The following is a 72,089-nucleotide window of genomic DNA, read 5'->3' on the forward strand; positions in this document are numbered from 1 at the left end:
GAATAAACTTTTGATTTTGTTGATTTCTTCCCCTTGTAAATTTTGTTTGTTTCCTTATCTTCTGGTTTTGTCCTTAATAGGTTCTTCCTTGTACTTTTTTTGGTTTTCATTTGTTTGGGATTTTTACCCTACATTCTTTAGGTCAATTCACAGTATTGATTTTCAGCCTTTCTTCTTTTCTAGTGTATCCATTTCAGGTTATCAATTTCCCTCTGATCACAGCCTTCACAAATTTCTAAGTTTTGATGTTATATTTTAATTATAATTCAAACTATTTCCTAATTTCCCTAGTAATTTCTTATTTTTACATAGATGATGTTTTTAATTTATTTATCTGAGAGAGATTGAGAGAAAATGAGCAATCATGGGGGTTGGTCAGAGGAAGAGGGAGAAAGAAAGGTAAACAGAGAGAAAGAAAGGTAAACAGACTCTGCTGAGCTTCGAACCTATGTGGGGCTTGAGCTCAATTTCACAACCCTAAAATCAGGGCCCTGAGATGACTACCAGAGCTGAAATAAAGAGTCAGATGCTTAACTAACTCCACCACCCAGGTACCCCTACATAGATGAGTTTTAAATATGTTTCTGAATCCCCAAAAATTAAATTGTTAAAAATACCACTTTTGTTGATTTCTAGCTTAATTCTGCTCAGGACAGAGAACACACTCTGATAGCAGTCTTCTAAAATTTGCAACTTGCTTGGTGATCCAGGAAATGGTCAACTTTGACAAATATTCCACATGAACCTGAGTATAATATATATTGCTAGATATAAATATTTTATGTTGTCATTGAATTTTGCCTGCTTTATCAATTAATAAGGTGTATTATACTCTCTTACCACAGTTATAGATAGATCCATGCATATTTTTGTTTCTATCAATTTTTGACTTGTGTATTTTGGAATTGTGTTATTAGGAGCTTACAATTATTACATATACTTGGCAATTTGACCTTTTTATCATTTTGAAATGTTGCTGTTTCTCTCTAAAAATACCTCCTTTTTTGATATTATTATAAATAGAGCAGCTTTTTTTTGGTTAGGATTTGCATTATTCTTTTGTCTATCCTTTTCTTTCAAATTGCCTGTGTATTTATATCTAAGATGTGTCTCCTACAACATATAGTTGGCTTTTGTTTTTCACACAATCTGACCACATCTCTCTTTGGGAATTTTGGTCCATTTACATTAAATGTAATTACTGATGTCTATAGCTATAGCTATAATCTTACTATTTGTTTTCTATTTGTTCCTTCTGCTTTATAAGTGATTTTCTCTATTTTTCCTTCTTTTAAATTATTTTTTACCATCCCATTTTCTATTAGTTCATTAGTATTTTATCATTATCTTTAATGATTTCTCTAGAGATTAAAGTATGCATCCTTGTTTTATTACAATCTGTGTTTTACCCTTTCTCAAATAATGCTGATATTACATTTTCACTCCCTTTGTTCTTTCTACCACTTATATATTATTTTCTATGCATTTTAAATCTCCAAATATTTTATACTACATAAGACATTTGGTTATTATTTTTATAGTAAATATAGTAAATATTAATTTTCATTCACCTACACTGGTCAATGATTTCTTACTTTCTTTTCCTTTTTCCTTTTCCTTTTCCTTTCCTTTTTTTTTTTTTTGTTCTGAGACTGTATTAGCAAAGAAACCATTTATAAAACAGATCAGAGTTTTAGCTGAGCAATTCACCACATGTGGGCTGAGGCAAGGTGACCAAGAAGGAGGTCTGAAAAACTGAATTTTATGCTGGGCTTACCCCTGGTTGACTAGGGAATATTTGGACAAGTTTCCCAACTTGTCTACAACCATATTTCCTTATTCTTAAAATAAGGGGTTGGGATTATAGCAAGTTGATTCCAATTTTAGTTTTTTGTGATACTAAGACATTTTTCTTTGCCAGGCCTACATTAATAGACTGTGCTGTTAGATCATAATATCCATTGTTATTTTTAATTATTTATTTTTATTTAATTAAATTATAAATTTTAGTATATTAAATTAAATAATAGCTTTAATTTTATTAAATTATTTTAATGCAATTAGGGCCACAAGTAGAGCTAACAGGAATGTTTTTGTTATTGCTATTCAAATCTAGAAGTTGAACAAACTAAAATATTTCCATTTTTCTCCAAGCTATTGTATGAAAATTATGTCAGTTACAGTTAACATTTTTTAAGTACTATTAAAAATTTTGGTTGCTTTCCTGATTACATATTATTTAACTGATTAGCTGTGAGGCTTCTTTTCAATACTAAACACACATCCACACACACACACACAGATATAAAGGCAAATTTTCTTCTATGGTATGTTATTTTATGTTTCCAATTATCTCAATGGATATAATGAAATTTTTTTAAAATTTATTTTAATTCACTTTAATTTAAAAAATAAACATGCCACATACCATTTTGGGTACTGGATGGAGGAATAAGAGAAAAATAATTAGTATTAGGTTCAGAAAATCCCTAAGAAGTTGGAAATAAAATTTAAAGAGCAAACTAAAGGTCTTGTTTCTTGTTACATAATAGGAATTCAGTAAATATTGAATAAATGAGTGAATGTCAAATGTGAAAACAAGGGAAGTGAATTTTACGGAATCATATGAACAGGAATATAATTGAGAGTGAATGACACTGCACCTTGGAAATATCTGGGAAAATCAAACTTACTTGATTCATAGATTTAAACTAAAAGGAGAATTTAGGAATGTGCCAGCTAAGTTGCCATCACAAGTCAATGGTAGAGTATTAGTACCTGCCAGTATTAGTCCACTGTAGGCATGTAGAAATTAATACTTATCTAGGAAAGTCCAAGGCAAGGAATGTTCACATTGCTTTCAATATTGCCCCTTATTATTTCCTCTTCTCTTAGAAAATTCATACTAAAATCTATTCATAATGTTGGACCTGTTAAAATTAGGCATTATCACTTACAAAGCAAAAAGCAGTCTATAATCTATGCTTATGTCCACAATCCAGAAACTAACTTACCACACAGCAATTAGAAATTATCAGGCAGGAAGAAAAGCTTTTGCTTTCTAACAAGTTCTCCAAATCAACTTGCTTGTATTTTTCCCTTGGAGATATATTCCAAATACCCATTCCTTTTCCAAGTTCTTCTAATGGCCTGCCCTATCAGAAAGTTGTACCTTTCTTACAATTTACCATGGAAGGATGAGGAAAAAGGTGTCATCGATTTCAGCAATTGAGAGTGGACATTAGGAACAGAAGGGACAAGACTTGTCCTCACAGAGAAAGTCCAAGGTCCTTCTGGGTGGATCTTCAGCATCTCCACAGCCTTCTAAACAGGACTTTGTAGGGGTATGTGAGTGGCTCAGTTGGTTAACCATCCGACTCTTGATCTCAGCTCAGGTCTTGATCTTAGGCTCATGAGTTCCATGCTAGGCATGGAGCCAATAAATAAATAAATAAATAAATAAATAAATAAATAAATAAGACTATATTTCCTTTTTACTCACAATATAGAAGCAATACGTGTTCATGGTATAAAATTTGGAAAAATAGATTAGATGAATAAAGAAGAAAAACAAGAAGTATCAGTCATTTCACCACATAGATTAATATCTCTTTTCTCTGTGGTGCATTTTCTTTATCCTAAATCAAGACAGTATTATATGTATGGTTCTATACTCTGGTTTTTTTTCTTGTATTTTATTTTATACATGTGCTAAAATGTATTTATTCATTTCCCTATTGATGAATATTTAGGCCATTTCTACCTTTTAATATTTTAAATAATTTTAGATGTGCATCAGCGTCCACAAATCTTTATGTTCATAGCTAATTATTTTCTTATGATGAATTACTAGCCATGAAATTAGGTGTACCTTTGGCATAACATTTTATAGCTCTAGATAAAGTTTCCAAATTACCAAGAAGGCAATTTTTCTGTACTTCATGCAGTGAAGTATAAGAATAGCCATTTGTCAGCAACCTCAACAAACTGGATATTACAGCTTTCTTTGCTCTTTGCCAATTTTTAGGAGAATAAGTGTATCTGTTAGTTTCAAACGCACTCTTTTCACAACTTTTTTTTCCACAAGTCTAGCTGTATTGCGGATTGAGAAAGGATTGAAGCAGAGACTGAACCCGGTGAAATGCAGGTATTTGCCCCACCCAGGGCACATTCAGTTTCCTCATTTTCTCAACTGAATGGCTGTCTGTATGTGGCTCGCTTGCTTGCCTGTGTGGTAGCATTGCTTATTCTCTGCAGAGTTGGCCCACCAACTCCCTACAGTCTATGGCACCAAGAGGTTCTATTTGTGTAGACAAGATTGAGCTATTGGCTATCTTTGGAACTAAATGTCTATGAACCCTCTCTGAAAGGGAGGGGTTGTGCTGCACTTCCCGTAGGACACCAAGTGTGCTGGAGACTCGGGAACATAGAATCCAAGTTTACTGTGTAGATGTGTATTGTCACACTGTGTGATGAGGATGGACTTGATGCCAAGAGCATCATGATATGTATTCATCAAACGGTATAAACTATTTTCAAAAAGTATCAGCATAAGTCAAGACCCTCTTAGATAATCCACAACCTGAAGGCTTTTTAGAGAACAAATATATTGTGGGCAAGCACTTGACTCTCTTGCAGAGATTAATAATTTAATCATAAACTGATTTTTATGCACCCTGATGATTTTTTTGTTTTGTTTCCTGAGCTAAGTGTTCTTAAGAAATTCTGCAGTGGTAAATGAAATCACATTATAACTGCTGAGAAACTCCTGCTAGCTTATTTAACATTCAAACAATGTTTATTGACCGCAGGCAGGCGGAGTGTATGGTGAGGAATGTAGTCTCTGCAGTCAGACCAGACTGCCCTGGCTCCAATCCACCTTCTCCACTTAATAGCTGTGACCTTGGGCAATTTAGTTCACCTCTCCATGCCTCAGTTTCCTCTGTAAAATGGGGATAATCTGGATCCTGCTTCAGGAGGCGCTACAAGGATTAAATATGATAACATAGGCTTATAACAATGCCTAAAACATAGTAAGTGCTCTATAGATGGTATTGATTAATGTGATGCATCTAGAGACCAAACATTCTGCTCAACATAATAATATGTAAAGATACAAATTAGACACAGTGACTAATCTCAACTAATTTACAACATAGCAGGAAAGATAAAACATGTATGCAAAGCCTCCTCATTTTTCAAGGCTCAGATTAAATGCATCAAAATCTTCATTAATTCTCTCTCGTTCACTGTAATCTTCCCCACTGCAGCTTAAACGGACTTCTCCTTATCACGTTCTACCGAGTTTTGTAATCAATTATGTACATGTCTATTCCTTCTTACCAGATTTTGATCTCCTTGAAGCAGATTTATTTCATCCTACTTCTCCATGCCCGGTCCATTGGCTGACACATAGTAAGTGCTCAATAAATGTTTGATGAATGAATGAGTGACTACCAATACAGGGCCGTATATGGTAATTGCCACCAAAAGGTGCCAGCATCACCATCAAGAGTATAGACATTCACCTTCAACTCTGCTATGAAAGCTGGAGAGGTCCAGCTGCTGACTGGCATTATTAGAACAAGTTTTATGAAAAACATGGCACCAGAGGAGGCTCTTAAGTGACCGAACAGGTCACTCAGTCTCACCGAGCCACAGCTTCTTTAATCAGCCTTTTCCAACCTGTGGCTTAATCAGCCTTTTCCAACCTTCTTTCCTCACGGTGAAATTCAGGAAATACATATTTCTTTACTGAATAAATGCCTTCTCAAATTTACAGGAATAGTCCAAGCACTGATTTGGAAGACATAATTCACCCCAGTGTTCGTGTCCTAGGAAATGGAGAGGTATATGACAGAGATACACATCATGTGTCCAAAGATAACTTCATAATGGTTTCTGGGTTGTTAAAATCGGAGGAAACCATTGCCTTTTAGAGGAAAGTTACAGTAAATGTCACCATATGAATAAACACTGGAGTGACATGCTTAAGCCTGGTTTTACTTGTTATGATTATGTTGCCTGACTCTTACCACCAGAAGTGCTTCCCTCATATTTTCCTTCACATTAACATTTACGATGAAGGGACAGCATCCCCCTTTGCTCCCATTGGCCAAAACGAGCCCCTTTACGCCCGGCAATATTTCAACAGTCACAGACCAGTGAGAGACCAGCATAAACCCAGGTTGCTGTGGCCCTCGGCATGCTTCACCAGCTCTCCCCCAGCCAACACAACTGCCGTTTGAGATCCATCTGTTACAATTCATGGACCTAAATTCTGACCTAGCAGGTAGTTGTTGAGCTCGAAGTGAGCAGAAAGGACCAGAGCTTCTAAAGGGAAACATTCTTCAAGCGCTGCTACGTGTTCCCTAAGACATGAAACACCTAAGACAGCACCACGAGGCATATTTTTCAGTGCAGAAGCAGCAGAAAACAGAACATGACTCCCCACCCCTTCTTTATATTCCAATGAGATTTGCTAGTTTAACCAGGGCTGCAGTACAAAAGCACTTGTGGTTCATGTTATATTAATAGTGTGGCCTGATTATCAAAAACCATTACTCTTGGTTATCTTGCAGCGGCTGTACGGAGCTGCTATAAGTCAGAGTGACTGCCCACACAGCGTTTGCTTCATGCTTATGATAACAGTATTCTTAATGCAAAAGTGCATTTGTAAAATTATTGCCTTTTAAAGATCAGATGTGTTATAAATGAGATGTGATCACGCAATCTCTTCTCCCTGTATAAAAAAATTAAATACATAAATTAAATGTCAGTATCCTCCACTGTCGTGGCTTCACGTGGGTCACTTTACTTGTGGTCAAACTCGAAGGTATGGCTTTCAAAGCAGATGCGGAGTTAGCCGAATCCTGGCCAGGGGCACAGGCTGTTGCTTTTCTTCTCCTTTTCTTTGATGTCATCTTCTGTAGTTCTGATTGCCGCCTGGTGGATCCAACCTTTTTTTTTTTTTTTTTTTTTTTTAAATGCTGGTTGAGGGGTGCTTTGTTTAGGTTAGTTTTATTTTTTAAAAGCAGTAATGATAATGGATCGGAAGCCCTACCATTTCCCTACAGATTGAAATCATTGTTTCGGGTTCTATGCAGAACTCCATGTGGCTGGAGTGGCTGCATTCACAGCTCCTTTATGCTAATGCCACTGTGGTTGACTTTTTAATTTCGCCCTCCCTGACTGTGACACTTTCTCAGGCTTGGGTTTTGTGTGGAAGAGGAGACAAAGCCAGGAAGGAAAGCAACTCTAATAAAGTAAAAGAACTCCGTTTTAATGCTCACTAATCTCCTCCTCTAGGTTAGACGTTTCATTATACGCGTTACACCAACCGGGAGTAAGAGAGATACGGCTGCACTGGGGAAAACGCAAGGGACACTCTGAACCGTGCATCTTCCCAAAGCTCCCCGGTTCCTTGATAAACAAACAGAGAAGGGGTAAATGCACAGGACTCTCTCGCCCCTTGTGCTTTCCCTCTTAGAAGAGCATTCTCGAATCCTTGATTGTTATAGACAGTTAAGCTTTTTCAGCCCTAATTCATTAAAAAAATATATTCATGACAAGTTGTTTGAAATGTGCTCCCTTAAGCTTTTTCTGTCTTTTAGAAACTGTTTCATATCGCTATCTAAGAAGAAAAGCCAGCCAAGATTTACATTTTAATTTAGTTAACCAAATAGTTCAGACTGTGTTCTCCAAAGACAAAGACTGGTCTGTAAGTGGGCCGGATTTTCCTGTATTTTATTGCTGTAATTTGCATGAGAAACACCAGATCCTGTATAATTGTTGCTTTGTTGTTGTGATCCGAGTAGCTGTTTCCAATGTCAATAATTATAACTTGAAATGAAATTTAGTAGCAGTTAGGGGGTGGGGAGTGGAGGCGACTGCCAGCCAGTCAGAATTTCACATCAAACTAACCACAGTCTAGCCTTCTAATGTGATGCGTGCAGCAACCAGGCTTCCAACAAAACTCCATACAAAGTAAACAGAATGAGCAAGTCACTTGAGCCTCGCCACACTATACATCTTGTGATGCCATTTTGTTTGGGATCTAATGAAGAACTAGCATGTTTTATATATGATGGCTGCTAATTGCTTCATTACCCATGCAAATCATAAAGGCAAACTGTGTCTTATCATAAAATCGGTAACTAGGCCATTTAAAAGCGAAGCTCAGGAAAGCATTATTATGTCCATGCTTCTTTTGCTCCTGCGTTCATTCCCTCTCTTCTCTCTCTCTCTCTCTGTCTCTCTCTCTCTCCACCACTCCCCCCCCCTTTTTATGACTTTGTATTAAGTTGGAACATTTTCTCGGTGGTCATTTGTTCCTTTAGATTAGTCTTCAGTTAAGATAAGCATGTAATGGATGAAGCGAGGGGCCGTGCGGAGATTGTTGCTGCTGCTGCTGCTGCTGCTGCTCGGGCTCTGGGCCCCGAGGTGGCCGCGGACCCACCCACCGCTGGGGCTCCCAACTTAGCTGCCAGGAAAGGGGGGCTGCAGCCCCGGGATCGGGGCCTGGCCCTGCAGCCGCAGGCCTGCGTCGGCCTCTGTCAACAGGGGACAGGCCACTGCTGGGCCTCGCCGCTGTTCCCCGGCTTATTAAAGGTAACACGAAACCATTGGAGAGGAAAAAAGAAAATGAAAGGGTAGGCTGCATGGGGGACTGGGCACCTTCTAAGGCCCCCGGCTGAGCGGGGTGTAGTGATCGACAGTCACCTCTTCATTACTCAAATTTGGAACCTCCTGAGCTCCTTATTCCAGATAATTAACACCTTAGCCTTGATCAGGCTACTTCCCACATTTGCTTGATAATCAACCCATGGCTAATAGGCAGCATTTTGTTGTGTCCTTCACGTTGTCTTCCTGATCGGAGGGAAAAGAGAAGTCCTCCACCAAGGGATGCCAAAAAAAAAAAAAGAAAAACAAAACCAACCAAACAAACAAACAAACAAAAACCCAAATAAATAGGTAATAGCATGCAATTTCAGTCTTCCAGTGGGGTTTTCATCAGGGCAACCCAAACTGGAAGATGGCAGGTGCGTGGGCTGTAAGCCGGAGGGGTCGGTTGCCGTAAATATCATTCTAGACTAACTAGCAGAGGTAGTGTCAAGGTAACAAAGAAATTCTGCTCGTGTGCTAATTCCTCACCGCAGCTGTTGGGGTGTTAGATGGGGAGGCTGCACACACCTTTCCCAGGAATATGAAAGCAGACTGTCTCACCGCCTGTGTTTGTCCTCGTAGCCTCATTCTTGCTGCTAGCAGAGCATGTCCCAACTGTTGTCAATTTATCAATGTAACCTGCACTGGTGGGCACAGTGTGAGCAGCCATTAGGACAGGTGCTTCTATCCATCACAGCCAGTCACTTATTCCACCTTGTCAAGGAAACTAAATGGAGCTTTTGGAGAAATGTAAACAACTCTCTAATGGACAATCAAAGCGCCACTTTCTGAAGCAAACAAGAGGAAGAAATCTGACAAGACATTTTTAGGGACGGGATCATATTTAAGTGGTTTTGTTGCTTTTTTTTTTTTTTAAGAAAAAAAAAAGAACTTTTTAATGGCTGTGGTTTGAAAGCACTGGGGTGGCGTGGGCGCAGAGGAAGTAAACTGGAGAAGTAAAACGACCAAAGCGAAGTCCTTCTTGTGGCCAAAGATTGAGAAATTAGGCTTATGAAGTGGGGACGCACTGAGTGAAGGAACCATTGACTGTTCTGGGAGAAGAGTCACAAAGTTGATGAGAAACATCAGCTTAAAAAAAAAAAAAAGAAATTTAAAAAAAGAAGAAGAAGAAGAAGAAGAAATTAAAGGCTTCCAAGTAAAAACTGAAGGCTTGTAGTTGATCACTTGTTTTTATTCGTGTGTTTTTAAGGTTCTAAATGTATATGAGAAGAGTAGAAAAACAGTCCTAAGTATCGATTCCCCAAGACCACCCTTTGTGGCAAAGCCCTAACTAAACAGATGGCTTTTCTACCGTGTCCCTGAACACAGAAAAATTGGCTTTGTCAACCAGGAGAGGAAGCAGGTTCCTCCCAAAAGGCTCGGACTCCAACCCCCTGCTCAGGATGACCTTTCTTCGCTGCTCAGCATCCCCCTGCTGTGATGGTGATGAGGGGGGGAGAGGCCACCTCCAACGTAGCCATTCAAACATGGGCAGTCAGGACTGTGCCTTGAGTGTCATCGCAAAGTGACGAGGTAGCCAGGGCAAACTGTGGAGCGCAGGTGTTGCTGGCACGGCATGCCCAGGGCCTTCAGGCAGATGGATAGCACCACACCGAGCCAGCTGAAGCTTCCGGGTGGCCTTCCAGGGATGCTTCGTGGTTATCCATTCCAGAGGCAACAAAGCCTGGAGTAGCTGCCAATAAGTGCATCACGGGAGAGGAGAGGTGGCCAATCTCAGAGCCGTGCAAATGAAGAGAAAAGAGAGATGCTCTGGGAAGAGGTTACCTTCTGGGAAACAGGTAGCAGCTAGGGCCAAGAGGTCACTCCAACCTTGCCAGCTGACATGTCCGGAAATAAAAAGAAGCCTGAGTTGGGAGCATTCAAATTGACCCTGACACTCTCTGACAAGAGAATGCTTCCTGGTGGAAGTCAACTGTTTTGTTCGCATCAGTGTTTCTAATTTATGGTTACCCTGGGGTCTACAGGTCAGTATCCTGTTCACATGAGAAGAGCAGGATTTGGGTCTTATCAGCCATCTAGTGGGACTATGACCCCAATTCTCTAGCTGGGTCTTCCCACTGGTCGGCACCAAATAGGAGGGTGGTGGTTAACCAGTCACCCCACTGGAGAGAATGTGCATCTTTGTTTCTGTCAGGTGAGCCTTCTCCAAACTCATGCCATGCATTAGAATCTTCTGTGAAGCCCAGTATGGTAGCCACTAGCTCCATCTGGCTTTTTTGCACTTGAAATGTGGCTAGTACTATTGAGGAACCTAATATTTAACTTGTATTTCATCTTAATTAATTCAAATTTAAATTTAAATAGCCCCATGTGGCTAGTGGCTACCACTGAAAAAGACAACTCCTGACCCATTTCCTGAAAAAGATGGACTGCATGTGAATCTAATAAAGTTCTTCTGGAACTGTGCTGTCCAATACGGCTCTCCACATGAGCCATTTAAATTTAAATTAATTATAATTAGAAATAAGGAAAGATTTAGTCCCATAGTGACAGCAGCCACATTTCTGGTGTTCAATGGCCACACGTGGCCAAGGGCTACTGTATTAGCCAAGCGCAGACCTAGAATCTTTCCATCATCTTGGCAAGTCCTATCAGAGCTGTACTGGGCGTCACTACACTACCAATGTAGACAACAGACCAAAGAGCAACTAAACCACTGAAAACCCAAATCCCTTAACTCAATAAAATGCTTCCTATGTATTTACTTTTTTGCCAAATGTTAGGGCTATGATAGTAAACTGGACATGGATGGCCTGCCCGTATGAAACTTAGAGACCAGTGGAGGTTCAAAAAAGTAAATAATTGTATTGCTATAACAGGATTATGAGAGGGTGACTATTGAGAGCTCTGGTAATATATAAGAAGATCAGCTCACCTGACCTCAGAGTCCAGAAGGAAGCTATGCCAAAGCTGAGACCAGGGATAAGGAGGAATTAACCAGCTCTATTAGAGCCTGTGGCATCTTTCATAAAGGGTGTAATATCTAGAAAGGTAAGCCAAGCCTAGATCACACTGGGCACCTTGGAAGCCCAAAGTGTTGACTTTGATGCAAGAGAACTGGGGATCCATTGAAGGGTTTTTAGCAGGGAAATGAACCAGTCATGTGCCCACTCTTATAAATTCCCTGATGCCGCTTGAGAAAATGATCAGCCACAAGGGGCAAGAGTGAGGACCACTGAGAAGGATGTTATAGTAACTCAGGCAAGACATGATGAGAGCCTAGAGTACATAGTAGAGTGAGAGAAAAGTAGATGAATTTAAGAAATATTTGGAAATTAGCACACTTACTCCTTCATTGGCCCACAAAGTCTGCTCGCCTACCCAGGTTACAATTACTTATTCAGATTTGGCGACCTGAAATGAAAATCACAAAAAGTGGAAGCCTCCATGTTGCTCATTCTCTTAATGTTTTCCCATAGTGTAACATGATATTTATCTGCATCAGTGGTATATACGGGAATTAAAGTCCTCTTAAGGCCAGAGGCCAAGCTTATTTCAGTTTGTTCAACACTCAGTGTAGCATCACCAACAGATTGGTTAGAACTTTCTAGTACCTTGAAAAAGTAGTTCAAATATTCTTAAGATAAATGACTATGGCATTGTCTGTTTCAAGATGTATTTCTTTTTAAAATAGCACTTTAACTTTAATTTTCCAATAGAAGTTGACACTTTGGATCACCCTAGTGGGGATGATTTCTCGATTTCAGAATTTTCAATGGCTTGCCTATTGATTTGGCACATATATTATTAGCAAAATAAATTTTGCTTGTATAGTTTAGACACTAATTGATTATTAATTATTTGATCACTAATTGATTGCTAATTAATTGGTCATTGGCTAATCATTAATTAATTGGTGATTTCCTGGCCACAGCTTTACCACTTTCAACAGGATACTAGTTTACTTCATTTCGATGGAGTGACTTTATTATCCCCAAATGCAAAGTAAGAGAGAGCAGACAGGTAGGTTCCAGGCTCGTCTGGATAGAATCAAGTACAACAGGAAGATACTCCTGAACTACCTCACGGCTTCCTTGGATTTTTGAATTCTGAGTCTAGTCATGGCAGCGGTGAGTTTTGAACCAGGAAACCTGGGTGTTTACTCCCACCTGCAGCCTATCAGCAGATTGGGTTCCCAGAGTAGCCCAGCAGTATCAAATCATTTGAGACCTAGAATACTTAACTGTATTATTATTATTAATTATTATTATTATTATTATTATCTTTATTATTATTGTTGCCATTTGAACCTTAAAATTACATCCTGTATCTTCACATTCATGGCTTAAACATTCAGGATTTTCCTTCTTTGTGAGTGACCCTGAACAAACTTAGTCACAATGACACCCCTTTTGTGTGTGATCTCCTAAACAGAGCAGTTAAGTCACTTGCCCCAGGGTCCTCAGTTAGTAAATTTGCAAACCTAAGCTGCTCTAACTCCAAAGTGAGTATATTTGACAGCATTATCCTGCCTCCCAACAACACAGTGTTTTAAATATTACCGAGGCATGAAATTCGCTGGCCTGGTCTTTGCTGCTGAGGTAGAAACTGAATCATTTAGCTGGTGGAGGCCCCGGCTGACCAGCCAGGGTCTTCTCCTCTGGAGGCTCTATTGCTCCGCACTCCGTGCGATGAACAAATAAACAAAACTGCTTGGTGTGAAGCACTGCAGCAAAGTCAACTAATTGTTTGAGCCTGGGGATAAAACTGGAAAGAAAGTCATGATTTTTAAGCATTTGAGGATTGACAGAGGCCTCAATCAATGATAATCTTATGGTGATCAGGGGCAAGAGGGAGCAGAGAAAAGACAGAGAGCCTGGCCCCGCAGTCTGGGAACAGCTCTAGGATAGACGTTGTCCTGGCAGTTCACAGTCTGGGTAATCGCTGCCGTGTTTGGGTGGAGCGCTGTGATCTGTGTCTCACGTCGTGTGCCGGGATCATATGGGTTCTCCGTCATTTCAGGGATGCTACATGACTACTGCCGAGGATACGTATGTATATTTTCATGTAACAGGTGTCCCTCGGGATGGGAAAACTTCTTGTAAAACTAAATTCCCTAACTCACATATTTCTATATTGCATTACAGTAAAAGGAAGAAGATCAACTCTAGGAGTGGCTCTTCTAGGCGCCGATCATTACAATCCTGATGGGAAAACTACCTGGTAAAGGTGTGGAAGTCAGACTGCACATCAAAAAGCATGCGTCGTTTTTTAGTGAATAAAAGCAGAAAACCACCATAGACATTCTCTTCCTCCTGAGACATTTTCCCAGGTTCTGTTTTAACTACTCAGGTCCCAAATCAGCCTTCACTGTTGAGGACACTGTTGTTCTGTTTAACTAGGAGAGAGAGAGAGAATGTAGAAAGCTACAGTGCTTTAAAGACAATTTCTGAAATGATTTTCCCTCCTCCTGACCCAACTCTCTACTTCCCTTGTTGAAAGAAACTGCACTGGACATGAGATTCTTAGTTTGCCAGCTTATGTGTACTGTTGCTCTGTTTTGTTTTGTTTTGAACTGTGGGCCATAAAATTAGGTAATGGTACATTTGCTTTCCTTGGTCTTCTTTTCCTTGTTTTTTGATTCTAGCAACATCTGCAACAGGGCCCTCCATTTACTCAGAGCCCGTTTATTTTCTCATTGAATAAATAAATCCCAAGCACCTACTGTAAGGCAAGCTTTGCTTTCAATTCAGGGGAGACACATCCAAAAAAGAGAAAATGAAATCCTGCTTTTGTGGAGCTTACACTCTGTATATACCAGTGGTTCTTCACAGGAGCAGGCTTTGCCCTCTCCTTCCACCCCCCACCACTCCCCGGTGACATTGGGCAAAGTCTGAGGACATTTGGGACATCTTTGTTATGATAGAGGGAGAGGTGCTACCAGCACTTGGTGAATAGAAGCCAGGGGTAATGTTGAATATTTTGTGCTGCACAAAGAGTTATTAGGTCCAAAACGTCAATATTGCCAAGGTTGGAAAATCCTAATCTATACGTCTAATGTGCTAGGAATGGGATGTCAGATGGGTGTGTTTACATAACACAGGGATTCCCATAATTAAATATGCAACTGTTCTGGACTTTGGGATGAGAGATGGTAGGGGCTCTGAAGTGGATGATTTAGAACCACAGCCCAAATGTGTCAGTCAGGCTGCTTCAGCGGCAAGCAACAAGACACATTCAACTCAAATTAGCTCCAAAAAAAAAAAAAAAAAATTGTATTTACTTGCAAAGCTGGAAAGATGCTGCATAGCTTCCAGAAGTGAAGGGGGGACCACGTCAGCAAAAGCCACAGTGGCCAAAAACAGGGATTCTCTGCCTACAGGACTCTTCCATGCTCCTTTTGCTTCCCTCTTGTTGCTTCTTCTCTGATTGTTCACTGGTGCCTCTTGTGCTACAGCTATTGCAGAAAGGATTCCTTTAGTGGAGACTAAGATCTGGAAGCCCCGGCCTAGAAACCCTAAATGAAAAAATGACTTTTTAGGCATGGCATCCCAAACAATTTGCTTGGCCTTGTTCTGGTCATGCGCCTATTCCAGGGACCAGTCCCTGTGACTGGAGGATGAGGTGCTCTGATGGGTCATGTCATTCTTTAAGGCTCGGCAGTAGAGAGTTGGGGAGGGAACCTGGAGTATTAGGATCACAATTCATTACACCACAATGAATGAGCACAAGGTAGCTCTGCAAAGGGAAAACTGAGGGTAGAGAAAAAAAAATATGTCTACCTAAGCACACTACAACAGAGGATGTAAAGCTGTAGCCATGCTTTAAGGTAGTAATTTCAAACCATTTCAGCACTGAGAGCCTTTATATTTACTCTCTTCTCTTCCATGACCTTTTGCCATCGAAAGTATTTGAAATGATATCGGTATATTTATTATATTACAATGGAGTCTTTCTTTTAAAGTATATTTTGAACATTACACAGAAACTTTTGAGATAACAAGAGACACCTGGGTTACCAACAGTGAAATCCCCCCACTGATCAACACATATTAATTGGACACCTTCTACGTGGAAAGCTTTGTCCTGGACACAAGAGAGAACACGGCAAAGAAGAAAACACAGCACCTGCCTTGGAGCTTGTATTCCAATCGGGACATAAGGAGATATAAGGCAGAGGCACCTGAGAGTTTTCATAATGATATTAGGTGGCCTGAATCCTAGCATCTTGCCTCAAAAGGCAAGCATCACCTGAGTTTTATTTATTAGGCCAGAGAGAAAGCAGCCCCTGCCTTAGAATCTTCTCCTGGTTTTTACTTGTCTCTGCTTGACTTGATGTGTTTCCTGCCGAGTCTCTCACACCTGCCAGAAACCCTAGGGTCTGGTGGATCTCTCTACTCCGGTCCCTTCTGATGAATAATAACAACCAAGAGCCACGTGTTATTGGGGCGCTGTGAGATATTTGCAACCGCATCACACTAACTCTTTTGAACTATATTGTGAGGTCGGTGTTTATGCCCATTTGGCAGAGTTGGGAGAAGGTGCTCATCTATTCTGGGTTTCTGCCCCCAGGCTCAGGACAATTCCTGGGAAGTGACTTCTATATACCTTGCAGTAGTCAAGGGAGGTGGTGATGCTGTTCACACCATGGTCCCCAATCTTGGCAGTGGAAAGAATTGGAGAAGAGCCTACTTGTGTCAGGTACTGTTCTAGACTCTTCCACACACTCTCATCTAATCCTCCCAAGGCCCCAGGAGGGAATCATCTTATATCTTCCTACTTGGTGTGAAAACTATTATTCAAAATGACTAACTAATGGGAGCTAGGTTACAGTCATCAGTGAAGCCACTGAGATTCGAACACAGATTTACTTCTGTGCTCCCACAGCCTACATTCTTTCAATTTCATCTTGCCCCCATCACCGTCCTCATCCCCATGCATCCCTCAGAAAATGCTGAGCTATTCAAAATAAGACATTATAAAAGAGAGTCTTCTCCACTGGACTGGCCTGTGCTGGCACAATGAATTTCTTCTTCTAAGTAAACAGAGAAAGCTATTTGGGCAACGAAGATTGCATCCATCTTGACAGTGCTAGGACTTCCCACTTTTGTAAACCTAATAATTAACTTATGTCAAGCTTCCTAAAAGTGTTCACAGGGTCCTGACACTCTCCACATGTACAGCAACATTATTACTTTTTAAATACGAGACAGTGGTTTCCTCCAACAGAAAATGCATTTGCCCTCATCGTCTAAGGCATTCAGCCACTAAAATCATCACCAAGGAAAAGTGGAGGATGCAGATGGAAAGGTATGGCTTGCAGATCTCTTATTTTTGAGATAAAGGATGACTTCCAAAAAATGACATGAGTAAAGAGCTTGTATAATCTCCATTCGCAGTGATTTTTCTTTGATTGATGTGCCATTAATACTTTAATTGGCAACAGGTGCAGCTGATTGTTGGTTCCTATGCCGAGAAATCTGAAATTGAACATAAGGTTCTGATAAATTAATAAACTCCTCTGCTCCAAACAGTTGTTGCTGTGAACTAACTTTCCATGGAGCGCTGCTCCATCAAGCACACTGAATTCTTTATGTTAAAAAGCAAAGTGTTACTTAATGATAAATTAAAATTACACAAAGAGCCACAGAAAAAAACACAATAACATCCCCCTCCCAGGGAAAAGGGAAATTGCTGGAAGGAGCAGAAGAATGTGATTTATGAAATAAATTGGTTCCCTTTTGTAGACCAAAGTGTTTTGTCTCTAGATTCCATATCACATTATTAAAATAATTTTGTGTTATTTAATATAAATGGGGGAAGGGAGAATAAGAGATTTTTGCATAAGGTCCTTTTTCTCCCTGAGGTAAACATTAATATTGAGTAGAAACCTAGGGGAAAAAAATCCTGAAGGTTCTATAAAAGATCTTAAAGTTACGTTTTGTTTTATTTATTAACCCTATATGTGTTGAGGGCATTTATAAGCATTTTGCTGCAAAATTTTGTCTCTGATGAAGACAGAGCTGTAGGCCTTAATTTTCTGTCAGTGAGAAACAGACCATCTATTCACAGCCCTGGTCATGATGGGCCATTGTCTCCATTCCCTGAGCTGAACATAGATGACTCAGGATACAGAGGTTGATGGCTATCAGAACTTTAGCCTCCCATTCACCCAAGAATCTCAAAAGAGGTGAGAAATCCTAAGAGAGTATCTAATGTAAGGGCAGGGGAATGGTAGCTTGAACAGGAGAGGGCCATGGATCTCAGAGGATAGACTAGATGGGGGAGAGATTTCTAGTTGTGCCCTTTTTGTTCCCCTAAATGGATCTTTCTTTCTGTGGCTATTATGGGTCAGAAAGCCAGCTCAAGAAATCTACAGCCATCTTGGGGCGCTGGAGCTAAATCAGGTGAGTAATGCCAGGTGAGGGTGGGAAGCCAATATCTTCAAGTACTGGTGAGGTGGCTGGCCCCATAAGCATTTCCATCCCTTCCCTCTTTCCTCCACTATGTAGGGTATGAGATTAAATTTGTGGAAGGAAAAAAACAGGAATGTGTTAAACCCAGAAAAGTCATGTCTAGAGGTTCTTGTGTTCCATCATGCCCATCTCAAAAAAGCAAACAAGGAAAGACACACACAAAACAAAACAAAACAAAAACACTTCCCCAGAAGAGCATAGGCAAGGATCTAGACTTTCGCCCCTCCTCCCATACTGACAAGACTAAGCAAAAGAGAATAAGGGTGAACTCACAGGACAGAAAAATAAGACAACTGAAAAGCGTCAGTAAAATGAACAACAATTAGAATGGCCTACATGAAAGAGACTCAAATAAATGACACAGATGGAATAAGAATTTGAAATAAATATGATAAATATCTACAGAGAGAAAGAGAGAATGGGTGACTAATGCATCATAAAGTGGGAGCAAACATTTTTAAATCAGAATTACTGGATATAAAAAATATGATAGCTGAATCTAAAACCTGATTGGATTGGTTGAAGAGAAGAAAAGATACAGCCTTAATACATGTGGTCTTAGAAAGGATAAAATAAAATAAATCAAAGAAAGGGGCATTGAAGCAAAATTTTCAAAATGTGGACAATAGAAGTCCCAGTAGGAAAAAAAAAAAAAAAAAGAGAGAGAGAAAGAACAAAAATGTAAAGGAGGAAATAAGAAGAAGTAATGACAGAGAATTTCTTAAAATTAAGGAAAGATTTGAAAGTCCAATAAAGTGAGAGTTAAGGGTATCAAAGACCACATCAAAATTCTGAAAGCTTACATAGGGCAAAACCAGGTACAGAGAAGAGGAAGTAAGAGAGTGCTAGAATTCTTGTCATGTCCAGAGGGAAGATATGGCTATTGATAAGCTTTTGATGTAGATGGAAGGAAACTGCAAATAGGGGTATGAATAAGCTAAGGATATTCATTCAGAGAATAAAGATAGAATGTATAATCTTCAGACTAACAAAATAAAATTTAATGTATCTAGTGGAAAATAGGGGGAAAAGACAAAAGGATAAATAATAAACAAAAACATTACATTAAAACTCAGAAATAAATCCTAATATAAAACACACTGAAAGGTTAAGAATAATTTATTGGAATATATTCTAGGCTAACATGAACCCAAAGAAATAAGGCTGACAATTTTAATATGAGACAAGAGAGAATTTAAATCATGAGAGAGAAAAAAAAACAGTATTTGCAAGAAAGAAGTAATATCAAGAAGGTATAATTATTATAAATATATACCCACTTAACAATTTAGCCTGAAAATGTATACGGTATCAGCCACAACAGGGCTACAGAAAATAGGTAGCTAAATCAGCAATAGTACTTGGAGATATTTAACTCATCTCTTTCAAAAAATTGATAGATCAAGGTAGGAAGAAAAAAATTAAGCAGTGATGTGAAAGATGTGAATAATATCCTTAATAAGCTTGATGTATTATCAATATATATGCAAGCAGTTATTCTGAGATATAAACTCAGTGGAGATTAGTGTGAAGTGGTTTTACCATTTCCAAGAACTTCTTTCCACCTAATATTGTCAAATCTTCCTTTAGCATTCTTTAATGACAATTGGGACAAATGCCTAACTCTCTGGTCACTGTTGGTTATTAAAAGTTCAACCTAGTTAAGACTTCAGACTCAATTTCCATATAAATCTCTCTTCCTCTCCTCTTCTAATGCTGACAGAACACAGGGATGTGCAACAGGGAGAGGCCTGGTCTCCTCTGTACTATGTGTTTCTTCGCCCTGGGGAGAAGGGGGAAAAGTCCAGTTTGGTGATGATTCTGCCTTTTCCTTAACTCTTCTGGTATCTGAAATAAGAAATCTTTCCTAACTAGTCAGTTATTGGTGTTTGGGTGGTTCCCTGGTCTCTCTGGTTCAAACTGGTCATGTTGGCTCTTATTGCTTCAAGGAGTCAGGAGTCTACAACCCTGCTCCACCCAGAGAAGAGAGGAAGAGCTTCTCAACAGAAGCAGTGCTTCCTGCAAGACTGAATATCCAGGCACCAAATGAGGATGAAGTAGTAAGGGATTCACCTCAGGCAGAGAACTTAAGGAGGCACCCAAAAACTCAGTAATCAAAGTAAATAGTATTCTAATGTATCATTTTAAAAAATTAAGACACATGAAATCTATGATGAACCAAATCTCAAAATTTTCGACAAAGAGAGAACGAATATTGCTGATTCTTTCTGTTGCCTTTGGTTCAAATATGGCATTGGACACTTGGTTTTGACTGCCCATTTCCCTCCCCTCTCTCCTTTTACATGGCCAGGAAAAACGTTTGAATGGTAGCTGATGATTGCAGTGTCAGGTCTCTTTCCTCAGAGTAAGCCCTGAGGAAGATGTATGGCTTCTTGTAACAATGATGGGTCCTTTTACAAAGTAGGAAACTTACTGCTTCATGGTTAATAGCAGATGGCCCTACCTCTTGACCCATTCAAGGGCATTACCAGAAGCCCAGCAAGAGTTTCAAAGAGAGAGAACTAAAGAGTACCTCCAACTAGTACAGGATACATATTATGGCCTAAGAATACATTATATTTTTTTAAAATTCCATATTCTAGATTCTAAAGCATCAACAAATTGTAATATTGCCAATATTCAGCTGTACCTGACCTACAAAAATGGCAAATTTTTAAAGATTTATTTATTTATTTATTTGAAAGAAAGAGAGGATGGGGAAGGAGCAAAGAGAAAAAGAGAGAGAGAATCCCAAGCAAGACTCCCTGCTGAGCATGGAGCCCTAAGCAGGGCTTGATCTCACAACCTTGAGATCATGACTTGAGCAGAAACCAAGGGTTGGGTGACTGAGCCACCCAAGTGCCCCAAAATGGCAGTTTTATTTGGCCTGAGCTAATATATCTCAAAAACTATCATCTGACCATAACACTATAATTAAATCTCAAAAACAAAAGAACCTGAAAAAATATTTCTGAAATTTTTAATGTAATTACTAAATAGGAAAATTTTTGCCTTCAGCAAGCTTGATTTGGTCTAAACTCTTCTCCATTTAAATCTACTATAAAATCTGTATAAGAAACAATAACAAAAATAATATAAATATTGGAGAACAACCAACACAGGCAAAACTTGAGAGACTCTAAATACCTTGAGGGAAGGGAAGCACTCTGAGATCCACATTACCCAGCTTTTCCTCATGGGCGTTTGCAAATTTTTAACAAGAAGGATTAGGATCCCAGCAGAAAGTGAGAGTTCCAATGGTCTGAGAAGACAGATCTTGGGGTTTAGGAGAGCTGAAGAAACTGGAAGCTGAGGAATAAAATCCTAAAAGAAGAAAATCAGGGGGAATTCATCCTAAAAATCTCTAATAAAACTCCACTTATCATTTGGTCAATTTCTAAGCTGCACACAGGGCATGACTTCAAAAAACTAAAAGGAACAGCAGCTAGAAGGCCAAAGGACTGAGCAGAGATTTTAGAAGCCTAGTTTTCTGGGGAGACAGGAAGGAACTCAAACCTGCCAACATGGAATGGCCCTGGTAGACATTCCAGTCTCTCAGTTGAGACATAGAAAAGTCTGCGTCCTAGGAGTAAAGACAAAATAAAATAGAATAGCCCTAAGATCAATCTTTGATAAAATTAAGGTGATCTACATGTACTCTTTGTTGCTCAAAAAAGATATTAGAAGGAAGATAACACATCTAGATTCTCTATAATATTTATGTAATTAATATACTATGTCCAGAAAACTAGCCAAAAAGTATAAGATATATGAAGAAGAAGAAGAAGAAGAAGAAGAAGAAGAAGAAGAAGAAGAAGGAGGAGGAGGAGGAGGAGGAGGAGGAGGAGGAGGAGGAGGAGGAGGAGGAGGAGGAGGAGAGGAGAAGGAGAAGAGGAGTCAGTTGAGAAAAAGGGAAGCAGAAACAGACCTACAGATGCTCAGATACTAGAATTATTAGACAGGGGTATTAAGGTAACTGTGTTCAAGAAAACAGAGGAAAGTATGGAAGATCTGAACAGAAACATGTAATCTATATGAAAAAGTCAAATGGGTTTATAAAACCAAAAAATACAATATCTGAAACGAAGAATTTAATAGATGTGTTTAATAGCAGATTAGACAGAGTGGAAGACATAGCTTATAAACTAGAATACAAGTAAGTTTAAAGTACCCAAATCAGAGTACAGGAAGAAAAAATATAAAAGTTAGGAAGAAAAGTAAAAGAGAGAGTTGGGACACAGTGAAAATGGCTAACATGTCTAAATGGAGTCCTACAAAGGAAGGAGTTGGAACTTGAAACAGAAACAATGTTTGAAGAAATAATACTTGAGACTTTCCAAAATGGAAAGGCATCAAACCACAGATTTATTAAGCTTTAAAAAGCCCAAGCAGGATAAATATAAAGAAGATTACATAGCAGCAACAACATAGTAAAACATGCTAAAATCAAAGGCAAAGAGAAAATCTTAAAAGTAGGTGGGGGGGCGGGGAGGGGGGCAGGTAAAAAGACACATTGCCAGGGCACCTGTGTGGCTCAGTCAGTTAAGCATCTGACTCTTGATTTTGGCTCAGGTTATGATCTCAGGTTTGTGAGATCAAGCCCCTCATCAGGCTCCGTGCTCAGCAAGGAGTCTGCTTGAGATTCTGTCTCCTTCTCTCACTCTGCCCCTTCCCCCACACCCGTGTTCTCTCTTTATCTCTCTCTAAAATAAATAAAACATAAATAAAATATTTAAAAAGAGAGACATTACCTTTAAAGGAGCAATAATAATTCTTGGACTTGATTTAACAAGAAAAACAATGGTTGTCAGAGAACAATAAAAGACATATTTAAAATAATGAAAGTTACTATAAATCTATAATTTTATAGACAGTCAAAATATTCCTCAAAAATTCAGATGGTGTAATCCTCCCTTATGCTCAAGGACTATGAGGACATATCAAAAGGACACAGAAACCAGCTTGAAGGGGCTCCTACTAGCCAAATCTAGGACAATCGAAACATCAAAATATATGACACTGAGGGATTATACCTCACTGAATAAAGAATTCATGAAAGTATCCTGTTAGTAAATATATTACTGAATTAAAGTAGAATGTCAACTAAAAAATATAAAGGGAATAATGGAGAGAGAAAATCGCCATTTTGTAACCATATAGCAATAATTGATTCAGATAAGAATCATTAATGGATAATAAAACTACCTGGTGAAAATTTGATGAAGAAATAGGATATTTAGATGACCTCAGAATGTCTTCCCACAAATTACTTATTAATTACAAAGAGTCATCATATACCTTCTAATGTGATGCCCTGAGAAAGTAGAGTACATTACTTATGTATAATTTCTGCCAAAAATATACAATCTGACTTGAAACATAAGAAAGCCCAAACTGTGGGGCAGCTGGATGGCTCATGGTTTCAGCTCTGCTCAATACCTCAGGATGGTGGAATTCAGCCTTGCGTTGGGCTCCATGCTGAGCATGGAGTCTGCTTCTCTCCCTCTCCCTCAGTCCTTCCCCCGATCATGCATTCTCTCACTGTCTCTCTCTCTCTCTCTAAAATAAATAAATAATCAAAAGAAGGAAAGAAAGAAAGAAAGAAAGAAAGAAAGAAAGAAAGAAAGAAAGAGGAAGGACGGAATGAAGAGCGAAGAAGGCAGAAGAATGAAATAAAGTCAGAACTAAATAACCCGCCTAACGCCATCCCTCCGCCCTCCCGCCCTCCCCACACAACAACGATGGAGGTGGAGGAAGGAAAGAAATCCAAACTGAGAAACAGCCTGCAAAACATCTGGACCATACGCTTCTAAAATATCACTGTTATGAAGGATTTATGGGGCTATTGCTACAGGTCAAACTAGAGATGATGAAGACATGAAATAAAGCAATTGTAATGGAGATTTTGGGGAGGAATAAAAATTGTGGAATATATACTGCTTAGATGTGGCTGGAAAAGAAGAAGTCTAAGCTTTTCAGTTGGGGTATTTATCAAAAATGAGATTTAGAAGAGCACGTCGTTGCATGACAAGGTGAGGTGTATTCTGTTTTAGAAGTAGACTTGCATTCTGGTGCACATGAACCATGCCAGTAGGGATGTCTGGTCAGTGATTGGGTTGAAGGTGTGATCGGGTCTAGACCCAGTTAGATCGTGAAGACATCTGCTTATAAGGAGAGGTCAAAGACCATATGATCAGGTACGAGCACCCAGGTGAGCATAAAAAATAAGAAAAGAAAAAGATGAACCAAAGGACTAAGCAAAGAAGAAGGATGGATAAAATAAAATAAAATAAATAAAATAGTAAATAAAATAATAAAATAAAATAAAATAGAATAAAATAATAAATAAAATAAAATAAAATAAAATAAAATAAAATAAAATAAAATATCAGAGAGTTTAGAAGAGAACAGGAAGGGTTTGGTGCCCAGGAAACCAAGAAATGTGCATACATCAGCATATAGAGATGTCTAACTCAGAATCCCTGCCTTTGCAAAGTTCAAAGTGTGTCAGAGGGAAAAGTAAAAACAACACAAAACATTTAAAACCTTAAGCATCGATCTACACAGCACTCAATGGAAGAAATTACAGATGCTGTGCAATGGGAGCACAGAGGAAAAGTTTCATCCTAAGGCATTAGAGAACATGTCCCCAGGACCTCATGGAGTGTCTCTGGGTGTCCTAGGATGAGTAGTTAGTGGGCGGAGTGGCCGTTACTAAGCCCAGGACAACGACTGGTGTGCTTGAGTGAACTAAGCGTCCACTCTCATAGAGTCACGAGAACTGATGAACAGGGGTCTGTTTACATCACGCAGCCTATATGCTACCTTTTGCATTCAGTCACTCCTTTTATTAAAAAAACTAAGAGAATCTTTCATTTTCTCAGTCCCTTTTTCATGTTTGGTCTTTTTATTATCACTTTTTTTTAAGATTTTATTTATTTTATTTTATTTTTTTAATAATAAATTTATTTTTTTATTGGTGTTCCATTTGCCAACATACAGAATAACACCCAGTGCTCATCCCGTCAAGTGCCCCCCTCAGTGCCCGTCACCCATTCATCCCCCACCCCCCACCCACCTCCCCTTCCACCACCTCTAGCTCGTTTCCCAGAGTTAGGAATCTTTATGTTCTGTCTCCCTTTCTGTATTATCACATTTTTTGCTTGGAAGCTGTGAAGGAGAAGATATTTCAAGTAGGGGAATTCCGAACCGGGTCACGGAAACTTTGAGAAACTTGGTTGGAAATGCAGAGTTTAGTGGGAGTAGTAGCAAGAGATAAAATTGGAAAGAAAGGCAGGAATCCAATCAGGCATACAATTGGCACTTGGAATGGAATGGTGAAGGAGACAGAAATCAGAGACTAAGTATGCAGATAGTGTTTAATCCCGGCCAAGTACTGCTCTAAATGTTCTACACACATTAACTCATGTATTCTACATATGAGATAGCTTCCATCATTAGCCTCATTTTACAGATGAGGAAACTGAGGCACAGAGAGATTAAGCAACCTGCCCACACACTCAGTACATGCTGAACCCGGGACTTGAACGCAGGCAGGACAGCTCCAGAGTCTATCCACGCCTTTACCACACCCTAGAACAGAAATCAGACTTACACATGACAATAGTGTAAGTGCTGTGAAAGGAGAGGGAGAACCATCTCCTGGATGAGGAAGCCTCAAACAAAATGAGGATAAATCATCTTCCCATGATGATACCTCACCCATAGTTGAGCAGAGTTCTAAATTTGGATCTCCAAACTCCCAGGCCAGTTCTGAACAACTTCCTCTTCCTGACTGTTGCAGCCTTTTCAAGGCATTTCAATCCAAAGTCGAGAAATCATCCAGTAGTGCCTTTACTGTGGGAGAGAGAGCGCTCTGGATGGAAAGGCAAGCACTTCCGGTCTTGCTCTGCTCACTAACAACTGTACGACCCCAGGTGGGTGTTTGGAACACTGTGCCTTGGTCTCCCTCTGTAAAATGAAGAGTGTGGCACTAGATCATTGCTATGGCATTGGCACCTCTCACATTTTGTGACTTTGGTGTCAGAGTAGCCTTTTAGTGGGGCTGTGGATACTTCCCAGTTACCTGGAAACTTCAAGACTTTGCGTAGAAGCCACAAAATTACACTGCCTAAAAGAATAATGTACTCTAAATGTCTGTTATGCTCAAAAAATAGTTACCTTTGAAGAGATAAGGTTATGTATCTGTAAATAGTGAAACCAGCCCTGTTCAAATGAGGATAGCTATAGCAGAACACTTCAAACCATCAAAAATATTTGTTCTGACTGGAGCTAAGTAGAACAAATACCTATCAGTATATGACTATGCCTAGCACCATCCCTGGCCATAGAAGATACTCTAATAATAGTCATTATTTCTCATCTTTGCCATCCATCAGCTTCTAGTCTCCGTACATATCTCCTGGTAGACGGGTTTTAATAAATTTGTTTTCCTATTTATTTATTGTTTATGACTTTGGGTGATTTTATAATTATGAGTTGTTCCCTTTCAAAGTATACTAGGGCCTTGGATTATTTTTTTCATACTTTTATATGCTTCCTCACTTTTGGAAAAAGACATTTTGCCTAATATCAACAGGCATACCCATCTGCAAATGGGCACATTTCTGAGCATTTGTTGGGCAAATTAGCATTGATTTGATTGAAGACACCAGGTTGAAAGACTTTGGCCTTTGGGAAAGTAAAAATGTTTGGGATAAAAATAGAAACAGCTTCACAGGACTGATTGGTATGTCTTTAGACATCTAACACTCTTAGACATCAAATGCATCATCATTGTGACATTGGTGAATATAAATGGGCTGGCAAAATCTTTTAGATGAGGAAAAATTGAGATTTGATTGATCAACTCTCTCTGTAATATAGATGGACTCAAACCTAAATGTAAATTCACACGTCCTGGAAAGGTACAAAGGGATTCTCAGAACATAGTAATATCATCAACTAAACAGCATTTATTAAGCACTAGCTTGATGCCAGTGATAGGCTAAGCATTTTATATGTATACTCTTTAAAGTTAATTCTTACAACAACCCTATGATAATCCTCATTTTACAAACAATGAAACTGAGATTCAGGAGAGTTAGGTAACATCCAAAGAGTCAGTGGGGAAAGACAGACGATCCAAAAAGAGTGACTACCATTTGAAAGACTTGCATGAAGGGTGTCTTAACACCCCTCATTGGGGTGGCTGCTGTAGCAAAATACCACGAGCTCGATGACTTAAAACAGCAGAATCAATTCTCTCACTCTTCTGGAGGCTAGACATCCAACATCAATCTATCTCAATGGGCTGAAAGCAAGGTGTTCATGGTGCTCTGCTGTCTCCGAAGGCTCTGGTGGAGAATTCACTCTTTGCCTCTTGCAGCTTCTGGTGGCCGCTGGCATGCCTGGGTTTGTGGCTGCATAGCTTCAATCTCCAAGGCCAGTATCTTCAAATTCCTCTCTTCTCTGCCTTCACACTGCCATGTTCTCTTTTGTGTGGGTTACATCTCTCTCTGCTTCCATCTTAAAAAGATAACCGTGATTGCATTTAGGAAGCACCGGACAATCCAGGATAACTTCCCTATTTCAAGATCCTGAATTTCATGACATTGTTTACCATATAAGACACTATTCACCGGATCTAGGGGTGAAGACCTGCTATCTTTGGGGGCCATTGTTCAGCCTACTATACAAGGAAATGACAATTTCCTCCATGTGAGACTTCCAGATGTACCTGTCACTCTCTCCTGGCCTTCATAATGTTTAACAACAGTAGTATAGGTTCACAATCCCTTGTCTACAGTTCTGAAATCCTAAAAGCTCCCAAAACTGATATTCTTCTTTCATAAATTGGGTACAATTTCAAGTGGCAGTGAAAGCTGATGCAAATTGTCATGAGACTCTTCATGATCTTTATCTCTATAGCATGCATTCTTGCATCCAAGATGGGAATATTAGTTTCTTGTGTTACTAGGTGTACTACTAGGGATGGTATGTAATTTACATTATCATTAGTCTAAAATCTGAGTAGATCTGAACTCAGAAATACATTTGACCCTAAGAGTTTTAGATAAGGGTTTATTATAAACCCTTATCTAAACTGTAGTAAATTGTAGTAAAATGGGAGCTAGAAATAAAGCCGAAGGATTTAGGAAGTGAAGGAAACTGTAAGACAATTGAGAATTTCTTCAGGACCCTAGAGGACAGCAGGAGCCTTCAGGGAGTTATGGAGTCAACACACTTAGGAATTCCTATGAGGTGGTTAAAAAATGATTTCTAGGCAGATAATAAGAGTTGCAGATAAGTGTAGGACTAATGGGGGTAAAAAAAGACAAGGTATTCAGAGTAACCCTTTCATCTCCTTATCTCCAGGAAGCTCTGTACTCAAATCGTTTGGATTTTTCAGGCTCTCCCGAATACCAGGGTTGGAGCTCCAGTCCTGACTCATAGGCAACATGTCCTGCTGGGACCATGAGAGAGGGTGCCCACAGCAGGGTAGTAGCTGCTTCACCTGGTTTATGCCCTGAAACACCGAAGAGCCACTACTGCAGGCTCTGTACAAAGCCCAACAGGGACAGGTTTCCCCTTGTCTACTTGAAGAGCTTCTTCCAAGCTCATATTCAGATCGTGGGTGTTAGAACCAGGAGAATCTCAGGTTTTAATCACCTTATGTACTTATCTTTTCTCTATTGCCACAACTACCACCACCACCATGATTACCACTTTTCCCTCTCAAATATTATCCACCCTCCTTTACACTTTGCAAAAATAGGCCCCAGTATATCCAGTTCCTTCATTCCTTCCAACACACACACACACACACACACACACACACACACACATTTAGGAAAGGAGATGCCTTCAGCACTTTTGAGAGGATGATCTCTTTATATATGTTTACACAAACACCTTTACTCATCCTTACGTTCTTCGGAAGGATCTAACTACAGACCTTTAATGGCCATTACAGAAATAAAAACCTCACTTTTAATTTCTAGTGAGCATCCTAATATACTCTTCTGAAGTCAGCCATTTTGAATGTGCATAACCTTGGCCAAGGGGAATGTAGATGGCTGGAAAGGGTAAGCCCTTCATGTCATTGAGAAAAGAATTACTCAAAAAATATGAACAACTTTGTAAAGATGTACAATGTCTAGTAGCCTCATTTCCCTTTGGAAAAGATAATATATTGTTGATGGAGATATTCAGAAAAAAAATTATACTCTCTTGGTGATTCACTCAAGTTTGTCATAAACATTTTTCTCCTATTTCTGTTTATCATCAATATAAATGACATCCCTTCATTGTCTGCCATTTTAGGTTGGCCTGGAAATTTTTTATTGGTATTAAAAAGGAATGAGAGATCTTACAAAAACAAAATCTTCAAAGACAAAAGTACACTTTTATAAAGCCAAAATGTGGAAATAAAATTATAATCATTTTAATGGAAGTATTTGTGGTTCATTGCCCTGCTTTCATAAGGAAGGAATAGGTAGTGCTTGACTTCTGGCAATTTGATGTGCAGCAATAATGAATGAAGTGAAACTTGCTCACTACACCCATGTGATCAGCTATTAACAGAGAGAACAGGACAGTAGCAAGCAACTGTCCCCAACTGATTCTGGTAGCAACCTACCAGACTCCACAAGAGTTCCCTGCCCCTTAGCCTTAGTTTGGCTGTCCGCTTCACTTTATGCATGCACAGGTCTCTTCCAAACATCTGCACCAGAAAGCAGCAGAACTAGCCCCACAGAGGAAGATGGTGGAGCTCTAAACAGTAAGACATGGTGGATAATGTTGAGACCAAGTTTTTAGGCATGCGAAAACATATCTAAAAACAAATTTTCTAAAAATATTTTGAGTGATTATACCAATATTCAAATAAATGTGGAGCATCCCAAAGGAATAGGGACTGCTCATTATAAGAAATAGCTCTTCTTTTTTTTTTTTTTAAGATTTTACTTATTAATTCATGAGAGACAGAGAGAGAGGCAGAGATATAGACAGAGAGAGAAGCAGGCTCCTCGCAGGAAGCCTGATGTGGGACTCAATTCCCAGGCCAGGATCACGCCCTGAGCCAAAGGCAGATGCTCAACCACTGAGCCACCCAAGGGTCCCAAGAAATAGCTTCTTGGTAAGAGCACCAGCTTAGGAGTTACAGGGCCTGGGTTCTAGTTCCCCATTCTTTGAGGCTACAATGGGTTAATGGATAGGAAGTGTCTTATAAATTCCAAAAGACAGGGAATGCCTTGGTTCTGGCTCAGGCCCTGATCTCAGGATTCTGAGATCAAGACTTATTCCATGCTAAGCACCAAGTGTGGTTTAGATTCTCTCTTCCTCTCCTTCTCCCTCTGCCTCTCCCACTTGTGCTTTCTCTCTCTCTCTCAAATAAATAAATAAATAAATAAATAAATAAATCTTTAAAAAAATGAAATAAAAAATAAATTCCAAAGGAAAACACCAAATAAATATTTGCTATTATAAGTGAGACATTCTCAATGCTTATCAAAACATTAGATCTCATTTGTTTATAATCCCATAGGACATAACCTCTCTAAAGTTTCAAACTCCTGAAAAGGTCATTGAAAAGGTCAAACCCCTGGCAATTGTTAAGATTCACGGAAATATACCACAGATTTGGATCAAACTTAATTTCAGTGGAGTTTTCTACTATTTAAGGAAAAGCTTTGAGCTTTTTGAGTAGCAAAGTGAGAATCAACATTAAAATGTGGTTTAGGAGCGCCTGGGTGGCTCAGTTGGTTGAGCATCTGACTCCTGAGTTTGGCTCAGGTTGTGATGTCGGGGTTGTTGGACTGTGTGCCACATAGGGGTCTGCACTCAGCATGGGTTCTGCTTGAGATTCTCTTGCTCTCTCCCTATCCTTCTGCCCCTCCCCCTGTTCATTCTCTCTCTCTCTCAAATAAATAAGTAAAAGCTTTATAGATAAATAAATAAATAAATAAATAAATAAATAAATAAATAAATAAATAGTTTATATGTGGTTCAAAGTCCAAAATCTGTGTGAAATCTCAATGCAGGAGCAGAAGGTGATAATCCTGGGAAGATGACAGATTAAGAAAGCAGAAAGACTTCATTCTTGGTGGTAATAGGAGAGGCAATATCTTGGCCTCTAATACTTTCTCCGGAAACCATTACAAGGAAGAGAAGAGAACAGAAACATAGACCATCAACTCTTCATAAAGGCATCGAGCAGCCCCAATAGCCTCCAAGGTCTTCTCAGAAATGTCTGTGAAAACTTTCCAAAAGATTCCCTCTGATTCTGTGATACCAAAATTCCCATCACTTGCCAATGAGAAAGAATGTCAGGAAATAAAATAATAACTTTGTTTAATATTTATGCTATTCCCTCACATTAAATATAATTTATGCAATTGGTTTTTGTATTACCCTGTTTAATTATGTATACTTGAAGAGGCTTTATATTATACATAGTTATCATTTATAATTAATTAATTCAATATGGAGTTTGTGTTCATGCCTATAAAATGTTGGGCACAAGGCCCTGTGTCAAGAGCACATCCTCTTCTCTTTATCATTCCCGCTTCAAGAAAATCAGGCTTAATTTACAACATATTTTCTATAAATAGCTCATCCTAAATGTAAATATACTTTTTTTGTCTTGAACATAATTTTACATTTCTTTGGTGGATTGGAACCATCACTGTTAGAAAAGTGGAGACAAAATGGTGGGCGGGATGTTACCAGCATGGATTTTTGTAAGTCAAATTATCATAGGTCATTTTCTCATCATATTATTCTCCTAAAAGTCACTGGTAAACTTCGAATCACAAAAACCAAGGTTTTTCTTTTTTCTTTTCATTCTACTTCATATTTCTAAAATAATCTCTGTCTTCTTAAAATGTTCCTTCCCTCTTCTTGCTTTTTGTCTTATGGGCGCCCCTCTGCCTGTTCTTCCTCTCTATGCCAAGTTGACTTTTCTTCCATCGCTCTTTCTCTCCTTGTACCATCCTAGGCCTTCCTGGGCCAATTTCTCTTCTTATACTACTTGATCTCTTCGAAAAATCCAACCACTCCCATGGCTTCAACTATTTCGTATAAGATGATAGCACCCAAAACTATATCTCTATCCCTAACTACTTACTGCATAACACGTATTTGGACACCAGTAGAACTTTTCAACCCAAATATTCTATAGGCTTCACAAATTCAGTTTATCCAAAACATAGATAATTAATCTCTCCCCTCCTGTGAACCACAGTGAACAACTTCATTATCCCTTCCCTCCCCAGAGTCATCAACTTTGAAGTCTTCCTCAACCAAATATTTTATTTTTTAAAAAAAATTTTGTTTATTTATGATAGTCACACACACAGAGAGAGAGAGAGAGAGAGAGAGAGAGGCAGAGACATAGGCAGAGGGAGAAGCAGGCTCCATGCACCAGGAGCCCGACGTGGGATTCGATCCCAGGTCTCCAGGATTGCACCCTGGGCCAAAGGCAGGCGCCAAACCACTGCACCACCCAGGGATCCCCCTTCCTCAACCAAATAAATCCTAATCATTCTATGCTTACAATGCCTTCATAGCAACTTCATTCCACAGCCATTTCCTTTGGTCAGGTTCTTATCTACCAACTGAAAGAAGAGAAGGAACTAACATTTCTAAGTCCTCCCTGGTTATTCTATGCACACTCTCCATTCATTTCTTCAAGAACCATAAAACATTGGTATAGTTTCATTACCATTTTTCTGTTGAAAAACCTGAGTCTCAGGAAAATTCTGATATTAAGTTTACAGTGCTAAAATGGAGCCTAAATTTATGTCTACCTGGAAATCTCAATTCCTTCCCAACTCCCATCTTGGCACTTTTCCCTCCTCCCAACTGTTCTCCCTGTCACTGTTCTCTCCTCGCCCCAGACCAGGTTTTCCAAGCTCTGGTCTCAGGCATTTTCGATGGAGTAGCTCAGTGGCCTGTGGGCCAGGTCTTTATGCCTTCACAGTATTTTGGTGTACCTTTTAAAATTTATAACTTCCCACCTCCCAACAAATAAAATACAGTCAATCTTTTCTTTAAAACATCAGACAGTCCTGGAATGCTAGGTCGTTTCTCGCACAACAATAATCAATTGACTCAACTCAAGTGCTGGCTGCTGCCTTTCAACCTGGCTGTCACTCCATATAAGTTAATTGTACTACTTGTGTCACTCCATAGTTGCTTGAGTTTGCCATCCCTAGTCTATAAGGACAGTAGTCAGTTCTAGCTGCCATAACAAAACACTCTATACTGCATGGCTTAAGCAACAGACATTTTTTTTCAAGATTTTATTCATTTATTTGAGAGAGAGAGAACATGAGCAGGGGGTAGAGTCAGAGGGAGAAGGAGAAGAAAGCTCCCTGCTCAGCAGGGAGCCCGACATGGGGCTTGATCCCAGGACCCCGGAATCATGACCTGAGCCAAAGGCAGATACTTAACTGACTGAGCCACCCAGGTGTCCCAAACAACAGAAATGTATTTCTCAAAGTTCTGGAGGCTGGCAGTCTGTAATTAGGATGACAGTATGGTCAGGATCTGGTGAGAGCTCTCTTCCTGACTTACAGATGGCCACCTTCTCTCATTGCACGCACATGCCCTTTCCTCAACACACAGGAACACAGAGAAACCTCTCTCTTTCTCTTCCTGTAAGGCCACAACTCCTATTGAATTAGGATCCCACCCTATGAGCTGACTTAACCTTAATTACCTCCTGAAAGCCCTAGCTCCAATTACAGTCACTTTAGGGGTAAGGGCTTTGACTTATGAATTGGTGGGGAGGAGACGCAATTCTATTCATAGCAGTGAGCTTATAATAATTACTGTTGGGTGCCTACTATGGACCAGACATTCATCTATGTACTTTACATGTATTCTCTAATCTAATCTTGACAAGAATTCTATGGCATGGGACCTTTACATCATTATCTCCATTTTTCACAAGTGGAATCAGAGTGAGGTCGTGCAACTTCCACAAGTTTCACAGCTAGTAGGTGGCAGAGCTAGAATTTGAACCTAGGTGGTCATGTTCTTAACTTCCATTTAATGTTGCTTTTTAAAATCCACCACACTTTAAAAGTCTAGCTTCCCTTCCACCCTCAGTATTAATTGTCTTGCACAGGTAAATAAAGTGTTAGTCACTTTCTGATTGCTCCTTATGGTTGTCATTTCTTCCCTTAGATTTTCTTTTCCTTCTCTGAGGTTTTCCCTCCCTTGTCCTGTGTGGTTGTGCAAATCCTCATTCACTCTCCAGCTCCCTGCTCAACTTTTATCTCCCCCGTGATCTTTCTGTAACTCCTATAACTTTTTTTTATTTTTAAGATTTTATTTATTTGAGAGAGAGAGCAGAGTGAGAGAGAAAGCACCAGGGGTAGGGGGAGGGACAGAAGGAGAGGGGGAGGAAGAAGCAGACATCTGCTGAGCAGAGAGCCCAATGTGGGATTCCATCCCAGAACCCCAAGATCATGACCTGAGCTGAAGGCAGATGCTTAAGCAACTGAGCCACCCAGGTGCCCCAACTCCTAAAACTTCTATTGCCTCTGAGCCTTCATCTCTCAGTGTTCTCCAAAACTGTTATTCTATTTTTGCTATAAATGTCACACAGCCCCATTACATTATAAGGGCTGTGTGTGTGTGTGTCTGTGAAAGTGGCGCCCGTGTCTTTACATCTTTATCTCCCAATGCTGAAATGCACAGTACTTGAAACTTTTTCAATACAGTAAAGCAAATTGAATTATTTTTAAATTTTCCCCCAGTTTTGTTGAAATATAATTTGCATATAATACTGTAGTAGTTTAAGGTGTACCACATAATATATATTGTTATAATACATAATACAATATACATATTGATATAATACTTAGTAATACATTGATCTCTGTATTAAGCAGATGACTCCTGAAATCTCTTGGAATATAAAACCCTATAGTTTTTACATATATGTGTGAGGCATGTATGCCCCTGTTCTGTTGAATTTTTAGAACTCTTTTTATCCAACTCTTTGATTTTTAAGTTTTTCTTTCTCCCCCTTTATAATCAGGGAGATTATTTTTCCATTTGATATGGTTTTAATTTGGGGAAGGGGGTAGCCGGGAGGTAGGCCTAAAAAGAGCTCCCTTTTCTGGGTACTCTAGGATAGCCTAGTTGCTGGAAGCTTCTGGCAGTCTTATTTTTCACTTAGGTGTGATATTACCTGTTCTTAACTTTCTCTCATATCCCTGCGATGTTCTTTTGTTTTTTTGTTTTCTGTTTCTCCTGCACAAAAGAAACAGAAACCAAGAGCTGGCCTGGAGTGGATGCAATCCTTACAGAGCCTGACTTAGACAGCAGTATCATCTTGGCTGAGACAAAGCCTCACACTGAGCAAACTGAGTCTACTTGTTTCAACTGTACTGGCTTATAAATTAGCTTCTAAAGCCCATGAGGATGAGAGGCCTCGTAAATGTAGCACCTTCCTACCCTAGTCACCATTTGACGTGTATTTCTCTCAGTAGGTGGATATGAGCATATAATAAAGGACAGATTTCAGAATTTAGGAAGGATCTAGGACAGCAGGAGAAAGGGAGAAAGAAAAGACTCGTAGAATATTTCAGCCATTTGTTTCAACTTGCAGCTCCTCCAAATGTCTCATCAGATAATAACTGATATTGCATAATGCTGTATTTTCCAGAGCTCAACCACATGCATTATCTCATTTTATCCTCAGTGTAAGTTTATAAAGTATCATTTTATAACATCCTCATTTTACAACTTCTTAGACAGGTTTAAACATATGCCCAAGGTCACAGAGCCAAGATTTGAATCCAGATCCTCCAACCTCAACTCCTAGACTGTTCCCATAAGACTGCAATGTGTCAGATTTAATAAATCAACTGGTTGACATTCCTTTGTCAGTAATTCCCCTTGGCCTCCTTCTGGAAGCAGGCCAACAGGAAGAGCAGCAAAAAATTCAGATCATTCCCAAGCTAAAAACCCCGTGTCAGAGGAATCCAGAGCTAACTGAGTAGCAATTAGGGTACAGTGGTGGTGACAACCAGAGAATTTTCCATTACTGTATTACATGCTAACATACTGATATCTCTGTCCCTTTGAGAAGCCACCAATTGGATAATTCCTTTAATCCCATCCTGGTCACTGCACCTGGTGGTCTTGTAGGAGGATTTACACTGTCCATGACCCACATGTGTTCATAGATATGTGTAAAATCCAGTTGGAGCCTAGTATGTGGAAGATGCAATGTTTGCTTATTGGATCAAATGATATCCTGCAAGAAATGTTAGCCTTTCGCATGAGGCAAATTAGTTTCTCAACACTGTGCCTTTTGGCGTGTGCCTTCATCTCTATCAGCTTTCACTATATTGTGTTAAAACATATATGCTAAGGTCTCTATTCATGTAGTTTTTGGTAATCAGGGACTCTTTTATATTAATTTTTGCTTTGCCACTGTGCAATCTACTGCTTGCTCTTGGGAAAATCCCTCACTTCTCCACACCTCAAATTCCCATGGGGAGAAACACCCAAGAGTTCAGCACTCTGGGCTTCTGTCTGGCTCCTTACTCACTGCTCTTCCTTGTTAATGTCTCCTTGGAAGAAGGGAGGGTAACTCCTCTAACTGGCAAATGTAATGGGTAATTTTATGCATCAAGTTGAATGAGCCATAGGTGCCCAGACATTTGGGCAAATATTATCCTGGGTGTCTGTGAGGGTATTTCTGGATGAGATTACCATTTGAATCTCTAGACTGACTAAATCAGATTGCCCTTCCTAACATGGGTGGGCCTTATCCAGACAATTGAAGAATTGAACAAAATAAAAAGGTTGAGTAAAAGAGAACTACCTGACTATTCCAATTGAAGCATTGGTCCTTTCCAGCCTTTGTGCTCATTCTGAAACATTGGCTGCTTTGGGGTCTCAGGTCTATCAGCTCTCATATTGGAAGTACACATCCACTTTCCTTGGTCTTCTGCTTGCTCAACTTCTCAGCCTCCATAATTGTGTGGGCTGTAATGAAGTTGATATTTGATCTGCATCTTTCTGAGTGTGCCTCTATAAAATGGTTGTAAACATGAGGCACGGAAGGGTGTTATTATTTATGGAGACTAAAACCTCAATGAACATGCTTAAGAAATGTCTGTGGATGGAAGAAATGAATGAGTGTATAACAGAAGGCCTGATCAATACCCTTTGTGATGGTTCTACATCTTCCACAGAGAAGATAGGTTTGCCCAGTGCTCCATGGGTACTAAATCTGATGGTCAAGAATATGCACATTTGAGTCTCACAAATGTATTTGTAGCATGTGACTCTGTTAAAAAACCCTTAGAGGTATGAATAATTAGAGGAGTCTGACCTTTAATGGGTAAGCATTATACAGGCTATTCCATATACTTCCACATCTTTGCATTTCCGTAGGTATCAGCACTTGACTTAGAGCTAATCTTAGTCTATCATTTAATTTTAAAGTTTCCTTTGGAATGGCCATCCATAAAAATTACCCATGCTTTTCCAGGACAGTGCTCTGCTTTCATAAACCTATTTTTCTGTATATGCAATTATGTATGGGAAGATTGGAGAGAGAGAGAGAGAGAGAGAGAGAGAGAAAGAAAGAAAGAAAGAAAGAAAGAAAGAAAGAAAGTAAGAAAGAAAGAAAGAAAGAGTGAGCCTATGCCTGTGATTGAAAAATGTGAAGATTTCCCATTGATTCTTGAAGAGAGCGTGGTAATATAACCAGAGATACAATCACAGTCATTCTCCTGATCTGCAAGTTCATTATAAAGGGACCTAAGACTGTGATGGGCATGAGGGGATCAAACTTCCCCCTCTCCCCCCAAAATTGTCAGAATGTGAGAGGTAAAAGACATTAGTGCCCCCCCAAAGCCAGTGAGGGCAGAGTACTGTAATAAGCTCTCTTTGGTTTAGGTCATCTGACCAGTAGGGAAAGGAAGGAGAGAGGGAAGGAGGGAGGGAAGAAGAGGCTGCATGGAACATACAAGTCACAGATAAAATCACTTTGGGTTTTGAACATTTGACTCCCAGTTATTGAAATGGAATTTCAAGAATGATCCCGAAGGATCACAACTCAAGAGAAAAACTTCCTTTCCCCTCCTTCCTTGTGTTGAAACCCAGGACTCTACCCCCAAGTCACCCAGGGACGGGCCTGCTTGGCCCTAATGACAGCCTTCTCATCTAATGAGCATCACGAGAACTACAGCCCCTGCCAGGAGCCTCTGGCACCAGATTCTCCTCCAACCCAGTGCCTAATGCCAGTACATGTTCTACAGCAGCTGCACTGATGCCTCAGTGAGCCAGTTCGGCATTTCCCACTGGGTAAGGAGCTGCCATTTACTTATGCCCAACACTAATCCAAACATGAAACGATCTCAAGAAAATGGCCAACTGGGCTGATGATAAGAAAGTTTACAAATGAAGCTTTCAAGGAGGCCTTCTTTCCACCACCACATGCAACTGTAAGCTACAGATTTCACACCTGGAAAGGAGGGCAGAGAGCAAGATGCTGTTCACAAGCGCGGTGCAGAGGGGTTTGCTTGCCTTCTTGTCTGTGTGGGCCCTTTTAGCTCACCTCCTTCTGGTGGGTGAGCTGTAAGTCAAGTGCTGATACATCCAGAAATGTAAAGCTGTAGAAGCATATGGAATAGCCCGTATAAAGGCCCAAGTGCACAGAGAGGAATATCAATATGCCCTCCTTTCCAATGATCTAGCCAGTGAGACAGGTACACACCCAGAGAGAGTTGAACACATTTTAGGTGACCTGCCTCTACTTGGAGCAAAGTTGGGGTTTCAAAGGAGAAAATGGTCAACTGCCTTAGGGAAGAGGCAGGGAAGGGAATAGTGTGCAGAGGACCCCACCATAAAGTTCCGTGGTTTTCCAGCTGTGCTTCTCGGAGTGCCAGCGGCCTTCTCGGAGTGCCTGGGCCTTCCTCTGCAGCTTCCAACAGAAAGCATCACTACTTATCAATTTTCTACCGAGGTGCCAAAAGATGCAATTAAAAAAAAAAAAAGATATTGTTGGGATGCCTGGCACACAAATTCCTCAAGATGGATATTTTACTATATGTTGGCAAATTGAATTTAAATAAAAGATATAAATAAATAAATAAATAAATAAAAACATACATACATATGATGGATATTTTATTCAGGAAAAGTACTTGGGAAAAAGATTTGCTGCTTGGGAAGGAAAGTGAGCCTGTGTGAGCCGAGGTCTGAAAGTCTACAGAGAGAGAGCTGATCTCCTCTGGGCGAGAAATAGGAATCCGGGATGGTCAGAGATGGGAAGGGGGACGGAAGTGGGGGAGGGGACTGGGGGGAATGAGTGAGGGCAGCATGACCAGAGGCTGAATCCCAAGTTTAAAAAAAGAAAAGACAAAAAGCTTTTAGTGGCATGAATATCTAATAGGAAATTTGAACTATTTGTAAGTGCTTGCATCTTCCCAAAACACTCCGCAAATTCTTCTGGATACACAAAGACTCACAGGACTGTAGTTGCTGTTGCTTTTAGGGGAAATTAAGGTAAAGAGCTAAATTTTCTGCTTGAATCCGTGAAGCACCATCCCTCCCCGGTGGCAGTGGGGCCCACAGGAGGAGGCCCCAGGAACGAAGGGGGTGCGTGTTGCACCTGAGCCTCCTTTTCTGGGTCTCAAAGGCCAAGGAGATCCTAACTTCAGGGCCAGGCAACTAAAAATTTCATTTGAAAAGAAAAAAATGGATTAGGTCTGCAGCTGAAACTAGTTTGAAAGTCCTCTCTTTAAAATCCAAGCTCTTCATTTAATGATGAAAAAGCACAGGCTCCAGAGAGAGTAAGGGGCCCGTGTGAAGTCAAGCTCCGTCCATGGACCAGCAGAATCAGACCTGGAACCCACTTCTTCTGACCCAAAAGAAGCCGGGCCTCTGTCTGTTGTGCCACATTTAGGCCCAGCGATCTGCTATAACCACATTGTTTAGCAGGAGCACGAAGGTTGAACAAGTCTCAATCACATCCTGGCAGCGTGGAGCGCAGCACGGCCTGGCCCCAGGAACACGGGTTCTGGAATCAGAGACTCCACAGACTGTGCTGTGCCATCTTGGCAAGTGATTTAATCTCGCTGAGATTAGATTTAAAATCCTTGAATGATCGAATCTCACTCAGGTTATCATCTGTGAAGGGAACAATAATACATGCCATGCAGGCAGGACTTTTTAAAAATTTAATAAAGTAATATATGTCAAGTATATGGCCACATAGTAAACAATGGATAAATGGAAGCAATTCTTATCATTATCGAATAGAGACCTTTACAAATGCACCGCAAGATTTATTTTTAAATGTTTTTGGCTTAATTATAATTTTCATTATCCGTAATTGAGAAAATATAAAAGAATCTTAAAAAGAGAAAAAGGGATTTCCACATTCCTACTACCCTGTAAAAACCACTGTTAGCATGTTGATGTATTTCAACAGGAATGATTTAGAATGTGCCATTTCTTGTGCCTTGTAACCTTCCAAGAGCACTCAATTTAGAATAAAAATTTGGCAGGAATGCATTCTCTTCTAAAACCAATTTCTTGTTTGTTTATTTTTTATTTTTATTTCAGGGGGTAGTGGGAGGAGAGAAATTAGACATGGGTATAAACTATGTCAATATAAACATTATCACATTTTAAAATCGTATTTTCATCCTTTTTTACAACTGGATTTGCAGAGTGCTTTATTATCCATTAAACAAGTTCCCATGTAGTATCTTCTTTGATGCTCTTAATAGTCCAGGGCACCAGGTGCTGTTATTAGACACATTTTACAGATGAGGAAATTGAGGATCAGAAAAGTTAAATGATTTACTCTAGGTCTTTCAGGTAGTAAGAGCTTGGACTGCAGCCTAGGATTTCTGACTCAAAGCTGGTACCTCTCTGCTAATTATCCGTACCAATGAGAAGTCTCTCCAATTAGCCTTAATCATCTGAACGACCTCAAAGATAAATCAGGAAAGAGCACAGGGAGCTATGAAAGCATGGGAGTACGAGTCAGGAGATCCTGGTGTAATGCCTCTTTTCAGGATTGGCAAATCACTCACCCTGTCTGGATTTAAGAGTTCTTCATTTATCCAAGGAGAGGGGATGGATTCTCTGGGGCAGGGTCATAGCTTCTAATACTGAATTCTATTATTTTAAAGCACATGAAAAGCATACATCCTCCTAACTTGTAAAAACATTTTGATATGATGCATTAAAAACATTACCCTCTAAAGATCTAAAAGACTACAGTGAAACACTTTCCACCTAAAATGTCAACAACCTCCGATCTGGTCCAAGTAACGGAATGCACCAGTTCAAGTCCTAGGCCTTGGGTCACCTGAAGTCCCTGGGAGAAGAGCTTCTTTCGGAAATCTACGGTGCTCTGGGCCCCAATTTGGCGGAGAGAATTCAGCACAACATGAGTACCTCGAGTGGAATTCCAAATGTGGATATCTTTTTCCAAGAGTGTGGTACCCACCCGACTGAATCCTTGATGACTGTTTTATGATGTGCTATCTTGTTATTAGCTGGATATCAATGTGGGCCTTTAAGAACACATATACTTTCTGGACCAGATTTTATTGAGAGATGCTGAGGTTGGCTAAATGCTTTTTGAGGGGAAGATGGGGGAAGAATCGCTGAACTTAGCCATGATCCTTTGAATCTGAACATGGTAGGCCGAGCTCTAAATCCAAGAAATGCATGTGTGGATACAGTCTCTGAATCTAGGACCGCCAGCCAGGTCAATTCGGACACCAGCCCCCGCCAAATATGGATGAACCGTGTCCTCCTGAGCCTGAGACTCAGCTGACCTCACACTACAGGAGCTCCTGGACTCCAGGAAAACCCGGGCAGGACGTGGGACCAGCTGCTGAGCAGTAGAGGGAGGGGTACGTGGTGGCTCTCTCCCATGCTGAAACAGCAAGGCCCTTCCTGTGAACACTCTTCATTTCCTAAGTTTCAAACAAATGCCAAGGAGTTGATTTTCCGAGCCATACGTTCAAGGTCTGCCTTTGCGTTGTATTCCTGTTTCTCAGCCTGGCTCCCAAGGCTGCCGTCTATCAAGACACCCTCTCCTACCATTCCCCTGCCATGTTTGCCTATCCCCCCAGGATGAACTCTGTTCTCTTCCTACCCCTCCCCACAGTGGAAATAACACCCCGCCCCCTTCCTTGCCATCTATCCAAGGCCTTACCATCCTCCAAATCTCAGAAATCGTCATAGCTTCTTCAGGAAGCCTCCCCTGACTAGTAGGCTTATTGAAAGCTGGCCTCTTAGATGCTGACAGCAGCCGCTCTCTGTGCCTTACCTTCAGTTCTTAATCACACAAGGTCCTTCATTACCCATGTGTGTACTATAAAGCTCATCAGCTCAGCCACGTTATCATTTCCTTAAGAATGAGCACTCTGCCAGAGAGTCCTTCGGTGCACACGGAGAGAGGCAGAGGAACATGGAGTTGAGAAGCCAAGCTTTTTGGACCGATGCTTCGCTAGTAGGCGACCTTGGTCAATGGTCTAATATGCATGTGTACCTCTGCGTTCTCATCTGTAAAATGGGGACTATGACAGGATTTGCCTCATAAAGGTGTTGGAGGATTTTAGGAGTTTTTTCCGATAGCATGCTTAGCATAGGACCTGGCGTGTCTTAAAACACTCAATCAGTGTTGGCCATTGCATACAGAATGGGCTCACCCTACTACGGGCTCCACGCTGCGGACCCTGGGGTACACATATACATCAGGCACTGGGGAGTGGGGGTGGAGGGCATCCCTGGACTCAAATAATTGAACTACAACGTGATCTGCATGATCATAAAGGAAAGTATGAGAAACGGCGCATCCCCTGGCGTCTGACACAGGGCATTGCTATACTAGGTGCACAATCCATGAGGAATGATGATTTGATTTGAGTGGTGCTGGTTGAAATCTATTAAGTTAGTAATCACATACACAGTACCTCAAAAGAGTCCTTTAGTGGCTTTATAATGCAGAAACCACAGACGGGTTCAATTTGGCAGTGTTATTAAGCAAATAAATGGATTTTTAGATATTTAACTTCTAATCATATGTGAACTTCAGGAAGCTAAATGCTCCAATGACACCGCTAAATACCTCTTTGTTATAAAGCCATGGTCTGACTTTTGAGGCAAAGTTGAGGACCTAAACTCAACCCCATTAGTTCATATTTTGTCCAAAATGCAGTTTATAATGAAGTCAGCAAATTAGGTCCCTTGACCATAAACCTCACAGAAGGAAAGCAAACAGAGCATGAATCAAAAGGCTTTAGACAGCAGTTGGCTATTAGTAACATATAAATTAAGTGTAAAATCAAAGGGGAGGGGGTAAGTTCCAGTGGTTTTGGTCTCCCCGTAACTTAACACAAACAATCTGAATACAAATAACAGTAACGGTAACAATAACAATATAAGCTCTTTCGTGATGTTTTTGACAAAATGACAAGCTCAGTAAGTTTGCACGAGCCTCATTTTTAAGTCTCTGCCTCTGTCCCTAACTTGTCAGCTGCTTGTTCCAAGTTGTCATGGCCCATATGGTGTCGAAACAACACAAGCCACTCGGAGACCTCGCCTGTATTTTTGAACAATGGGGTGAGTCACGGTTAGCCACAAGTGTGATTCTATTACCACTGGCGGTTTGTATCACCAAACTTGCACAACTCCGCCTGAATCATGTTAATTAAGTTTTGAGTGCTGCTATTTCAAGTTATTTAATTCGCCCCTAGAGTTACATCGAGTGGGAACTTGGCCCGTTGCTTTCAAAGGAGTTTGAAGACTCACACGCCGGCCCCATTGTTTTCCTACATATTTAGAGATTGTTAGAACACCCTGCAATTGCTCCGCGGACTCTAGAAGCTTCTTCCCAGTCTCTGCGGTCTATTGGCTAAATTTATATTGACGGATACTTCAGAGCACGGATTATTGAGCTAATAGACCACAACGACTCACTATTGTGCACACCACAACCGTCACGCCCGCTTATAAGGCAGATCTGTTCCATGTGACTGAAAAGAAAGAGATACACCAGAGAACACTTTTGAAAAGTCACCTCACAAGCCCTGATCATGTTAGTCGTATAAAATCATCTGTCGAGAAAACCTGGAGCGCTCCAAGAACACTCATGCCTCATAATGGCCTATAAATGTTTTTGTAAGAGTTCCAAAAAAGTGCACAACCAGTACATTTCTGTTTTCTATTTTTGTGCCTTGAAAAAAAAAAAAAAAAAGTAAAAATAGCCAGAGGGCTGGGTCTTTTTTATTTTTTTATTTTTTCCCCCCCCGCCTTTGACAATTTGTGAAAAAATAAAAAGTTCACTCTAAGGCTGAAACTTTGCATGCCAAGTTTTTGCTTGGAACTAATTTTTATGACTGAGTTATAAAGCCCCTGGAAGGGGGGTGGGGGGTTCACGTGGAAATGCTGACACAGCTTTACCCACAGTGGCAAGGAGGGAGGAGCTATAATGCGGATTTGTACCTTGTTTGCTTTATTGTTGCTTTTAGAAGAGGAGTCTTGGGCCTAGCCTTGGGCACTAAACTCTACACACTGCTCACAGGCATTTGTCTCTGCGTATGTTCTGACTATCTGGGCTTTGCCAAGAAGCTAGGATGGAACCCTCTTTGGAAAGGAATCTGGTCATCCATTGCAGAAGAGGGCAGACTGACTTTCCTGACTTTTACTGGATTCCATTATCCCAGAGACACACCTACCTTCCCCGGGCTCTAACAACAATAGCTAGCGCCAGAAAGCAGGGAGCAGTCCAAGCTTTCCCTTTAATAGTTCTTTAAATCTTAATTTTTGATGATTGTCTGCTGGTAAAACTAGAAAAGCTAATGATGAGCTGTTTGTGCAGATTCAACTATAATGTGAATTACTTGGACTCGAGAATGTCTGAGGATCCGAATTACTTTTAGTCTACAACATCACTACTAGCGTTTTAAGGTGGATATCTAATGAACTTATTTTGATTTGAACTAGAAAGACTATAGCTGGAAGCTTTTGAGAGCAGCAAGATTCTTTTCATTTTTACCACCTGAGGGATGCTGTTCAAAAAAACATTCCGTTGCCGCTGTAAGAAGATTGAACTTCAGAACTCTACAACCTGCTCATATCCTAAAAGAGCAACACCAACAAATAATTATTCATTAATGTCAAGAAAACCCGTGAAATCTGTGGAAACCGCTATCTAATGCTCCTGTGGATTGCACATTATCAAATTCAAAATTTCTAGGTGTGACCGGCCCAGCTTTGTGTTCTAATGATGTTGCTCAACTAAAGCAGCCCAGTGGGGTCTTCAGACCTGGGGTCTGCTCTGACTTCGGCAGGTCGGTTAAAACTCCTAGAGCGCAGCTCACAGAGGTGTCATGTTTTTCTAAAAAAGAAAAAAAAAAAAAAAAAACTTGCTTCGTGTAATTTTTCCAGTGAGTCTTTATTCCATTAAATTGAAAAAGGGAAAAGGCTTTTCTGAACTTTCAGTGTTTTGTAGCTTGGGCTTTATTTCCACCTTAAAATCTTTACCTGGCCATGATCTGTTGTTCCATTACTGGAGGGCAAAAATGGGAGGAATTGTCTGGGCTAAATTGCAATTAGGCAGCCCTGAGTGCGGCTGGCACCAGTTAACTTGGGATATTGGAGTGAAAAGGCCCGTAATCAGCCTTCGGTCATGTAGAACAATGCATAAAATTAAATTGACATTAATGAATAATTGTGTAATGAAAATGGAAGAGGAGAGTTAATTGCATGTTACAGTGAGTGTAATGCCTAGATAACCTTGCATTTAATGCTATTCTTAGCCGTGCTGCCAAGACTGCTACAGAACCTCTCTCAGCAGGAAGTCATTAAAGCTGTGAGTAGATAATGCAGGCTCAGTGAAACCTAAGTGGCAACAATATAACAAGAGTTTCTTTCAGACCTTAGTGTTTTCTGAAAAAAAGGGCATGTTGAGGTAATTTGTACACATCTGAATGAAAACAGGAAACTGCGAGCAATCTATTTGCAGTTTGTCCAGTCTCGCAGATTCCCCAACCACTGTGGAGACCAAGGTCAGCTCCCGCAATCAAAGACAGGCCTGAACCACTAGGGCTTACAAGGCAATAAGCACCCAGCTGTCTACCAGCTACAACTTAGTTTTGTTAATCACTTAGTGTGGCGGAGTCTGTGAAAGGTTTGACCTCAGACTCAGCAGACCAGAGGACTGTGTGCTCCGGCCCAGCTCCTGGACAGCACCTGCTCAAACAGATCATCGGTTCAGGAGTCCTAACATTCTCAAATACCCGCCCTGCAACTTTCATTTAAAGCTCTGTGTACTTTGATGCTGGCAAACAGATCTTTCCCCGACCTGCGTCTCTGGAGAAGAAAGGATTTAGGATTTCTCAAAATCTGCAAAGAAGAAAAGCCACGGGATTCTTCTCCCCACTAACTTCCTTTTTGCTCTGGTTTTATTCCGCGCCCCCCCACCCCCCCCCCCACCACCACCACCCACCCTGGGTTTATTTTTTATTTTTTATTTTTTCTAACTTTCAGTCGTTGCAACGTATTTGCAGGTAGTAGTTGTTGTAATTTTGTGCCTAATTGATGGACCGTCCAGAGGGAGTGCACTCGCCCAGAAGGACGCTCTCGGCCTGAAGGGAGCAGTGATGAGTGCGGGCTCACCCGGCCAGTGGTCCTGGGTGGAGTGGACGTGTGGCCAGCAGCCGGTGAAAAAAGACCAAGACAAAGCAGATCCCAGGGAAAGTGCTTGATGGAGGTGGACAAGTTTACGTATCTGTCATTTTCCTTTTTTTTTTTTTTTTAACAAAATATAGCTTTAAACCTCATTTGGAAAACAAAACTCTGAGTGTTAGCAACAGTAGCCAAGATTTATTCGTTGAAAGGGGACTCTAAATCTTTTTCAGTATCATATTTCTGTTTTGCAAATCCAGGTGTCAGTACATATTTCAACCAATGTGATTTTTGATTGAGGAATTATTTCATCCTTAGGGCTTTGCTTTGTTATTTTTTGATTTGCGTGGAAAACTGTTTTTTTTCCCCCTTCACATCATTCAGGATGGATCTTCAGTGTTGCTTCATGAATATCTTTTGCTCCAGTCCTCCACTCATGTTTCCAAGGCTTTCTGGTCACAGACAGGATGAAGAGCTCATGCTCTGAAGACTCAAATAGTATTAGATGCTTCTTCCGTTGAGAAATTCTCACAAATACTGAATATCTGAAAAAAAGGTTAATGAGCCCAAATGGAACAAATGTCCCCTTAGGTACTGAGGAATGTGTCTAGAACATGATACACAACATCGAATTCTGTTGGCCAAGTTAATACTCAATCACTTAACATTCTCAGATTAAAAAATAATAATAGTAATAATAATAATAATAACAACATGGAGAAGAAGGAACACACAGAGAGAAGAAAAAGAACCAGAAGAATCCTGAATTAAGATTCAAGGGGTGCCTGGATGGCTCAATCAGTTAAATGCCTGACTCTTGATTTTGGCTCAGGTCATGATCTCAGTGTCATGATCTCAAGGTCATGAGATCTAGTCCTATGTTGGGCACAACACTGAGTGTAGACTCTGCTTGAGATTCTCTCCCTCTCCCGGTGCCCCTCCCCTGTCTCTCTCTCTCTCTCTCTCTCTCTCTCTCTCTCTCTTTCAAAAAAAGGAATAAAATAAAATAGATTCAAGCCATTGGCATTTTTTGTTCCCAGAGCTTTATCTGTCAGAGAGTTATACCCTTGCTTGTTCTGTGGTTTTGACAAATTCTTATCTTCTCTAAGCCCTCAGTTCTGAGATAGCAATAGCAAAGTTTATGTCACATATGTTCTTATTAATGAATTAATTTTTCTTCGTTGGGGTATTGGGGTTGGGGTTTATGTGCCAACTCTTTCTTTCTTTCTTTCTTTCTTTCTTTCTTTCTTCTTTCTTTCTTTCTTTCTTTCTTTCTTTCTTTCTTCTTTCTTCTTTCTTTCTTTCTTTCTTCTTTCTTTTTTCTTTCTTTTTTTTTTTTTTTAGGGAGAAAGAGAGAGAGATAATGAGATATACAGCATGAGCATGAACCCGGGGAAGGGGCAAAGGGAGACAGAGAATCTCAAGCAGGCTCCACGCCCAGCACAGAGTCTGACCCCAGGCTCAATCTCACGATCCTGAGATCATGACCTGAGCCGAAATCAAGAGTCAGACGCTTAATGTACTGAACCACCCAGGCACCCATGTGCCAATTCTTAATTAAAACTTCTAAATGGTTTCCCTCACAGTGTTGGAAAAGATTACTGTTTTTTGTTATTGTTGCTATTATTTTCAAAAGAGTACCCAATGAATTTTTGATTTGCATTTAGGAGCCAAAATACTTGAAGTAACTATGTTTTTAATTTACTATTAGCTAAACACTTATAGTTGAACCTACATAGGTTAAATGTCTGTGTGATGTCTTTCAACTGTACTTTATTGCTATAAGAATAGGCAAGATAGAATTCTGATCTATCATACTGATAATTTCAACATTTATATGTTGTTGTTAATTGGGTGCCCTGGGATCTTTCTTAGGAATATGGAAATGTTACCGCCAGAAGGGGCTACAGGCGTATGGTATGCGCCAAAAATACTTGCTGAGGGGAGAAAAAAATTAGCATGGGATCTTAGAGACCATTAAGTCCAGTGGCTTTCCAGCATTTGTGACTGCAGCTCATAATAAGAAATATATTTTATATCGTATCTCACTAAACACACGTACAGAGTACACAGTTGAAACAAAAGTTATACAAGAAGACTTATCTTTACAGATGCAATTAACTCTGATGGTTTCCACTGTAATCTATTTTACCTCATGTTTTTAAGATTGCTAGTTGTTAACCTACTAGGTTAATTTCATGACCCTCTAAAAAGCCATGACATTCAGTTGGAAAAATACTTATCTAATCCACTTCTCATTTTATAGATGAGGCAATTGAGCCTCAAAGGCCACTAGAGAGAATTATTTTGAAAAGTAGTATACGTTCATATGTCTAGAATAAACTAACATGAAGCTAGTTTTAAATGCACCTAGGTATTGACATCTCCTTATATATTTTTTCCTTGCTCCTACTTCTCAAACACCCACGGCCCATCATTTGTCAGCTATGTCACTCTGTCTAAAGAGATCAGATTAATCCAGTGGAATTTATTCTGAATAAGCCACACTGAGCACTAGCAAGTATCCTCTCCTCGTTTGCAAATCAATCTCTTGATGACTTTCCAAATTTTTTTCCAGGAATTAAAGTCAAATCTACATTAACTATCTTTTTTTTTTTTTAATGTTGTGATAAAACAACCAACTACACAAAGCAGTCCCTGGATCTGCGACTTTACACATTTATTTCATTACCTAAGCAAGAATTGAAAAATGCTTTGATGTCCAAACAAAAGTTTGTGTTTGCATTCCCTGATGAAGCCCATAACATACTGGCAAAACATCAGTTAAAAGAAAAAAAAGACTGAAGCTCGGTTTTTATATATTTATTTTTTACTTCCCACATGCATCTTCCCAGATCTGTGTCTAGATGGTTAGATTAACAGCTCACCACTCTTTCTAAAGAATATCCAAAATACATTAGTCTGTGCTTCGCTTCTGAGATGATTTTTAGTTTAAATCCATATGTGAATGGAAATAAATCACAGGTGGGTTCCTTTTTCGTTACTGTTTTTATTATCATGATTATTATCAGCAATTATACTGTTATTTTTAATCAAATATAGATTAATTCTTTGCTTTTCAACTGCTTACAGGAGTCTAGAGCAAACGTGTCGTTTGTCAAGGAGAGGAAAGGAAATGTTCAGTGTTTGAGGACCTGCACAGGCCTCTGGGGCCCATTAATCGAGGGAGAAGGCATGATGCTATCCCTCACCATGGTTGCATTAGAGGAAATGGCCACTTCTAAAGAAAGTTTATGACTCGAAAACCTTTTAAAGGTATGTACATTGGCTCCCAAAGTAGGTTATTTTTGAGGGCAGATACCGTTTCAGTATTTCTGTAATCCTGTAGGGTAACATGATGCCTTCCACATAGGAAATGCCCAATAAATGTGTATTTTAATTTTGTAAGACAAGCACAGAATATCATCCTGAATTTCATAGTTTTTGCTTGATGTTGCAATGACTTCTATAAAAATGGGAACTGGCGAGATGCCTGGGTGGCTCAGCGGTTGAGCATCTGCCTTTGGCCCAGGGCGTGATCCCGGGGTCCTGGGATCGAGTCCCAGATTGGGCTCCCTGCATGGAGCCTGCTTCTCCCTCTGCCTGTGTCTCTACCTCTCTCTCTCTGTGTCTCTCATGAACAAATAAAATATTTTTTAAAAATGGGACTGGTATTGTAATGCAGCTTTTCACGGCTCGATCTTGTTGCAAACACTCAAGTGTGTATGACAATTCATGCAGGGAGCTAGAGTTCATCCATTGCCAAAGCTATATAATATGTTATTCTATGACTATACCACAATTTCTTTAATCGTCCTCTACCCAGGTAGCTGCTATCTCCTTTAAATATCTCCTGGTGCCCAAGTGCCAGAAGTTCTCTTCGGCAGTGCCTCCCAGTCTTTTTCACATCATGGCACCGTCAGACCACACTCACCTGACCTGACCCAACTTGCTGGGCCTAGAGCTGCTCTGACACCACTCAAAGACCCCCACAGCACAGCTGTGACTTCTCCCTGACACCGTCTACCACTACAGATAAGTTAAAGCCTGTGCTATCAGGCAACTGGTCACAAGGTAAGGGATTGCCAGGTCTTGGGGTATGAGAATGCTTGATTTCACAGTGCAGCTTCCCAAACTAATCTAATGCCATTTTTTCATCCAAAGAGCAAAGCATGTCCATGTAGGCCACATCCTCACCAATAGTTGCTATTAGTCTGAATTTTTGCCAGTTTCGTGGATACAAATTCTACCATAGTCTTAGTTTGTATTACTAATGATTTTGAGCATTTTTATATATAACATTTGCTTTATGTATTTCTTCTTTGTGATATGGCTGTTCAAATATTTTGCCCATTTTTAATTTGGTTCACTTTCTTTTTTTCTACTGACTTGAAAGAACTCTTTATATATTCAGGACAATGTGTTGGTTATTCATTGTCTCAATCAGCATGGGCTATCATTAAAAAAAAAGCTTATAGACTGGCTCAAAAAACAGAAGATTATTTGTCACAATTCTAGAGGCTAGAAGTCTGAGATCAGGGTGTCAGCATGGTCACTTTCTGGTGAGAGCTCTCTTCCTGGATGGCAGACAGCTACCTTTTCACTGTGTCCTCACATGACAGGGAGAAAGACACACAAGTTCTGGTATCTCTCCACCATAAGGTCCTCACCCTTATAGCCTCGTCTAACCCCAATTACCTTCCAAAGGACTCACTTTCAAAAACCATTGTAGTGGGGTGGGGATGGTTAGGGCTTCAACATATGAACCCAGAGGGAGGACACAGTTCAGTCTATAGCATATGTATTGCAATATCTTCAAGTTATCTTTATGCTTTTCTTATGGTGCTTTTTGATGAACAATAGTAAACTCACAAGGATTGTTTTTATAGCAACAAAATTGTTGTGTCATATATTCTTCTAAGACTTTTAAAGTTTTGTCTTGTTTAGTTTTAATCTATCTGGAATTTGTTTTTGTGAACAAGTGAGGTAGAGATTCATTCCATTCTTTGTCCATATGGATAACAGTCTAAGTACTATGTATTGTGTGATCCATACTTCTCATGTGAGCTGCTATCTCACTGACCTCAGTGATTATTTATGGCAGACTTTGCCAGGCTTCCATGTAAGTGTGGATCTGTCTCAGAGTTCCCTTTTCTGTTTCATTGCTCACTATTATTATCCCTTTGCCAATTTACATTGGCTGAGATACTATTTATTTATGGTATATTTTGATACATGAAAAAGCAAAATCCTTTAGTTTTTGTGTTTTTTTTTTTTTTTTTGTCTTCTTCAAAAGGGTCTTGACAGTTGTTCTTGGGCTTTTGTTCCTACTTATCACCTTCTCAAGTTCCTTTTGGATTTTTTTAAATAAGTAACTATAGCTAAAATTGGGAACAACTGAAATTCTAAGAATATTAAGATTTCCTATCTAATATCATGGTTTACCTCTCCATTTATTAGATCTTCTATGTATTTCATTGAAGTTTAAATTTTTTTGCAAATAAGTCTTAAAAAAAAACCCAAATAAGTCTTAAACCCTTTGTTATATTTATTCTTGGATATCCTATATTTTGTTAAAATTATAAATGGCATATAGACATATTAAAGTATGTCTTCTATTTTGTGGCCCATATATAGATATGTGTGTTATTTTTACATATTGGTTGTATATCTACCCATCTTAGTAAATTTTTACATTGATTGCAGATATTTCGATAGATTACTTTGCATTTTTTTCATAGAAAATAATGTAATTTGAGAATAATGGCAATTCTGCTTGTTCTTTTCTAATTTTGATTTAATTTCATTAAAACATCTCTTTTTAGTTATTGTACTGGCTAGATCCTCTGGCAGAATGTTGACTACAATTGATGCTACCTTGGTTTACTTCTTGATATTAAAACATATGCTTCTAACTTTTGACAATTCAGAGTATGTTTATTATGGATTTTTCAAGAAAGGAAGCTCCCTTCACTCCTCGTTTACTAAGAATTTTGCTTGGATTTTAAATCATAAATACATATTAAATTGTATTAAGCACTTTTCCTGTATCTATTGAAAAAAATTCATATTGGTTTTTATCCTTTAATCTATTACTGAAGTAATTATATTGATCAAGCTTCTAAACCCAAACCTTCCTTGCATTCCTGGGATAAACTAAACTTGGTTATACTAACTCAGGATGGGTTATTCTTTCTCATAAACTACAGTAAGCAGTTTTCTAATAATTTAAGATTGTCAAACTCATAATTAAGTGTGGAATGAAACTGTAATTTTCCTTTATTCTTTTACCTTGTCTGCTTTTAAAAAAAATTTGGTAATACTAGCTTTATATAATAATAATTGGAGGGGATCCCTGGGTGACTCAGCAGTTTAGCACCTGCCTTCTGCCCAGGGCATGATCCTGGAGTCCTGAGATCGAGTCCCACATAGGGCTCCCTGCATGGAGCCTGCTTCTCCCACTGCCTGTGTCTCTGCCTCTCTCTCTCTCTCTCTCTCTCTCTCTTTCTCTCTTTCATGAATAAATGATTTTTTAAAAAAAAATTGGAGAATAGTCCCTCTTCTCTATTTTCTAAAGAAATGAAGTTAGAAAAATCTGTTCTTTGACTATCTTGCAGAACTTGTCTGCAAAACCACTTGTGAACTCTATTTTTTCTTTTATCAGATTTTGCAATTCAGATTTTTCTTGATGTTTATTCTATTTATAGTTTTAAATTATTAACATAAAATTATTCAAATTTAACCCTTATGTTTTAAATCTCTGTCGTGTCTCAGCCCCCCTCTTCATTATTAGTATTGATGTGAGTATTCTTTTTCACTTTTTAAAATCAATCTTGCCAGGGAATTGTGCATTTCATTAGGCTTTTCGAAGAACTAGCATTTGTCTTTATTCATCCTTTATATTAGATTATCCTTTTCATTTCACATTAACTTCTGATCTCCATCATATCTTTCCAATAGTTTTGTAGCATTTATTCTATTGTTATAGCCTAATTCTGAGGTTGGCAAACATTTCTATAAAGGGCTAGATGGTAAATATTTTAGGCTTTGTGAGAGGTCCATCTTCTCTTGCAACTATTCAATTCATGCCTCTGTGACATGAAAGCAGCCACAGACAACATGTGCATGATTAGGCATGACTATGTTCCAATAAAACTTTATTTGTAGAAATAGGGGCAAGATTTGGCCCAAAGACCATAATTCATTGAGTCTTGGCCTAACTTTTGGGTTTTTGATATGTGTTCTGTACACTTCCTGACGGGTCCCTGGGAAATTTTCAAGGGGGTAAGCTCAAAACTATTTTCATGATAATGTTGAGATGTTATTTACTTTCTAACTATGTTACCTTGAACTGACTGTGCAAAAGCAAGGATGGGTAAAATTGCTGACACCTTAACACAGATCAGGGCAGTGGTCCATTGTATTACTCACCAAATGCATCATTTATAAAAATAAATGCCAACTTCACTTAAGAATGACTTAAACAAAACAGTAAAAATATTAATTTTATTAAATCTTGATCCTTAATTACATATCTTTTTAATACTCTGTTGAATTGGGATTTATACATAAAGCACTCCTGCTGCATTTTAAAGTATAGTGCTTGTCTCAAGGAAAACCACTATATGACTGTTGAAGTTGCAAGCTCAACTAGCCATTTTCATCAGGGAACCCCATTTTCACTTTAAAGAAGTAGACAAACTATAGGTATTCAGCTTTTAGTATTTAGCAGACATTTTCTCAAAAATGACTGAAATGAAAAAAACAAACAAAAAAAAACAAAAACAAAAAAACAAAAAAAATGACTGAAATGAGCTTGAAAACAACTGAAAATATGTACTACCAATGTTAAAATTTGAGCTTTCAAGTAAAATTAGAATTTAATATTGTTATCTGTCATTGTGAGCTTGACAGATTCCCAATACTTCAAGGCTGTTCCAATGAAATCAGTGGTGTTATTAATAAGTATATATTTTTTTCATATAATGAAATATGTCAACATTCAGAAGATCTCTGTAACTCAGCATACCAATATTTTCTAGATTATCAATACATGTTATTACAAAACCACGCATGGGTAAAAGATTCATTCAAAGTACAAGACATACCAACAGATCTTAGCGTAACGGACCATGAAAGATTCATTGATGTGGTTTCAGATTCCACATTGCAACTAACCTTTAAAAGATTACCACTAGTGGAGATTTGGCATAGTATCAAAGGAAAATTTTCACAATTATATAAAAAGGCTGTTAAAATGCTCTCCTTTTCCCAATACATGTCTGTGTGAGGCCAGATAGTCTTTATATACTTCAGCCAAACTAATATATTATAGAAGATTGAATGCAGAAACAGATATGAGAATCTAGCTCTCTTCTGTTAAGTCAGACATTAAAGAGATTTGCAATAATGTAAAACAATTCCATGCTGCTCACTAAATTCTTCAGTTTGGGAAGATATTTTTATTGAAATATGAAGATAATATATGATGGATTTATTATTACTTTTAAGTGAATTAATATATGTCTCAAACATTTAATTTCTAATTCTATAAACATTGACAGTTATAATCACATAAATACAAGCTCTTTGGGGCTCTGATAATTTTTTTGAAGGATTTTATTTATTTATTTGAGAGAAGAGAGAGAGCACATGAGCAAGCACAAACACTGAGGGAGAGGGAGGAGCAGAGAGAGAGGGAAAAGCAGGCTCCCCACTGAGCAGGGAGCCCAACATGGGACTCCATCCCAGGGCCCTGGGATCATGACCTGAGCTGAAGGCAGACACTTCACCGGCTGAGCCATCCAGGTGCCCCAAGCCCCTGATAATTTTTCAGTGTTACAAGGTCATGAAACTTGAATGTTTGAGAGTAACTGGTTTAGCTTATTAAATTGAATACATAGCTTATTAATATTTAGACTTTTTTTTTATTTTACTTATTTATTCATGAGAGACAGAGAAAGGGAGAGACACAGGCAGAGGGGAGAGGCAGGCTCCCTGCAGGGAGCCCCATGTGGGCCTCCATCCTGGCACCCCAGGATCATGCCCTAAGCCAAATCAGATGCTCAACCACTGAGCCACCCAGGCATCCCAATATTTAGACTTTTAAAAAAGCAATTATTTTAGATTATAAATGACCTTTACAGCCTGTTTTTAATTGCATTTCTTATGTTTTGGTAGGTAGTGTTATCAATATCACTCAGTTATAAGTGAATATTGCATTGTTATTGTAATGTTTGCCTTGACAATGAGTAATTTAGAAGAAGAATGTGTTTTTAGTTTCCCAAAATGTACATATTTTAATTTATTTTGTTATTGACTTTTAATTTAATTGCCTCTATCTATGCAATACCAATTTTTCAAAATTTGCTGTGACTCATTGATGTCTTAAGATATGATAACATTTATAAAGATCCCATCTGTATTTGAATATAATATGTGTTGTCTAAGAGTGAGTTCTATAGATGTTCTTTAATCATGTTTGCTCATGATAGAGCTCAATTATTCTCTATCTTTACTAATGTATTGTCTACTTGACTTGATCAATAATTTAGGGAGGTATGTTAAAATCTTCCACTGCAGTGGGGATTTTGTCCAATTCCCCTTTAACTATCAATAATTCCTTTTCATATTTCAAGGCTACTTTATTAGATCAACTCAACCATAGGATAGTTATAATTCTTGGTAAATTAAAACTATTATTGGGAGAAATCCTTTTAGTCCCAAATAATATTTATTTTTTTTATCTTAAAGTCAATTTTGTTTGGCACTTAATTCAGCTCTTCCACTTGTATTGTATGGTGGCCCACCATTTTTCATACTTTCAATTTCAGCCTTTCTATATCTTTAAACCTTTGTTGTATTTCATATAAAATACCAGTGGATTTTATTTTTACTCAACCTGACAAGCTTGTCATTTAATAAGCATATTTAATCTATTTGTATTTGTTAGAACTATGATAATTTTAGATAGTTTCTACTGTCTTGCCTTCTTTTATTATTTTTTTATTTCTTGTAATTGAGAGTTAATTTATTTGTTAAGGGCTTATTATTGTATTAATAAATGTTAAATGTTTAATTGTAGATGTGTTATTTATATTAATAAAATGTTAATGTTCATTATTACATTTTCACTTTTATTGGTTTAAAAGTTATGAATGCTATTTCTATAATTTTAAGAAATAAATTACTCTTAAAAATTTTTATCATGCATGCTAAATTTATGAAGTATAAATTTAAAAATGTCTTATCCTGAATACTATGAAGATCTCAGAGCATTTTTATTGTGACCTGCCCCATGACTTTCATGCTGGTACTGCCCAGTATTTTAATCCTGTCTTTTGAATTCTATAAATTAAATCTGATTTTTAAATGGGCTTATACAGACAGAAAACATACTTTTTAAAGTTACCTATGAGTTTAATATGTTGTTTGTTTATCTTTTTATCTTACAATGCAGCTATTCCTTCCGGGCTCATTTTTAGTCTTCTTGAAGTATGTTCTTTACAAGTTCCTTTAATGAAGATTTGCTAGTGATAAACATGCTTTTGTTTATCCTACAAGCTCTCATTTTTTTAAAAGATAATTTGCAAGGTACACAATTCTAGGTGTATAGTTATTTTCTGTATATGTCCTTATATAGAGAGATTATATATATATAATATATACACACACGCACAGACACACACACACTCACACACACTCCCCCTCCCCCTGCCTGCTTTTATGGTATCCATTATTGCTGATGTAAAGTCTGCTGTCAGTTAAATTGTCATTCTTTCACTCCTTTGCTGCTAGTAAGATTTTTCTCTTTGTTCTTGATAATCTGCTGATTCACTGTAATATGTCTAGATGTGGATGTTTCTAACTTATACAGCTTGCTATTATTTCGCTTCCTTTGTAGATTCATCTTTTATCAGTTCCAGGAAATTCCATGCTGTTAATTCTTTGATTACTGCAACTCCTTCATTCTCTTTATTTTCTCTTTATGACTCATTCTGTCTCCCATGACTTAACTAACCACTCTCATGTTTTCTATCTTCTTACCTTTCTGGACAACTTTCTTAGTAATTTATCCAGATCTACGTTTCCATTTACTAATTATTTATCCATTGGTGTCTGTTTCTAATTGCAATATTTTTATCATTAAATTCTGTGTGGTTTTTGTTTTTGTTTCACCAAAAATTTTCAAGGGATCTTTAAGAACTCTTGGAAATGTACTCATTTTTATGCTTTTACTTCCTTAAACATTATATGCGTTTTTTGCATACTTTTATTTTATATTGTATGCCTACCAATTTAATACCTGTAGTCTTGAAACTCTCTATCTTTGTTGTTTCAGCTCATGGTCACTGATCATAGCTGGTTTTCCTCTGTGTTTGGAGTTTTTTTATGTTTTTTTTTTTTTTAATTGTAGGCTCATATTTAAGTGATTTTCATTTCTGGGAATCAATTGGCTCTAAACTAGGATGCTTCCCTCTAAAAAACTTTTTCATTTGCTTCTGCCAGGAAACTACCAAGCAGAGAGCATTCATTCCCATTTGAGAGTCCTGGCTTAATATGAAAATACCAAATTTAGCTTTTCCACTGTAGCTATTGGCTTTTTGAAAGAAAAATATAAAATAGGGAACTACTGGAGTATTTGAGCAAGGAATTGACTTATTTCACTTAAGTTTTAAAAAGAGCACTAGCCTTACAATGAAAACAGACTACAGGAGAGATAGATGCCAGAGATGGAGCAACATGAGGGCATGAGCAAGGGAATCATTATGGAACATGGAATTTAAGCAAGGCAGTGAGAAAGGGGAGGTCATCAAGAAGGAGAGGGATACTGAAAAGCTGATAGGGTCAGTGGATCCGAGATCCCAAAATGGCTAAAGAATTGTTAGAGATGGACCAGCCAGAGTCAGCTAGCTGCACAGATAAGAAGTGATACTGAATGCCTGGAAATGATATTATCCAGGGGTTTTAGCTATTATAATGATAAGGTCTACCTACCTGTGGGAATGAGTGGCTGAGGTAGGGTGGAGGTCAAGACTTTTAGAGGAGAGGATGTTTACAGGATCATCTACTTCTTATGAAAGCTCCCAGAATTTATTTATTTATTTATTTATTTATTTTTATTTATTTTTTTTTTGAAAGCTCCCAGAATTAAAGCAAGAAGAGAAACTCTTTTCTCTTTGTTTACTTATACAATGAATGAAAGAGGTTTGCACATTTGGAGCAGAAAGAGAAATACTTTATTACAATTTTCTTTTCTAGAGAGACTATAAAAGTAAAGTTCATACACCACTCCTCAGAGGCCCAGGCTCTCTGGTGACATCTTTTCAATCATTATCATGATTGAAATCATTTTCATATCATCATATCATCATTTCATATCATCATTTTCCTTCCTTAAGGAGGAAAAAACCAAACAATTTGTGTTTCCAATTTAAAACAACAACAACAAATTTGGTAAGTGAGTGGCATAGCTCCCCAAATTCCATTTAGCATAGAAATAATTTCAAAATTTAGGGGACTTTTGGGTGGCTCAGCGGTTGAGTGCCTGCCTTTAGCCAAGGTTGTGATCCTGGAGTCTGGGGATTGAGTCCCACGTCGGGGTACCTGCATGGAGCCTGCTTCTCCCTCTGCCTATGTCTCTGCCTCTCTTTCTTTGTCTCTCATGAATATATAAATAAAATCCTAAAAAAAAAAAGAAAGAATTTCAAAATTTTCTAGTAAATGATTATTCACCTTTTTGTGGGTGATTTTTCTATTTTCTGTAATCTTGCTCCTAAATGAAGTCCCTCTGTCAAAAAGTCCATTTTATTTCCTAAATTAGAGTCTGAGTATTATTTAGCCAGAGTCTAGTTCTTCTTCTCTAGTAATGTTATTTTTTATTGGGTGGGCTTTATTGTCCTTCTTTTATTTGTGTAATATACTGTGTTCCCATGCCAAACACTAGAAGACTTTTGTCATATTCTACTGCCTAGAGCCCTGTCACCATTCAGCACAGGTACCCATATTTTCTTAACCTTTTCTTGATAAATTTGTTCCAATAACCATTTGGAGTTTTCCTGGTCTGGATCCAGTCTGTATTTTCCTTTTCCTTATGGTGTTAAGGTAGAGGCAAATATGGTATCCCAGGCTTTTTAAAAGATAGCGGTCTCTGTTTACTGCACAGAGCCCCAAGAACTACAGGGCTCTTTCTAATTACTCTAATTCTGAGCCATTTTTTTGCCACTTCACCCAATGTACTTACATTAGGCCTAAGCAAATGATCATTGATTCGGAGCAATTTATGTTCTTCTAAAACTATATGTCACATTTATTCCATAATTACTTCGCAAGTTCAACATCACAATTTACTGTCACCTTTATCTGAGTTGGTTCATTTTCCAAATCACTAACAAAGGCAAGTGAAAAAACAAACAAGGATTTACTACTGACTTTGAGACCCAGCCATTAAAAAGCTTCCGTTCTCACTTCAAGTCAGATTTTACTACGCAAACATTGACTGACATTTTACTATAGGACTCACTGTGCACTACATGTTTTCATAGGCATGTGTGATCAAATCCTCACACCAACTCTTTGAAGATATTTTGTCTTTATCTGTGAAAGCTGAGGCTTGGAGAAACTAATAAACTACATAAGGTCACACAGCTAATAAATGGCAGAGTCAGGATTTGAACTCAGTCTTTTCAGCTCCAAGTTTTCATCCCGCTATACCATCTGTACATATGAATTCCTGTTGCTTGCTTTATTTTTATTTTAGCCTCTTTAAGTAGCCATATGTAAATCCTAGTTTAATTTGTTCTTTATCTAAAATATGCCATCTTTTGGTTTACAATATAAGACATAACAATTTTTAATCACTTATGATATAGTAAATGGAAATTGATGAGCTTAGTTCAGGTTTTTTTATTTTTATTATTATTTTTTAACAAAATCTATATAACACCCTGCTTATCTGGTGAGGTAGAATTTTAGAATTTATTTCAGCTGCTTCTCTGCCCACAGGTAAAAACATCAAATTATTTGGGGGCAGGTTTTCATTATTGTGAGAGGCTTCACTTAAGTGGGCTTCTTTTGTTAAGGAAACATGGGAAGAGAAGTGTGAAGACTTATTGCCATAGAGAAAGGCCCATAGTGAAAAATCGTGGCTTGAAAAAAGATGGTACCTTCTGGGATTCTATAGTAGAGAGACTTCTGGAAATGGAATTAACCAATTTTTATAAGAAGATCAAGGCTCTCTGATTCTCTGAGATTCAAGGTGATGGATAGCTCTCATATTAGACGATAGCTGCCCTGTCCAAGGTCCATTGAGAGGAGAGGTCCCCAAAGATTCCAAGGAAAAACGTACCAAGGGGCTTGGCTCATGACTTGAGCTTGACAGATCCAAGGGTTGGATGGAATAACTGATTCTGGCACTGCCTGTACCTGTGTGCAGAAAGCCCTCTGGATCCTGCCACCCTGAAAGAGTGCTGGGATTTGAAGAATAAAATGGCTATGCAAATGAAATTGAATGCAAAATCTATTATTTTGATTCCCCAGGAAAGGCAAGCAGGCCCCACTGCATCCCTGCAAGTGCAGGACCAGTCTTCAACAGTGACATCTTATGGCTGAAGTGTGGAATGGCGCTGTCATCCTTCTGACAGAACGATCATTTGGACTTCCTGGACAATGCGGAAGCAGGTGGACCTCAAAAATGAAATACTGAACTTCCGGAAAATAAATGCAAATGGGATTTCAAGCAATTTATTGAAAAATTAAAATTGATTGGTTATTGTATCCTAAGCCTGGAAAATTGACTTTCATGCACGTACTGACTATACTCTTGCCACATTTTCCTAGCTGCCGCTGCTGCTGCTGCTACTGCTGCTTCTTTGTCTTCTGCTGTTGCTGTTTCTTCTTCTTCCTCTTCTTCTTAAGTAATCTCTATATCCGATGTGGGGCTTGAACTCATGATCTGAAATCAAGAGTCACATGCTCTACTGACTGAGCCAGCCAGCCAGACCCCACCCCAGCTGCTTTGAATGACTCTCTTTACCATTTTTTCCTTGCATATATCTACCCGGTTAATCTTCCTAAAACATCATTTTTTCCCAAAAAGTCTGCAATGCTTCTTACTGCCTACAAAACAGAATCCATATTCCTCATCCTTCTATTCAACCCTACTTCACAATCTGACCCCTAAATCCAGAAAGGATAGAAGAAAAGAAATACTTATTATTATGTGAGACACTTTATGTATGTTCTTATCATTTAATTTCCACTTCAATTTTATTTTCCATTTCCCTCCTTCCTTTCAATTGAGGTGTGAATGACATACAGTAAAATGTACAAATCTGAAGTGTACAACTCAGTAAATTTTTTACGTATGTATCTACCTAAGAACCTATCATTGAAATCAAGTTGTAGAACATTATTGATTCCCCAGAAACCTCCCTCATTCGCCTCCCAGACTGTACTCTGCAAAGTGCAGCTCTCCTGGCTGGTATCACCATAGATTAGTGTTGCCTGTTCTGAACTTCAAATAAATGTAATTGTACAACGTGTCACTCTTTTGTGTCCAGCTTCCCTCAATGAATGTTATTCTTTCTCTCAATGTAATGAAATACCACTCTAGGGTTGTATGTTGTTTTTCAATACATGTAATATTCCATCATGTGAATATAACCTAATTCACTAATTTATTTTTTAAGTTGATGGACAAGTAGTTTCCTCTTTCTTTGGCTGTTATGAATAGAACTGCAAAGAATATTCTTGGATACATCTCTGTAAACATAAACACTTATTTATCTTAGGTATATCACTAGGAATAGAATTTCTGAGTTTTGGGGTGTATGAATATTTAGATTCATAGAAACTAACAGTTTTCCAAACTAACTGAAACAATTTACATTCCAACCAGCAAACAGTGCATAAGAATTCCTTGTCCCACATCTTTGGATCACTTGCTATTGTAAGTCCTTTTAATTTTAGCCAATCAGGTAAGAGTGCATTAGTATCTCACTATGATTGAAATTACCAGTTCCTTCTGATAAGTCCTACTGATCTCCTTTCCATATGCATATTGGCCATTTGGATATCATTTTTTATGAAGTGCTTGTTCAAGTTTTTTGCCCATGTCTTTTATGGCACAACTGCCTTTTCTTATTGTTTTGTTGAAGGTCTTTATGTATTTTGCATACAAATTCATTACCAGATATTTTACATATATTTAAAAATAGATGCATATGTAAATATAAATATGCAAATATCTCCTCTCAGTCTGTGCTTTGTCTCTTTATTCTTCTAATGACATCTTTTGATTGGTAGAAGTAGTTCAATTTATCAATCTTTTATTGTATGGTTAGCATTGTTTGTATCCTGTTTAAGAAATCTTTCCCTTCCCCCAAACCATGAAAATATGACAACACTTTTTTCTTAAAGCTTCATTGTTTTATTTTTCGCTTTCAGGATTATAATCCATTTTCAGGCAATTGTCTTTGTTTGGTGAGCTATCAGTACCCACTTTTGAATTCTATTCGAGGCAGATTGATAAACTCATTGCTATCCCATAACTCATCCTTTAAAAATAATAATAATGTTAGATAATTCTGCCTTTTGACTCCTGCCTAGAAATCTGTGGTCTCCTATATCTGAGTCCTCAGCTCTGGTTCCCATCTGTGCACTAGCCTCCTGGGTCTGAGGTACAGTTATTGTTTATTGCTTTACACTCTTAGCTACTTTCATGAATGTGTTACCTTGCTTCCAAATAAACTGCACACATCTTGATGGTAGGAATTGCCCATGAAGGTTAACCAAAGCTCTGTACATTATGGCCATTCCATGAATTTGAGATGGCAGCTCATTAACATGTGTATTTTTTTCTTCAAGACCATCAGGAGGGTTCTGCTGAGGACTGTCTGCTGCATAGACATTTCTATGAGTGATGCTCCTGTCATGCTGACAAATGTGTCGAATTCAATGGGACAGTTTTTAATAACATTAATGTGGTATTGCCAGGCCTTTTAGGGAGTATTTATCTCCATAGTATTGTAATATTCATTACATTCTTTCAACATTTCCCATGTTTGCTTCTTCCTTAACATCCCTCAGTTTTCATTAATGGCCTGACCAGCATGTTCTATTTTATCATTGAGGTAGAAAGTACAAGTAACTCTTTGGATATATTTCCTTTAGAATTAAGGGGAAGGGAAAGTACCAAACAGATTTAAAACCTCCACACTCCTTTTCCCACTCCTTGGGGAGAGAAAAAAAATCAGTGGGTCTAAATTTGTCACCTGTCTTCTTTAACAGCCACCCTTGTGTCTGTCATCTAGATCTGTTGATTTCCAAATGTGTCAGTGTACCTGGTCAAAATGTTTTCCTGTTTTGTGACTTTAACAGAGGTGTCAGTATTTTTAAAGTATGTTTTTCATGCCCCTCATTTTAAAAGAGTTTAAAAATGAAGTATTACCTCATTGCTTTGGATTCATATTAGTGGTCATGCTTGCTTTCCCACATGAGGTACAAATGCCTCTTCTTCAACTTAGCTACTTTATTCAGCTTATTCATTCTGGTTTTTGTCATAATTATCATTTCCTCTTTAAAAAAAAAGAATAGGTATTATGAGAAATTTCTCTAGGGTTCCCTCCCAATTTCCTCACTGCCATTACAGAGCCTCTGTCCCATCAGTCTTGATCAGTCACGTTGGATATTCTTACTCTTTGCGTTCTTCTTTTCTCAGAGCAATTGTAATCTGCTTTAATTATGGTGGATACTCCAGCAGCCTGCCCCTCTCCTGGGCTTTGGTATTCCCTCCTTCAATACCATACTCACTAGATTTTTTTTAATTCCCCCAAATTAGCTCTCTTGAATTCTAATGCCCTGATAGGACTGCTTGCATTCTGGTTATGAGCACAATCCCACCAGGTTTCACGAATGCCGAGGAAGGCAAAGCTTTCTGCATTTCTGCATGCCTCTGACAGCTCTTGTTCATTCCTCAGACCCTTACAGGCCCCAGGCTTTGCCTCTCTCTTTGCTTAAATTGCTCGGGTGACCCTGCCCTCAGAGAAGGAGGAAAACGTTGTTTTAGATGCCTGATAAACAACATGACTTCTGACCCTCTTGCCGTCTTAAAAATCTCTCCAGTGAAAGAGATTTTTTTAAAATACCAATTTATCTCTAAATATAATTATTAATTTTTAAAATTTCATACACTCTACACTCTAGTTCTTTTCTCAATTCTGCAGCAGAACTCAGATCTCCGATGAGCTGATCTTAAACCTCTGGCCAATGCTATCGCCTGGCAAGCTTCCCCTCTGCTGTCCACTAGAATTTTCACATGGCGAGAAATGTGTAGAGGCCAATGGCACATACGTCCTCTAGTCACCATGCCATCCTTCATCAGTACTTGTGTTCATGCACGCACACACACACACACACACACACACTCACACAAGTAAATAGCTCTTTTTTCTCACAGAAACATTGGCTTTAATCATCTCAGTGTAACAAAACAAGAAATATTTATGCTTATTTTTATGAGGGTAGAGATTTCAGAGACTTCATGTTTATCTCTGAAGACTAAAGGCTTAGGATATCTGCCCTTGGGTGAGGGAGACACACCCAGTTAATGTCATGCTCATGGTAAATTCGTAGCTGACTCCCAGTCCCACCCATACCCTATAACCACTTTTCTTATTACTGTATCAACTGAAATGCATTCGGTTATAGTTAAAGAAAACACAACTCAAACTGATCTAAACAAAAAAGAGGGATTTATGATTTATAAGTGAAAAACCCAGAAATATGGCAAATATCAAGGGAGGCTTAATCCAGTCACACTGTCACTAAGTACTCTTCCTTTTTCTCTGTTCTGTCTTTTGTGATATCACTTCATCCTAAAGATGACTCCTTCTGTAGAGCTAAAGTGATATGGCCAAACTCCTGGGCCTATGTATTTCCTCTTTCTGGTCTAGGAAAAAAGAGAGTACTATTTCAGCATTTCTAGCAAATCCTAATATTCCTCTGATTAGACCAGCTTTGACCCTCCCAAATCACTAAGGTTGGGCATGGGAGTGCATTCACAGGCTTAGCCTGGGTCACATGCTCTAACCCTGAAGTCAGAAAGGGAAACTGAAAAAAAAAAAAAAAAAAAGAAAAGGAAACTGTTTTCTAGGAAGCACACGTTTTACAAAATGGAAATTATGGGGGGGGGGATGAGGAAGAGGATGCATTCTGGAGGCAATCCAAACAGTTGAACTCTATAAGAATCCTACACCAAAATATGTTGAGTCTACCAAACCTTCACTGTGGCCCTGTTGTAATAATGACAAAAGGAAAATCCCTTCCTAATGGCTGCTCTCACCTGAAAAAGAGCATGCACACATATAAACAGGACAAAAGATATCTCCTGGCTGCTGTGGCTGCTGCTTGTTCTTGTTCTTCTTCTTTTTATTTTTTTTTAATTTTTTTAATTTTTATTTATTTATGATAGTCACACAGAGAGAGAGAGAGAGAGAGAGAGGCAGAGACATAGGCAGAGGGAGAAGCAGGCTCCATGCAGCGGGAGCCCGACATGGGATTCGATCCCGGGTCTCCAGGATCGCGCCCTGGGCCAAAGGCAGGCGCTAAACCGCTGCGCCACCCAGGGATCCCTCTTCTTCTTTTTAAATTTCAGTATAGTTGACACACAGTGTTAGTTTCAGGCATCCAACAAAGTAATTCAACAACTTCATAGATTATGCTATGCTCACAGGTAAAGCTACCATTCATCACCATACAACCCTATTACAATACCATTGACTATATTCCCTATACTATACCTTTCATCCCCATGACTTATTCATCCCTTAACTGGAGATACTCTGGGCTTCTCACAGGAAGTAGCTTGGGTACTTGGGCAAGTGACTTAAAGTCTTTCTGTTTTTATCTCTCTGAGATTGAATATTGTTTTGGAGGCAAATCCAAGTGATACTAAAAGTTGTCCACCTTGTAATCCTACGTAGTCAGATTTAAGAAATAATACTAATTTCTACATCACAAAGAAAGAAAAGATTTCTAAATATTTTGGTTAGTTAGACAGTGTCTAACTACCACAATAAAGGCAAATGCTACTAGGTTGCAACGAACAAACATTTTTCTTTGGGATAATAAATGTATTTAAATGCATAGCATTTGAGGGGTTAAAAGCAGGACCCAACCTGTATGGCTTTGCTTTGGATTATTGGTCCTTTGAAGTCCAGTTATAGCAAGATAGATCCTCAGGGATCCCTGCCAAACAAGAATGAGAAAGCTCAAGTGAGAACAGGAGTATTAGAGGTGAGCTGCTCCAAGTGTCACTCTTTCCTCTTTCCTCTGCTGGATCATTACTGGGGAAATAGATACAATGTGTAGCCCCAGAGAGTCTATAAACAGGCAAACTTCTTCCCCTTGCTCCCTCCCTCCCAACCTTCCTCCCTCCCTTCCTTCTTTCCTTTAACTGAAAAAGAGTTTAAATATTATTTTCCTTTCTACATCTCGCTACTTTACTTCAGATGTTTGGATCCAGCCAGAAAGGGGTGGAGGGGGAAGGCTTAGTGACACATTCTAGAGTCAACTGGTGTTCAGAGAAGTGAAGTGACCTACTTGGTTCACTCAAAAAGGAAGCAAGCTCTCTAAGCTCTAAGAGCAGTATCTGTGAGTTCTCTGCGACATCACATCTTGTTGGAATGGGAGAGGAAGGAAAACATTTTTACCAGAATTTAGCATATAGTTTCTTTAGGAATGACAAGTGCTTTTAAGAATTGTTCAGGATTGAAAAAAAAAAAAAAAAAGAATTGTTCAGGATGTCACCTATATCTTACCGTTTGTTTTTTTAGTTTGGTGTTCATGACTGACTATAAAATTTTCAAGAAATTTTGCATATTTGCCCAGCATCTAGGAAGGAACTGGGGAAGCAGTCTTTAATTTCATGACTTTTCAGAATCTCTTATTGGAAAACATTAATGTCAATTTTTTTCTTTCCCAAAAGCTAATTATGAAGTTTTCCTATCTATCAGCTTCTGAGCTGGGATAAAATTGAATTAACTCATGTTTTGTGACGTTATCTACATTTTCCTTTGTGCGTTATAAATCATTCAAGATCACTTATTGATGTCAACCTGAATGGACAGCTTACATTCATCTAGTTCTTTCAAATGTGTTCTAATACAGAAAGATTCCTTTTGGTAGTGTTTAAGAAATATATAGGTATTTAGCCAAAAGTCTGCCACTCTCAATTCAGAATGTCCACAGAAGTGTGATATTTATGAATCCGTTTACTTTTCCATCTTGAAATTAAAAATAAAATTTATTTTCTTCTTGGTTCTTTACCATAACTGGATTAACCAATAAGTAAATATTTGTTGGGAAGATATTATAATTTATTATTCAGAGTGCAGTGCTTGGAATTTTCATGAGTTCCACGACCAGTTGTGACCTAGCTACCACTAGTAATCAGTAGCATATACTTTAGTTACATAGTTTAGTTTCCAAGGAGCTAAGTGTGGCTTTAACATTTTTTGAAAGAACTTGGGCAGAGTCTTGTGACAGAGGGATTCACAATACAGAGTTTTCTAGTAAAAAAAATTTAAAAATTAAATACTTCTGAAAGAACCCAGTAGAATTCCTAAGGCATAACTTGAAATAAGTAGCAAGTCATGTGACCTTGCTGTCCATTAACCTTCACTCTAAGGCCAGAGGTCAGGGCTATTCCCTATTCTTAAGTCCTCCAGGTGGGGTTAGGAAAAAAAGGTGACAATTTGGAGGACAATTTACAAGCCAGATATAATCATCTGAAATGCTGATTCTGTGTCATCCTAAGAATTTATGGCAGCCAGAAGGAAAGCAAATATGTTGTGCTAATTCAAGCAGTTACAGCTTCCTTCCCTGTTACCCTGTACAGGAAAACTCCTACAGGAGTTGTAAATCTCACCTTTCTGCAAAACTAATGAGATGGTGTCACTATGTGGGGGGAATGACCTGGGGCCCTAGGAACAGGAAGCAGCATTAAAAGGGGCTTCAGAAAGTTTCACCTGGAAACAGAACTAACCAGGATAATCGAACAAACTCCATGTCAGTGAGTTGTTCTTCATCTTTGGAGGTGATACTTGAACCCATAACTGTGAAAAAGAAAGTTGGTTGATTTTTACAATTCAAGATCGTCTAATAATGGTAATATATCTGTTTCATGAGCTAGGAATAGCTGTTTGTCTCTTCTCCTTTGTCTTTTACTGATTCATTTATTCAATAAACAAACATTGACCATCTAAACACAGTAGTAGGTTCTGCAGAAATTTAAAAAAACAAAAAACAAAAAAAACAAATAATACACAATCCTAAAGAGTTCATAGGTTGGTAAATAAAGGAGTCCCTAAAACAAATAAAACCAAAGCAATGAAGCCAGTACTCCTGGAGAAATGATGGCATCATGACCAGTGGCAGGATTTGCAAACTGAATAACTGGAGTTTAGAATTTAAACTCCAACCATGACCCAGAATGATGTTGAGGACCCCAGAAGCAATTGAACCACAGCGCATGACCTCGTGCCTGTAACATTCAACTAAGCACAGAGAAAACAGGTCAGATGGTAAAGGAACTTCAGACACACGTCTCTCTGGCATAGGCCTTGCTTTCCAAGTTGTCTTGCCTGTGGTTGAACTCCATTGTTAAAACCACTTGACAAGATGTAAGCTCCTTATTTTATATTAAAATTGAACCCCTGGGCTTCCTTGCACATATTCTTAATTAATTAATTTCTTCTTTCATTAAGCAATGGATCATAGATGAGGACTTCAGGATAACTATAGAATGAAGTTTCTGGATCAATTATAAATTATCAACTCAGGATACCCAGTTATTGGGTCTGTGTCCTGCAGCTGCCTCATACCCCCGTCCCCCACCAACACAGATGATCTCCACTGACAACTTTGTGCCTGCCAAACTCAGAAGTCATCCTTAAGGAATGCTTGGCTTCTCAGGAAAAGCACTGCAGCATTTTCATATAGATAAAAGTAGGTGAAAATTAACTTTAGGGGCAATGTTGAAAGGTAAAAATTAATGAGCATGGAATTAGAATGGGTTGTAAAAGAGTATTAGCCACCATTACCTTAACACAGAGAAGACTTTTCAGCACAGAGGAGGACCTACACAAACATTGGAGAAATGAAGATGACAAATGACAGCAGAAGTTACATTGGATTGAAAGAGATGCCCTTTTGATTACTTATGTTTTACCTAGACTGTTGGAGGTAAACTATTAAGGTGTTTTGCATGCATCATCTCATTTGATATTGCCTATTTTGTACCGATGACAAAACAGAGGTTGAAAAGAAGTTAAGAACTTCCCAGGGGTGTTCTTTGAGGCAATGCAGCAAGTAATGGCCAGGGCCAGAATTCAAATTTGGGTCTGAATTATTTTTTTTTCTGATATTTTATTATGTCATAGTCACCACCTCACCACTTACATGGGTCCTGTAGATAAACTGCCTTAATGTTTGGGTACCTTTTTCCACCTGATGTTAATGCATGAATAATACAAGAGAATGCATGAGGGAATGGACATCAGTACGTAAGGAAGAAAGAAGGCATCATTCTAGATCATTGTGGCAGATAGCCAGTTCTCCAGCTCACCATGGCTCACCAGGAATGAAACACTTCCACTCCCTAATGATAAACTCTTTGGGGGTCATACTGAACTTTCCACATCCCCCAGGTCTCTGTAGGAAGACGTCAGCAAAGAGCACACATTCACTGATCACCTGTCAGTGGAAGCCATGCTGCTTCAATTGTTGTCCTTTAATTCTTAATGGAAATCTTAAGAAATCCAACCTCTTCTGAAAGCATATTAAATATCCAACATCCTCAGGAAGCATATTGAATATGACAATACCAGGGGCTAGAGAACAGACACAAGAAATCTGAATTCACCTTTTGCACACCTTTTCTGGATTAGTAGTGAACTTACTCATGTCTTTGAGTTTTTCTGTGGTGTTTAAGTGCCCTACAAAATAATCCATCAGTCTTCACTGCATGGGAGTTAATCATTGATGGTAGAAATCCCAGTTAGGGATGACATTAAAAATATGTATCAACTCTTTATAGTATTTACCAATACACATAGGATCCAACTGGAATGGATCACAAGTATGAACATCCAGTGCCACTGTACCAGGACCCACCTACAGAGTATCAACTTCTCCTGAACTTAGATTCAGATCAGTGTTTTCCTCATTCCTATGAAATGAAGATTAATCACGATGTAATAAGACACACACACACACACACACACACGTGCTCACCAACCTGAACAAATACCTAAATTTTGTCCTTCAAATGAAGCAATCACCTCAGGAGGATAATACACTTAATGTGCTGTCATTGCTCAAAACACTTTTAAAACTCCTCTTGGAATTGCCTTCAGGGTCAGTTTATGAACCACAAAAGATAATTTACCTCTCTTTTTTATAGTCACACCTCATTTTTGACAAATTTATAATACCCATCTTCATTACTTTTCATCAAGAATGGCTCCAAACAACTTCTGGCTCTTTCCAAAAATCAACCCCACTTTCAAAAGACAAAGGTAAGTCCCAATTTGCAAACAAATATAATACAGGCCATGGGAGAAACTCACAAAGATTAAATGATATTTTTTCATATAGAAATATGGAATCTGTTTTTTTAAATATATCTATAGCAAAAGTCCAATAAGAAGAGGATCTTTCATTGCTCAACCTCTGAGTCCATGTGCCTTGCCCACACTCCCTACCTGCAAGAAACACTCTGTCCATAGCCCCTCTTACTCAGGTGGCCATGTGTCGGACCATGTGACTGGACTATCCAAACTCTACCCTCCATTTACAGATATTGGACCAGGGATGGATGCCTGATTCAAAATAACTAATCTGTAAGCTGGCCAATACATGTAGCCTAGTTCAAAAGATGAACTGAGTCAATTAGAATTTCAGTTTTGAGACATGACTTAAGAAAGAGAAAAAATAATTTCCCATGGGAAATGAGAAGCTAAAACTGAAAAGCCTAAATGGGAAGCTAAAACTGAAAAGCCTAAAACTATGGGAGCTAAAACTGAAAGGCCACAATATTATAGGTAGAAGTGGGGACAGAGAGAGGGCACAATTGCCAAGGTAAACTGAAGCTATGAGGAATGAAAACTATGGTAAGCAGGAGAAATAAGTCAGTGGAGACAAGAGAATGGAGCAGATGGCCTAGGAGGGGCAAATATGCTTTGGGAGACCTGAGTGAGCACTTCCACGTGTCCTCACATTGATTCTCTCCTTAGT

This window comes from Canis lupus, chromosome 6 (assembly GCF_011100685.1).
Source record: "Canis lupus familiaris isolate Mischka breed German Shepherd chromosome 6, alternate assembly UU_Cfam_GSD_1.0, whole genome shotgun sequence".
In the NCBI taxonomy this organism is placed as follows: Eukaryota; Metazoa; Chordata; class Mammalia; order Carnivora; family Canidae; genus Canis; species Canis lupus.